Raw genomic sequence first — 72,089 nt, 5'->3', positions numbered from 1 at the left:
ACTTTATTATGTTCTTTCTTTCATGTTTATAGATACTGTAGCATGTTGATTGATGATAACACCTAACATGATAATGATAGTAGATATATAAACATGATTACCTTAGTTTTGTATGTCCTCTATGTCTTTAGAAATGGCACGAGGATGCCCAACTAGAAGGGCACCAGCTACTAAGCCCCAGCATGAGGCAGGCAGTTCAGTGCCTCCCCCAGACCTGACAGCATTAGTGGCTCAGTTACAGCAGCAACAACAGGAGATAGCCACCTTAAAGGCTAATCAGCAGAATACTCCCACAGTCACCCCGGAACCAAACGTAGCAACGCCAGTAGTCTTAGAGGTTCCACCAGTCCAGTCTACAGCACTAGTAGCCCCAGCAGCAGTAGAGGCAAAGAGAGAAGCTTATCTGATCCAGTGGTAGAGAGTCAAGCCCGAGAACTTCTCAGGCACTAGTGAACCATGGGATGCCCAAGCCTGGTTCAAAACACTGGAGAGTATGATGGAGCTTCTGGACTGGCCAGAACATGAGAAGGTGAAGTGCGCCTCCTTCTGTCTGACAGGAGATGCACGCATGTGGTGGGAGAAAATTAGAGCGAAGCGCCCAGTAAACCAGATGACATGGGCAGACTTCGAGAAGGAGTTCTTTGAGGAATTCTTTCACATGCGGGTCACAAACTGCCACTACGACGAGTTCACCGAGTTTCGTCAGGGCAACCTATCAGTTGAGGAAGCCGTGAAGAAATTCAATAGATTGGCTCGTCTATGCCCTGAACTAGTCAGCACAGAGAAGAAAGAGTCCGGTTGATGCTCAAGATGCTGAGGCCGGAAATAGCAATGAACATGGCTGGCGGCGTTCACAGGCCGCAAACCACCGAAGAACTAGTCAGCAGTGCTCTGACCACCGAGCACTACCAGAACAATATCAAGCAGCAGAAGCAAGTTCTCACAGAATCTAAAGGTCAAGGAGGCTCAGGTACTCAGAAACAACAGGGCCACAACTCCAACTGGAAAGGGAACTCCAGCAATAAGCGCAAACCAGGGAGTTACCCAAAAGGAGGGCCAGCTAGGAAACAGCCCAGTTATCCAAAGTGTGCTACTTGTGGGAAATTCCACCCTGGAGTTTGTCGTAAAGGCACACGAGGATGCTTTGAGTGTGGACAGGAAGGGCATATGGCTAAGCAGTGCCCGAACAAGACTAGTCTTCCTCCACCACAGCCGATTCAGTATGAAGATCAGCCAGCTCAGTTACATCAGATGCAGGCCGCTCTAGATGGTCCACACATCAGCCAGGGCAAACTAGAAGCCCCTCCAGCTATGACGAATGCGAGAATCTACTCCTTAACCAGAGAAGACGTAGCGAATGCCTCGACAGTTGTTACAGGTCAGATTAGTATTTTATAGCAAAGTACAACTGTCTTATTCGATACTGGGGCAACCCATTCATATATATCCAGGGCATTTGCTGAGAAGTTAGCAAGACCTCCAGAGGTACTCAGCAGTCAGTTTCTGACGACCTTACCTTCAGGAGGAATTATGGCATCCACGCACTGGCTTAGAGCAGTACCAGTCATTATAGCAGACAGAGAGCTCTTTTGTGATCTGATAGTGCTAAATATGACTGACTACGATGTCATCTTTGGAATGGACTTCTTGATCAGATACGGAGCTTCCATCGAGTGCCGTAAACAGAAAGTCGTATTCTAACCTGAAGTAGAAGTACAGTTCGAGTTCATCGGAGAACCCAAGAGAAAGGCCAAAAAGTTTCTCTCAGCTATGAAGGCACAGAGATTAATGGATTCAGGATGTATGGGATTTTTAGCACATGCAGTCAGTACTGGTCAGGACAAGGACCGACAGCTAGCAGAGGTCCGAGTCATATGTGACTACCCATCAGTCTTCCCTGAAGAGTTACCAGGCCTAGCACCAGACAGGGAGATCGAATTTGAGATAGAACTCATTCCCGGTACAAATCCTATCTCCAAATCACCTTACCGCATGGCTCCAGCAGAACTGAAGGAACTTCATGAGCAACTACAGGAGCTGCTTGACAAGGGCTTCATACGCCCTAGTCACTCACCATGGGGAGCGCCTGTATTGTTCATGAAGAAGAAGGACGGGAGCATGCGCCTGTGTATAGATTACCGGGCACTAAACCAAGTCACGATTAAGAATAGGTATCCTCTTCCCAGAATAGATGACTTGTTCGATCAGTTAAAGGGAGCAGCAGTGTTCTCTAAGATAGACCTCAGATCATGTTATCATCAGGTGAAAGTCAAGGAAGGGGATATACCCAAGACAGCATTCAGAACCAGATACGGACATTACGAGTTCGTAGTCATGCCCTTTGGCGTGACAAATGCCCCAGCTACTTTCATGGACCTCATGAACAGGGTATTCAGAGAATACTTAGATAAGTTTGTTATCGTGTTCATCGATGACATTCTTATCTATTCAAGAACTCAGGAAGAACACGCAGAGCACCTAAGAATAGTACTATAGACCCTCCAGCAGAACCAGTTATACGCCAAGTTCACGAAATGTGAATTTTGGTTAGATCAGGTGTCCTTCCTGGGTCACATCATCTCAAGGGATGGTATCATGGTAGACCCCAGTAAAATAGAAGCTGTGAGTAACTGGAAAAGACCCAAGAATGCCAGTGAGATCAGGAGTTTTCTGGGATTAGCAGGTTATTATAGAAAGTTCGTAGAGGACTTCTCCAAGATAGTCTCCCCACTGACAGCTCTTACTAGAAAGAACAGAAAATTTCAGTGGACAGAGGACTGTGAGAACAGCTTTAGCGAGCTAAAGAGGAGATTGACCAGTGCACCTATTCTGACTCTACCAGAGAACGCAGATAGCTTTGATATATATAGTGATGCCTCTAAGTTGGGACTAGGAGCAGTGCTGATGCAAGATGGCAAGGTAATCACCTACGCCTCCAGACAACTCAAGGATTATGAGAGGAATTACCCCACTCATGACCTTGAGCTTGCAGCAGTGGTGTTCGCCCTCAAAATTTGGAGACATTACTTGTATGGAGCTCAGTGCAGAGTGTATACAGATCATCAGAGTCTGAAGTACTTCTTCACTCAGAAGGATCTGAATATGAGACAGCGCAGATGGCTAGAACTGGTCAAGGACTACGATATAGACATCCTCTACCACCCAGGAAAGGCGAATAGGGTAGCAGATGCACTTAGCAGAAAGTCCAGTGCTGCTCTATTATCTTTGGCAGCCATGTCACCGCCCCTACAGAAGGAGATCACAGACTTCGGTCTTGAACTCATAGTTGGACAGCCTCTACTATGACGTTAGAGTCTACCTTGCTTGGTGATCTTCAGACAGCTCAGGAACAGGATCCTGAAATTCAGAAAATCAAGCAAGGAGTAGCAGAATGGGTATTGTACTTTGGTGACAGATTATGCGTTCCAGATCAGGACGAACTCAGAAGGAAGATTTTAGATGAGGCTCACAAGACTCCCTATGCGATGCATCCAGGCTCCACTAAAATGTACCAGGACTTGAAGAAGCGTTTTTGGTGGCCTGGGATGAAGAGAGACATCGCTCGATATGTCAGCACCTGCCTAACCTGTCAGAGGGTTAAGGCAGAACATCAGAGACCAGGAGGAGTTTTGCAGCCTATTCAGATTCCAGAATGGAAGTGGGAAGACATTTCTATGGATTTCATAGTGGGACTACCCAGAACCATGAATGGTTTTGATACCATCTGGGTAATAGTTGACAGGTTGACTAAATCAGCCCACTTCTTAGCTATCAGGATATCCTACTCCATGGAACAGCTAGCACAGTTGTATCTCAAGGAGATCGTTAGACTACATGGAGTCCCACGAACCATTATATCAGACAGAGACAGTAGGTTCACATCACACTTCTGGGAGTGTGTACAGTCAGCTTTGGGCACGAGGTTAAAGTTCAGCACAGCTTTCCATCCTCAGACAGATGGTCAGACGGAGCTAGTAAATCAGGTACTCAAAGATATGCTCCGAGCATGTGCCCTAGACTTCAGGGGAAGTTGGTGCAAATATCTGAGCTTAGCAGAATTTGCATATAACAACAGCTATCAGGCCACCATCGGCATGGCACCTTACGAGGCTCTCTATGGGCGGAGGTGTAGATCTCCAATCTGTTGGTATGAGAGTGGTGAACAGAAAGAACTAGAACTTCAGACAGATCTAGTGGCAGATACCACAGCAGCTATACAGCAGATCTGCCAGAGGATAGAGACAGCTCAGAGCCGCCAAAAAAGCTATGCTGATACACGGCGCAGACCTTTAGAGTTCTCAGTTGGGGATTCAGTATTCCTCAGAGTAGCTCCCATGAAGGGAGTAATGCATTTTGGGAAGAAGGGCAAACTAAGTCCCAGATATGTGGGACCATACCTTATCACTAGAAGAGTTGGCAAGGTAGCATATGAGCTAGAGCTACCACAGGATATGTCAGCCATCCATAATGTATTTCATGTCTCTATGCTGAAGAAGCATATCCCAGATGCCACCCAAGTGATTGAGCCCCAGTCGGTACCAGTCCGCGAAGACCTCAGCTATGATAGTCGGCCTATTCAGATAATAGACCGAGCAGTTAAGAAATTGCGGAACAAGGAGGTACCATTAGTAAAAGTCATTTGGCAAAGTCACACCGCAGAAGAGGCAACATGGGAGACAGAAGCCAGCATGAGACAGAAGTACCCAGAGTTATTCTAAGTTCGAGGATGAACTTTTTATAAGGAATGGGGGATTGTAGCACCCGAAAATTCTCAAAACTATTTTAGAAATATTCTATGATTTTTCTGGAATTTTAGTATATTTTTACAGAATTTTTAGAGTAGCGGAAGTAGCAAAAACAAATAGAAAACGAAAACGGCCTACGCGGGAATTGAACCCGAGACCTATTGGGTTCTATGACTTATGGTGAACCTTAGTAACCAGGTGAACCCAGCAGGGTCGTGCTGTAAGGAAAGGGAAACGATTAAATTTATATTCAGGTTGGGCCGAAATTACCACTTAATATAAATAAGAAATTATTAAGTGAGGGTTTTATTTTAATCGTGATTCTCTTCTCCTCAACCCTCACCGCCGCCCACTCCTCCTTCCCCTCCCTCTCTCGGCGCACCAAGCCACGGGTTCTAGGAGCACCTCCCGGCAACACCAAGGGCACGAGGACGCTCCCCTCCGCGAGAGGAACGCATAGACGCGAGAAGATCGTCGAAGAGATCTCTCCTCCGTGAAACCTAGCGATTAGAATCGTAAGAAATTATGAACAGGAGGTAAGAAACCCCTCACCTGCAGTATAAGTAGCTATTCGTGTGATTTTATGCATTAGTTTAGTCATATGCAAATTTCAGCACATAAGGTGTGCACTAGCGTACACCAAGTGCTCGATAGAATGTTTAGCGCAGTCAAATGCAAATTAGGCATTTTATTAGCTTGGATAAATGCACTAGAAGCATTTACATAGCCTATTTAGTCTTGCTCCAGTTTTTACAGGACCAGATGTCCAATGGGTGGGTTCCCATAGTCGCCTCTAGGTTCAGATAACCTAGTTCTGGGTTTAGACAACCTAGTAGAAGCAAGACAATAGTTATTAGCTTATGTTCAGTATTTTACCTTCTCAGTGGCACTGTACTGGATTAGATATCCATTGGGTTGGACTCCCATAGTCGTCCCTAGGTTCAGCTAACCTAGCAAACCCTACTAGATTCAGAATTTGCAACCCCGGGTTTAGTTAGGGATGCGCGCACAGCAAGTACAGTCGCCGGGCCCAAACAGCAGCATGATTATTATTTTAATCTATTATGTTATTAGCTTTTCAAAACTCACAAAGATCAGTTATATTAGTTGAGTTTGAATTCAGCTTCAGTCTAGCTCTGTTCATGTTTCAGCTCAGTTCTTTCTTATTGATACATATGATAGTTTATGATTAGCTTTGTATGCCATGCTTTAGTGTTCATGTTCAGTGATTTCAGTATGCCATGTTTAGTCTAAATAGTACATATTTCAAATAGCATGTTTTAAAGGCATATTGCATCGAATGCATATTTTTGTGAGGTAGATGGTTTCTTACTAAGCGAAAGCTTACAGATACTTTTTCCTTATACTGCAGATAAAGGTAAAGGAAAAATGGACTAGTGGAGGCCGGAGGACAATGGCACAATGCGATGAAGATGTGTGTGGATGGAACTTGGAATAAAGATCTTAGGGATCTAGCAAGTTTAGTTTAAATCATTGGAACTTTTGAGCATTTTACCATGTTTCGCACTTTAGTATGTTTAATTGCCATGAACTAGTAAATTATGCACTCTATCATGCTTAGAACCTTAGTTATGTGATGTTAGAATGTTTTCCAGTCATCTTAGAACTTGTAGGTGTGATTGAGGCACAAAACAGTGCTGAAATCAGACTTTTGGTACGAAATCAGAAACCCAAATCGATCGGATGATCGATTGGAGGCTTCTCAATCGATCAGCCAATCGATTGAGAAGTTCGTACCGCGAACAGTAGGCCTTTGGATCGATCAGCCGATCGATCCAGCAAATTCTGTCGCGAACAGTAGGCTCTGGGATCGATCACTGGATCGATTGGTCAGTCTGGATCGATCAGCCGATCGATCCAGAATATTGTCCCGAGCACAGTAGCGTGCTGGATCGATCACTGGATCGATCCGACCCAAGTCCCGCATACAGTAGCCACCTGGATCGATCAATGGATCGATCCGGCAATTCCAATCGATCCGTGGATCGATTGGGAGGTCTGACATCAGCAAGAAACTCTTAGTTAAGTTCCTTGACCATTGGGGGATGTAATATATGTCATGAATAGTTTAGATTACACCCCTTAGCACATGTAGAACCAAGAAATGATGATAGTTTAGTAAAATTTCAATTAGTACAGCTTCCGCACTTAGAATAATGATGGTCATGGAATAGTTAGCACAGATTAATGTAACGATTGGCCTCACAGCCTAGTCAGTAGAAGGCGGGTCGTTACATGACACCACACACCATGTTATCTACAATATAAATTAATCGAACAACTACACTAATCATGTAGACATTTGACCAATGTGATTCTTATTTCTAAGTAAATAATTACAAAAAGTTAGGCTTTTAGTATACATTCCAACAGGAAAGTATTGGAAACATTTAATTGTCATATCAGCCAATTGGGGCTAACATCTATTAATAGTAGCAATCTGATAGTTGTAATTTTGACAACTGGACTGAACGTTTATTGAAGTCAATACCTGGTTGTTGATTAAAGTCTTTAGAAATAAGGTGAGCTTTGTAATGTTCAATAGATCTATCTGCACGATACTTAATTCGATACCATTTAGAGCCAACAATTTATAGATGGAGTACAAGGAACTAAGCTTCAGTTTGCATTGCAAAGAAAAACATCAAATTCTATAGTCATTGCAGCACGCCAATTTGGATCTTTGACTGTCTGTCTAAAGCTAGAAGATTCAAATAAATTTGAAGAAGTAATAAGAGCATATGAAAGAGGATAACAAGTGGAAACTGGTTGACATCGTGCATAAATATCACTTAGAGGAAGCATTCGTCGATGAGTATCATCATTAGAGCTACTTGGAGATGAGTGGTCAGACAGATGAGAATCAGAATTAGAGAGTGGATCACCACTGGCCACTGAGTCTACAGGAATATGTGGAGATGGAGCAGGATCCAAGATATCATCCCCCCTTATAGTTTCAATATGTCCCGATGAATCAATATGTGGGGATTCTAGTATATTACTCGGTGATATTAGATAGGTGTCATAATTATTTGAAAGAGGATCCAAGGTAGCAACTACAAATGAAAAAATATATTAATAAAAAATAACATATCAAAAAATATTTATTCCTTCGATCGAAATATAAAGGCAACAGTACCCATGATGTAAATTACTATAACTAAGGAAAACACATTATAGAGAGCAAGGGTTGAACTTGTGTTTAGATTAAGGTTGTAGCCAAGGATAACATGTACAACCAAATATATGGAAGAAAGAGTAAGCTGGAAGACAATTATAAAATATTTCCAATGAACACTTATTTTGAAGTAGTGAAGTGGGCAAACGATTGATAAGGTAGACTATAATTTGGACGGTATCATCCCAAAATTTAAGTGGAATTGAGGCATGATTAAGAAGAACTAAGGCAGTTTCAACCACATGACGATGTTTTCTCTTGACAGATCCATTTTGTTCAGGAATGTGGGGACAAGATACTTGATGGAGGATGCTAGAGGAAGTAAGATGATGATGAAACTCTTGATACTCTCCACCCCAATCCGAATAAAGAGAGAGTATTTTATGATCAAAATAACGCTCAACATGCTTTTGAAAATGACAAAAAATATCAAAGAGATCATATTTTCTTTTTATAGGAAAAATCCAAGTGAACTTGCTAAAGTTATCAATAAAAATAACATAGTAAAGAAAACCTTGATTAGAAAGAATAGGAGTAAGACCCTATATATAAGAGTGAATAATTTTCAAAGGAAATCTAGAGTTGTGAATAGAGGATATAAAAGGTAGTTTATGATATTTTACTTTCATAGAAGCTTCACATAAATGAGATGATAACGCTAAAGAAGTTGGTAAACCAAAATGATTAATAATGTCCTGAACAAGATGTAAAGACGGAAAACCAAGACGTGCATGCCAAGAGAATTTGTCCGTGCGCTCTCCAACAAAGGTTTTGAGAGAGGTGGGTTGACGATGATAAAGACCATTTTTAGTATCCCCTTGGAGTAAAATAGTTCCTGTCGCGGGATCCTTCACAAGACAATGATGAGGATGAAATCCAAAAAATACATTATTATCAAGAGCAAAATGACATACGGAAAGTAAATTTTTAGTGATAGAAGGAACAGGAAGAGTGTTGTGTTGGAACCCCATGGTTGTTTTGGTGTGATCAACAAGTTAAGTTAGGTCCTGCGTTGTTTCTAACCTTGTGTCTAAGTGTGCAGGAGCTTAGGAGCACAGGTACTCGAGCGGAAGACGCAGCTAGCGAGAAGGATGACACGTTGTGCGTCCGAGGGACGAGGTGCTGCGGAAGAGTACACCGGCGGACGAGAAGGAAGTGCGCGCGGTGGTTCCGAGGTACGAAAGCCGGAGCGGAAGATTGCTCGGGGAGCAAGAGACGCAGCTAGCGCGAAGGTCGGCACGGGGTGCGACCGAGGGACGAAGTCTGCGGATGAGTACGCTGGTGGACGAGAAGGGACACGCGGTAATTCCGAGGGACGAGAAGCCTGAGGGAAGCACGCTCGAGAAGACCGGAAGATGGGTTCGGGTGAGCCCTATTCCGGATGTCAGAGATCACCCAAGCAAGCGGAGCCGGAGCAGAAAGACCCGGACCAGAGGTGAGCTGAACCAAAGAAGAGAGCACGGACCAAAAGTCAACTGGGTTGACTTTTGGCTCCGGGGCGCCCGGAGCTGTCTGGGGCGCCCGGAACCATCCGGGGCGCCCGGAAGGGACTTTTTCACAGGATCGAGCTTTGACTCGATCCAACCGTTGGGGGATAAATTTTATCCCCCCAGGGCGCCCGGAACCCATCCAGGCGCCCCAACCAAGGCTATAAATATAGCCTTGGTCCAGAAGCTTTTCAACTATCACGATCATTCTATTTCCAAGCACTTGTATGCTTTAGTTGTAGTTAAGCTTCTGTTTTCTGTGCCTAAACGCTGTAAGAAGCTTCTCCGCCTGAAGGAGTTTTTGAGCTTAATCTTCCTTGGATTAACAACCACATCGGTTGTAACCAAGTAAACATCTGGTGCCTCGTCTTTTCTTTTATGCTTTTATTTATCCGCTTAATTCATTTTACAAGTGTTAGCTTAATCGTTCGAGGAAGGGTTGTTTGTTTTTAATTGACAGGTTATTTACCAACCCTTCTAGCCGGCCCAACGGTCCAACAAGTGGTATCAGAGCCGAGTACGCCTCAGAAGGACTAACCGCTGTCTGAAGCAACAAAACGATGGCCGGAGCTAGCGAATATCCACCAGCATTCGAGGGGGAGTTTTCTTCATGGAAGAAACAAATGGAGGTATACCTTAACTCAGACCTTGGTATTTCCTTAATTTTAAAATATGGTTATGAAGAACCGAAGAACACGAACGGAGAAAGACTCGATCTACGTCTCTGGAACAAAAAGCAACGTAACGAATCGATGGCAAACGGACGGGCAGAATTTCATCTCCTAACCGTGATACCAAATGAAGATCTCAAAAGAATCGGCGAATACAACAACTCAAAAGAACTTTGGGAAAAGTTCTTAAAACTCTACGAAGAACCGATTGAAGCCGTCCCCTCAATAGACATCGAGCCGTCATCAGAATCCGAGATGGAAGAAATTACCGAGACAGCTTCAACAACCGAAGTACATCCCGAGATCGATGAAGGGGGAGAATCTTCGGAAGAAATTAATTCGACAGGGGGAGAACCAATGACCAACAAGGTAAGTAAGGTATGGACTCGAACCTCTGATCAATTAAATGATTCAATCGAAAAATTGCCTAAGGAGTCTTTCGAATCAGAAATTGAATCATCGAAAGAATTTTTCGAATTAGAAAATCAATTGTCAAACCTATCTTGCAAATCAAAAATATTATTTAAAGAATTTTGCAAGTTAGAAATTTTGTCGAAAAACTTTTGTAAATTGCAAAATATTTTTTCGAAAGAATTATGCAAATTAGAAATGATGTCAAAAACTTTCTTCGAATATTTTTTCGAATTACAAATTACTTTCTCGAAAGAGTTTTGCAATTCAAAAAATGAGTTATCGAAAAAGTGTTTCGGATTAAGAAATCTATTATTAATAAATTCCTGCAAATTAGAATTTTTATTAAAAAATTCTTGCAAATTACAAAATATTCTTTCAAACGAATTTTGCACATTGTCGAAAGAATTTTTTATAGCGTCGAAAAATTTTATCAAGTTAGAATCTATGCTATCGAAATATTTTTGTGAACTTGAAATTCAAAAAATAATAGAAATTAACATGATACAAATTGTTGCATGTTTAATATTTTTTGCCTTAAATCTGAAAAAGTGTGACTTAAGAATTTCTGATAAATTAAAATGGAAATTTAAACCTTCTGATTAAAGCATAAAATATATAAATAAATAAATGCATAGAAAATTTCTCTTTATGTTATTCTCTGAAATTTTCTTGCATAAAGCTTTCTGTTTAGAAACTTCTTAATCTTGATGTCGAATGACTTAGAAATTTGTCTTGACTTAGAAATATTTCCCTGAAAATTATTGAAATATAGTTTCAAAATTTTTTAATGTCAACCCTTAGATTTCGTTTGTACCCCATTTTTATTGTGATCAAAGGGGGAGAAGCGAAAGTATAAGTCTAGGGGGAGGTAGAAAAAATTGAAAATTAAAATTTGGAATGTTTGAAATTTAATTTTTTCTATCATGTTGCATGTTATTGCAATAAATTATTTAATTTCATATCTATTGTTGACCCTAGCTTAACTTGGGTTGATCACACCAAAAAGGGGGAGATTGTTGGAACCCCATGGTTGTTTTGGTGTGATCAACAAGTTAAGTTAGGTCCTGCGTTGTTTCTAACCTTGTGTTTAAGTGTGCAGGAGCTTAGGAGCACAGGTACTCGAGCGGAAGACGCAGCTAGCGAGAAGGATGACACGTTGTGCGTCCGAGGGACGAGGTGCTGCGGAAGAGTACACCGGCGGACGAGAAGGAAGTGCGCGCGGTGGTTCCGAGGTACGAAAGCCGGAGCGGAAGATTGCTCGGGGAGCAAGAGACGCAGCTAGCGCGAAGGTCGGCACGGGGTGCGACCGAGGGACGAAGTCTGCGGATGAGTACGCTGGTGGACGAGAAGGGACACGCGGCAATTCTGAGGGACGAGAAGCCGGAGGGAAGCACGCTCGAGAAGACCGGAAGATGGGTTCGGGTGAGCCCTATTCCGGATGTCAGAGATCACCCAAGCAAGCGGAGCCGGAGCAGAAAGACCCGGACCAGAGGCGAGCTGAACCAGAGAAGAGAGCACGGACCAAAAGTCAACTGGGTTGACTTTTGGCTCCGGGGCGCCCGGAGCTGTCCGGGGCGCCCGGAACCATCCGGGGCGCCCGGAAGGGACTTTTTCACAAGATCGAGCTTTGACTCGATCCAACCGTTGGGGGATAAATTTTATCCCCCCAGGGCGCCCGGAACCCATCCAGGCGCCCCGACCAAGGCTATAAATATAGCCTTGGTCCAGAAGCTTTTCAACTATCACGATCATTCTATTTCCAAGCACTTGTATGCTTTAGTTGTAGTTAAGCTTCTGTTTTCTGTGCCTAAACGCTGTAAGAGGCTTCTCCGCCTGAAGAAGTTTTTGAGCTTAATCTTCCTTGGATTAACAACCACATCGGTTGTAACCAAGTAAACATCTGGTGCCTCGTCTTTTCTTTTATGCTTTTATTTATCCGCTTAATTCATTTTACAAGTGTTAGCTTAATCGTTCGAGGAAGGGTTGTTTGTTTTTAATTGACAGGTTATTTACCAACCCTTCTAGCCGGCCCAACGACAACATGTTGCACATGTGAAAAGTATGACCCCATAAATGAAAGGATGTTCCAATATGAGTAATTTGCATACCTGAGTCAATGCCTATTTGTACCATGTTAGGTCCATGATAAGGCAAAGCTTTTATAAGAATATCATACTCCGATGTAACATGATGAGTCGCTCTAGAATCTGGATGTCATCTTAGGGTTTCAGGAATCGATGACGTTGATTAGGAGGGATGGAGAGTGAGAATGGACAGAATGAGATAATTGAGTACTAGATTGCCAAGATGAGGAAGGGGGTCAATTTGATGATACAGGTCTTCCTTGCAAATTTGAATTATATCTTTTGTAATAATTTTGAGCATAATGACCATAGTTGAACAGTGTCCTTGACCTCAATCTCAACCTCGGCCTCTGAAACCTCCAATCTGATTTTGATAACCATGTTGGGGAGGAGATTGATTATGTTGATTAGATTGTGGAGCTTTACTAATTATGTGTGCTGATAAAGATAGAGAATCTGATATTCTTTGAGATTGTATTTGTAGAAGCCTTTCATGAGAGGATAGCATACCATGAAGAGTTTCGAGTGATAATTGATCCATACGAGTCATCACACTAAGAACAAAGCTATCATATTGAGGACCCAAACCTGCAAGAACATGCATTAATAGTTCTAGATTAGAGACCAAATGTCCAATTGCAGCTAGGTTGTTGGCAATGGTCTTGGCTGATTGTATATAGTCAATGATAGAGATATCTCTTCGTTGCACAAACTGTAATTGTAGACGAAGTTGGAGAACCCATGCTTGAGAGTGGGATGCAAAAGAATGGTCACGAGCTTCCCAAACCTGACGAAGGGTGTTGAGGCCAACAAGCATGGGAAGTATATGCTCAAGAATTGATGAGATTAACCAAGACAATACTAATTGATCCTTCTTAAACCAAATAACATAGGATGGATCATCTTTTTAAGGCGGGGATGAAGTACCATCAACATGATCAAGTAAATCATGAACACAAAGTAAAGAAAAAAATTATAATTTTCAAAGTAAATAGGTATCATCGTCAAGCTTAACGGAAAAAGAAGAAATCATGTGAAAAAGGAAAAATGTATTTTGTGATGGCGCAGGGATCTCAGTAGAACTGAAAGAAGATATTTTTTTTCTCTATTTTTTCTCTTGCTATGCTTTTTTGCTATTTTTTTCTTCAGTTTTTTTCTGCTTTGCTTTTGTTTTTTTTTCTACTCTACTTTTTTTCCTTTTTTTTCCTGGTCTAACAGAACAAAAAAGAAAAGAAAAAAAAGAGGGAAAGAAAAAAGAAAAAAGAAAAAAGAAAAATGAAGAAAAAAATAAAATGAACAAATAATAATTTTTCCTTGCTACGATTGACGTTGTCGAAGTTGTTGCCATCAACGGAAAAGAGATGTTGATGAAAGGAGAAGAAAAGCTACTGCTACTGAGCTACTGCTATTGCTAAAGTTGTCGTTGTCGACGATGATATCAAACTTAGATGTAGAAACTCCTTTAGCTGCTTTAACAAAAATTCGGAAGAGGAAAATTAGGAGGAAGAGAAGATGACTCTGATACCATGTTGAAACTAATAGATGAAGAAAAGAAATAGAATAGAGAATAATTCTTTTGATTTGTATTTACTAAAGGCAATAAGCTTATTTACATAAGTTGTCCAAACAATAATGGAAATATTAAATATGTCATATAATTTATAAGCATAGTAATAAATATAATAGATTTAGAAGTATTATTTTTACTATTTGATTCATGTCGATCTTGATTGTGATGCCAAATATAATAAATCTCAATTGATTGAAATCAATTCGAGGTTATTTTCCATTATTGTCAATGACAAGGTGGGGCTTCCAAGTTAACCTCGACACTCATTCTTACCTCTTGCTGAGTGTTGCAGGGATCCTAAGAGCTTTTCTTACCACCGTGTAACCTATGACCTTCTCCAAGGCAGTTGCTCTTCGCTGACTCACCCAACAACGAACTCAAGCAAGAACATTGACCTTCTCAACATTTACAGAACTTACCATTCCATCTGCATACAACTACACTATGGCATTGGAAAGGATTGCATTTTGTTATAGATGTCAGATCTTCCCTTGAGCTCTCATCAATCTTAGCCAATCCTCCACGAGAAACCCTTGCACAAGTTTGTTCTCCCAAACCAACCCTACCAAGGAACTCCTTGGGCACTCAAAAGGTTGCACACTCCCCTCCCCCCAACCACTGCCTTGCCAAACAAGTGGAAGCGGTTCCTAGACCATGGCACGATGGTTTTGTGAGCAACCTTACGCAACCGTGGCAAGTGGAGGTGGAGCGACGTTACGAAGAAGACAATGACCCACTAGGGCGAAATGCCAGACTCAAGCTCGCTTCCGAGGCGAGAAAAAGGTGAGTTAGAGCAGGAATGAAGATTTTTGTCGACAAGTCTGCACAAAGGAGACGACATGATTGAGTTTAAACACCGAATTGAAACCAAAAGAAAACCTCAGACCACGGGCTCTCAAATAAATGTGTTGATGCATCATTTTACGGTGGTGGTGAAACGTCAAAGACGAAAAATCGACGACGTAGGATTTTAGCAAAATGGGGATCGATTGTTTCATTTTTATTGAGTGGAAATATATTAAACAGTAAAGGAAAAAGTGTTTTAGCCGGTTCAACTTATTACTTCAGTACTTAGAAATTATAAATTTATTTCGTGACTTATTATTTTATCAAATAAATATTATAAAGTAAAATGTCACTTAAATATAGGGGTGTAATCGAGTTGAGCCGAGTCGAACTCATGAATGTTTGAGTTTGACTCGTTTATAATCGAGCCGAGCTCGAGCTTTATTTAACAAATATATTCATGGCTCACGAGCTTATTCGAGCTTTTATCGAACCTAAACGAGCTTAATAAATATAAATTATAAATTTAAATATTCATTGAAAACTAAATTATATATATTTAGAGAAAATTATAATATTCTTATTAAATTTTATAATTTTATTCTAATAAATAAATTTAATATATTTGTCTATATGTTTCATAAGTAGAGTTTAAAATTTATAAATTCAATATCAAAACTAGCTATTTTTTTTTATTTAAAAGTTGATTCATGAGCTTAACGAACATGTTCACGAGCTAATGAGCCGAATATTGTGAAACTTGAGCTTGGTTTGTATATTTTAACTAGTCTCATTAAATGAACTCAAACGAGCTTTTATCGAATCAGTTTCGAATAACTTATGAGCAACTTGGTTCATTTACACCCCTACTTAAATAGAAGTGAAATTCGTGTTTTTTAACATATGAAGTCTAAAACGGTATTTTACCATGTCAATTTTATATTTGAAGTTGATTACCATATATTATTTCGTAATTGATAATGAGTAATAAGTGACAATCTATTAATAACATTCTACTAGTGAAGTTTTACGATAAATTATTAGAAATATTTTTTTATATGTTGTTACAATTTATATGTTCATTATTTAGAACTTTTCGATTGCATTTGGCCATCCTTTTCTAATCATCTATGGAGTCAAACAATGCACGAGGTATTGAGGTTTGATATGCATAGAATTGGTAAATAATGGTTGAGAACCTAGAAAAGTGGGAACTACTTCTTCTCTAAACAAAAAGGAATGGATGCTACTATCGAAGTTGATGGAGACCAACAAGTTAGGAACTATTCGTAATCACACACCTAACCAACCATCTATCAATCCTACTCCTTTACCATGAATCGATCTCTTCCTCATAGCTTATGATTCAACACGCACTTGCTATTTTGCATTCGTATTGCATCGCAATCTCGTGCCGACAAATCGAAAGGATGAATTGGAGACGAGAGAGATTGGGGTAGATGCATAAATCATCTCTTCTATATTGCTCGTTTATTAGACAAATGAAAATGAAAGATCAAATGCTTCGAACAATAATTTAAGAAAAGAAATCGATAGTGCCAACAAGTTTTGCTTTTTGCCTAAGGAATTTGTCGTAAGATCACTTTTCATGTCCAACATATCACGAGGAAGCTTTTTAAGTTTACATCAATGATTGAATTAATGAAAATTGTATATGCTTAATCAATTTAGTTAATTAATTTGGCATTTTTTTCAAAAAAAAATATTGCTACCATTAGTTTAGCTAAGCATAGTACTACCAAACAATATATTAATAGTAGTCATATAGGTGATAGATTTTAAAAATAATTAAATGGGAAAAAATTTAGAAAACCATGTGTTTGATTTGTGTATTAACTTAAAAAAAAAAAAAAAAATCCAAAATCTCAATCTTGTTTACTCATGCCAATTAATTTCTCCTAGTATAAACATACATTCGAACAAATGTGTCTTAAGTTTAATATACTCCTTTTTTTTAAAAAAAAAAATTGATTTAATTGCATGTATAATTATTAATCTCATTATTTTAATTTTACTCAAATATTTTTCTTTCCATTAAAGATTCGGCAAAAATAAATCTATTATTTTTAAAAGGGGTAATTTAATTTTAAAAATATTTAGATAGCATTTCATCCTATTTTTTATATGAAAATATTCTTCTTCCAATAATTTTAACTAAAACTGCCATAATATAAAATAAAATTGATTATAATTAATCATAATTATCAAATTATGGCCCATAGAATATTATTATATTAAAATATTTACACATTATAATAGTTTTAAATAAAACTACTACATACTATAATAATTTTAATTCAAACAACTATAATACATCTAGAATAAGAATATTTTTATAATTAAGGAATGAAATGTTTTCTTTTCTAAAAAAATTCGAGTGTTATTTTAACGAAAATAATAATATCAATGCTTTTTGAGTTTTTATTCTGAAAGAATCCACAGTTTTAAAGGAAAATTGAAAAACTTAGGGGTAAATAAAAAAATGTCCAAATTATAAACACTAAGTTTAGTCAACATCTAATTCAGCTATAAGTTATTGCAAATTTTAATATGCCCCTAAAATTTGTTGGGTTTCAATTTGCTATATAGATTTTTAAAAAATAATTATTTGTGCTCTATAGTTTAGTGTTTGATTAGAGTAAAAGATGATATTATTGATCTCAAACGGTCTAATATTATCGATCCTATGATAAAATATAAATAAGTAAATTATCAAAATATTTTACCTTAGCATATCAATCCTTTTAACAATCGAATTATGGATCATTGGGAGATTGCATGGACGCTTGCCGAGTTCAGGGAAACGGTAATTTGAGAACTCTGAAGCTAGACAGTTATTCTTTAAAACACAGAGGTAAATTAGAGATTAAATAAAGTCTGGGGAGCAAACTGGAATTTCATCCCGTATAAAATCGTATAAAATATAAACGTAGGTGATTTATTTCCATATTGTATTTCCTTATTAGTGAAATTCCACGTCATTGTTCGAATCCGGTACTTTTAACGGAAATAAAGTTTTTCCACCGTAGGATCATAATCGGACGGTTATTAGAGAAAGTACGCTTCCAAATTTGAATCGGTGCCGTGCTCAAACGAATGACGGCCGTTTTGTAAAGTAACGGCAGGTCGGGCGCTCGGGTGGCGGGAATCATAATATCCCGGTCACGCGTACGTGGCAGGCCCGAGGCGAGATTCGTATCCCATTTAATCACCGAATACCCTGTACATTTAGACCCGCTCTTCTATTAGTTAAAATGTGGGCCCTTGTTTTGCGCTATAAGGAGCTTACCTTCTAAAATTGAATAGTCAGACGTGTAGCGTCCAATAAAGAACGTACTGCTTAACAAATTCCCAGCAACTGGCGAATCACTGATTTGGTAAAGGTTGGGTACATGACCAATGTGTAGTTGGTTAATAAGAGGAGGAGTAAAAACTGTCATTGGAAAAGAGAAAAAATTAGAGGAAACGAACGAGATTAATTAGATTTAAGACGAGGGATTAGGACGTCTGTAACCTTCGCTTAGGAGCGAGTATAAATGCCGCAAGGGAGCAGCAGCTGGGGCTCGAGGAGGCGATTTTGCAGTTGTTGCTCTCCCTGTTCCTTCCGCGCTTGGCTTCTCGGTGAGTGCGATGATCGCCGTCGTGGTCTTACTTGCGCGTTTGCTTCGATCCTGTTATGATCTAGCGGAGAGGCACGAGATCTGTACATTTGGGGCGAAATAAGAGCTAGATCTGGTGTTACGCTGGCTCTGGGCTCCGATCTTATGATCTAGGAGGAAATCGGCCTTTTTTTCTTAACCCGGTGAGAATGCGAGATGCGCTAGTTGTAAATGTTTTTTATTATATTCTGGAGATGAAAATTCTTGGATCCTACATTTAAATTTTGATTGTTCCGCGATTTCAGTTCGTTTATTCCCTGGAATTTCTGATAGGTATTAGATTTTAAATTTCGGAGCCACTGGTGATGTTGTTTTGCTGGTTTCTTACGGTCATTGTTACTTATTAGAACTATCTGTAACTTGGGTCATCTGATCTGTTAATATTTTAATATTTGACTACCAGATGGATAATTGTTTTTTCCCCAAAAGGGGAACTTTGTATTGGACATGCTTCGATCTATGATTTTACCTTTTCTTTGTAGCTGTAATATACTCTGGTCGAGTTCAAATGTTCAATTGGTTGGGATTCCTTGTTTCCTGTCTTTTCTTATCGGGTTTTGTAAACAATTTCCTTTTCCTTGACTGTTTTTTTTATAATGTAGTCATTGGTGTTTGCTTCTGAAATAAATTCTAGCATATTAATATCAACTCTTTTCTTCTGTATTTTTTTTCTCTATTTTCAGATAAACTAACTTCTATTTCGGTAGATGAAAAGCATGAAACTTATAGTCATCTAGCCGATTTTGTTTGTATAAAGTATCTCTTTTTGAAAGTTTTTTCTGTTTAGTTAAATTTTCTGCATTTAATTCGATTTTCTACAAAAATCTTGCATATCATCAAACGGTAGCTAACAAAAACTACCATTATCTACATTTTTTCTTTTAAATTCATTGATCCTTAGTTTAACCACGTTCATCGTTAAACAAAAAAAAAACAAAAATAAAGATATATCATATAGGTAGTATCTTGTTTGGTTTATTTCATTGTGTCCTAGTGGATCATGTTTTTTCCATTTTAAGCATCATTCTATGTCAATAATCTTAGATAGATATGATGAGACGAAATAGTCAAACACTACCACTAATGGATATTTATATCACACCTCTCACATTGAGAGAGAGAGAGAGGATTGATATCCTATACATCTGCCTATGCGTGTCGTGCATGAGCAACTAAGTGTGCGGGACGCTGGGAAGTGATCATTGCCCAGATCACTTCTCGGCATCCCACGCACTCAGTCGCTCATGCACATCACACACGGGCACCCGCACACCTTATGCTGCACACCCCATGAGCACCTAATGTAATTTTTAAATTTTTTTTAGACTTAATAATATACTCTAACTCCTTAACCCTAAAGCCAAAACATTAAATGGTTAAACCCTAAGCTTAAAAAAAATGATTCGCAGTCTCGCACAGCGCGGTGCACAACATAACAATAGTGTGTATGTATAAATATACACACTAGATGCAAATATTCTAAAATTAAAACTGCAAGATGACCTAGACTTATGAGAACTTGGACAAACTAAATTTTTTTATAGAAAATGATGAAAATAAAAAATAATTACTCTTTAGATAATTGTTAGATGATGGCACAAAAACTATGATACCTGATATAATAAGACTCTTTACGTGACCTATATGAGATGGTACATGGAGTTGTACCAACATTTTTCATACATATACATTGTGTCGAGACAAACTATGCAAAATTATCATAAATTGTCTGATTTCCATGAATGTTGTTTCCACAAAGGCTAGTTCCTACCTTATTGATTCCTGGTAGAAAACAGAAGGATCATTACTTGAGCCTTAATACTTAATTAAGAATAGTCCATCACTAACTTACTGTTATCAAGAAACATTCAATACATGTAAACAAATAAACTTGTATCTTATTTGATCCCTTCCATGAGGCCCACGGACATTTAAGAAAACCACCCTAATACTTGACCGTAAAATAACCTCTTAACAAACTACCTCGTTCAAAAATCATCCAAGATGATGCTAATCATACCTACACCACCATGGCACTAAAATATGAACCCAACATGATACTAATCAACTCGCATTTAGTTACATACACTTCTCTCATCTCTAAAGAAGGAACATTTTTATGTGTTATTAATTCTTACCTCAACTTATAATTACACTACCCAAGGGACATGTTTGCTTAGACAGATAAGTCAAAGATGAGATGGGTGGACGAATACACTTATATGTACATTTGTTTGATTGTTTGCTTAGAAGGATGAAACAATTAGGAGGGATAAGTTGGAACAAAAATTTCAATTTCTCCCTCATTTTTTGGCTAATGTAGAATGAGTGAACTAAGGGGAGGGTAGATGAGAATAATTAGCCAATTAGTAAATTAACTCTTTAGTCTTTATAAACAAAATGATGGCACATTTACTGTCTCCTTGTGGAATATTATTACGAACATCTGTCACATATTTGTGAAGATTTCTCATGTGGCTCATGCACTTATGTCATCCGCACACTAACAACACCAATGTTGTATGCCACTTTATCATCAACATTTTTCGCTATAAACACTAACATCAACACACTATTGATTGCTTGCAATGACACCAACATTTGCCACCTAACCACCAATGCCATTTGTTGTTGGCAACACCAGCCTTTGCAACTCACAACACTGATGTTGTTAGTGACCTTAGCTCCAATGTCCACCACCAGCAACACCAACTTGTTTGCTTGACCAACACTGCTTAGCGTGGTGCCGTCATTGGCTTCTGCTACATAGCTGCAACACCTTGCTAAATAGGGAAATCAATGCAAGGAAAATTGCATTTATTAATTACATTAATTAGTTGGATTCATTTTGAAAGAGATAGGAGTTAACAAGATAATGATATGATTACCATTTTTAAATTTAGTTATTGTTCCAGTTGAACAGTGAAAAGATGACTGAATGGACGGATCATTTCATTAATTTGTCCATCCAAATGAATAGACAAAATTAATCCCCATCCATATTCTCATTCATGTATTTGTCCCTATTCATCCTTTGATTTATACCTTCCAACTAACAAACCCTAAGGGTCTGAAATGACCAATTAGGCTAAATGTTGGAAAAATTAGGAATGCAATTTTCTGTTTTTCTAATTGATAGCTTTCCTTATAATTATTCTGTTAAGGCGTCTGTGAGTTTGCGCCCATTCATTTTCACTTCTGAGTCTAAAGCTATAGTAAATCTTTTTGATAAATGCTAATAGATGGTGATATTGTTTCTTTTGTGAAGATGTTATTGCTCTGTTATATATAACTAGTTTTTAAACAATACCCTCCAAGTGTATTTACTATCCTCATCTCAGTCTCCTAATCACCCAATTGTTATTCATTACTCTTCATATTAATTTCTTAATTTCTACAATCTTTCATGAATTTCTAATTTTTGTAATTGGTTAGAACCCTCTGATATCTTGTCTTAGTTGTCTTCTACTATGCCAAGACATATCTTTTAATAAAATTTATTTTTTATTTTTGGCAACATTGTGTATCATTCTTGAGATTTTACTATCCTTGACAACACTTGGTTTCAGTCAATGAATTCATTGGTTTTTGCCAGTGTTCCTTTTTTGCATAAACCTGGACATGTAGAGCAGTAGAGGGGTACTGTAGCAGGCCTTTGTACAAACCAAATTCCACGGAAGATTAACAGTTTCACACTTTTTATTCTTGATAGAATACTAAACAATCTAATAAGCCGGAAATAAAGACTAGGCTTCAATCATCATTGCTTGATTTTTTTTTTTTTTTGTTTGTTTACATTGAGGCATACTTCTGTGATGATTTTTGGTGGTTAATAATGACCTATTGTGCAACACAGGAAACATTCAAAATGGAGAATTATCCTGTGAGAGTTAGTGGCATTGGACAATTCCTTCCAGATTGCATGGCAGATAGAAAATCAAGGTTTTGTCAAATTGATAACCAACCAAGTCCAAGATCTGAAGTCATCTGTCCTCAACCTCATCGTGCTACAAGAGTTCCGTGTTTGATTAATACTCTCACTAGAGTCAGTTCCAAGACGAAGGGGTGAGTTCTAATTTTATTCAAATCATTATGAGATATGTTGTCTTCATTTTCTCAACCTCCTATTATTCAAAGTAGCATATGCCAATTTACGATTTTGCACCCTTTTTTTTGGAGTTTGTATTGGAAATAAGTTAGCAGGAGTTTCTCTGTTTTATCTTTTGGAGTTAGAAAATTGCAAATTTTGCCTCTACGAAAACAATATGTTCCTGTAAATTATTCAACAAGTTGTAGTTATTGCCACAACTTGTAGCTTTTATTCAATCAAATTATGCATGATAATCATATGGAGTTGTGATATAGACGTATAAATAAAAAACAAACACTAAAATACTCTCTCTTATTGAAGCTAATAATTGTTCTGTATTTTTTCATAAGAATAGTAATGGCAAAGATTTAATTTTTTTTTGCTTATAATTAACACTAATATATGTCAATAACAGAAAACTTGTTGACATAGATACTAAACAGATTCTTTTAATAGTTTAAATATTTAAAGTTTTTGTTTATTATTCCATCATGCACATAACTTATAATGACATTATAAGGTTTAAAATTTTACAAGGTTAGTCATCCTAGTATCTAGCCATGTTATTCTCAAAAGTTTGGGGTTGACTTAATGGATTTTCCCCCCTCCCATGTACTCTAGATCACTAGGAATGTTCAAATTTCTTAATTCACTTTATTTACGTAAGTAGAGTTTTATCTGACCATCTTGTGTTTGTTGCATGTTAAATTCTGACGGATTGAACTTGTTTATGAATCTATTAGTCATCACATATTTAAAATACAGACAATTATGAAAGATAATTTGGGTTATAGATGTCCTTACTTTCTTCAATCACTTTTCTTTTCTTAATGTTTCTAAGAACTTGTTTATGCTCATTATTCATCGTAATTATATCGAGGCTGTACTTTCAAAAATACCCATTTATAGTTCTAATCTTCTAAATAAGAATCCAATCTACTTCACTTCAGCATGAAGTCTATTTACCGAGTGGACTGTGCTCCTGAGATCCTTGATCTTCTTCTGAATCAGGTAACTCCCCCCTCTATATGATACTTGTTGCTCTCTTGTTCTTTTGTTATTCATCAAAATAAATTGTTTCTTACCAGGACTATGACTCAGACAACGACACGTTCTTCGCCGGTTCTCCTCCTGCGCGTACTAACAATCCGGTCATCCAAGATTCTCAGTTTGTCAAACAGTCCTCTGCCGCTTCCCTGATGAACTCTCCCTCTGCGAACCGAGGGTCGCCAACCTGTGGCTCTTCTTTCGGGGGGAGCCCAAAGGTGAGAATTGAAGGCTTTGCTTGTGGTAGCCCGGAGAAGCATCGCGTTGCTGCTGCTCTAGCATAACCTCTCCTCCTAACAATGACCATCCCATTGCCAGTGTAAATTCCACCTTCTCAATTCTAAGTTTCTGTTTTACCTTTCTGATCTTCTTGGCTACTGATCCTGGCTGTTGGAAGCTGCCTAACTGACGGCCTCAACTAGAGTTTCGTGTTGTAAATACGTGAGGTATCGAAAGTTAAGAGTATGTATAGTAGTAGCTATATGGTGCCTACGAGTTGAAAGTCATGCTAGCATAGTAGCATAATGTAGCGAGACTGGTTCTTGTGAATATGATCTTTTATCCTTTAGTATAGTTTGCATGTTTCAGATGCCAGTTTTTTTTTTTTTCGGGTGGTAATCGATGCTATGATTATTCAATTGGTGTGTTTTTCCTTAGCGATGCTGTTACTACGAAATAGCTCAATGGATTGATAAGAGTTTTCATATAGTTGATTCAAAATAATTGAGACAAATATATTACGATGAATGATAAATTTTGTGAATTATTTTAGTTGGTAGAGTGCTTGTAGGGAAAGAAGGATTCTGTCAGTTTGATATTAAAAATTTATTTGCTCATTATTCATTGTTAGAGTTTTTTATTATTAAGTTTATAAGAAATTTACTCAGAGCCATAATTCGGGGTAGAGTTTTTTTATTATTAAGTTTGATAAGAAATTTACTCATAGTTATAATTTTTCTAACGGGAGGAAATATAATTCGAGGTTAGGGATGACAAACCCGCTCCACCATACTCCATTGTTATCTCTAAATTTACTCCTGTTTAATTTATTTACAACTCTATTGTACTTATATGGTCAAATATAAAAAAAAAAATATAATAAATATTTTATTTTTTTACAATTATTAAATTATATTTTTAAGAAAACAACGGAAACAAATTCTCATAAATCACAGATGGCCTAGGCCAAGGCCTTGTCTAATTATATGGGCCTTAGCCTCTTTAATATCGCCATAGGAGGGCAGGCGGCCTGGTCTCGTCTCACTCGTTCCTCACGCGCCGCGAGCGGGCGCTTCCGTTGCTCTTTTTCGCGATCACTGTCGAGCACAGGCGGCGCAACTCCTGTAGTTCCGCGTGCTATCGCAGGTGTTCGTCGTGATCGGTGGTGGCGGTACGAGGCGCATAGATTAACTAACTTGTCTGGAAAGGAACCCGTGACTTTGAAGCTTGCTTTGGCGGCCTCTGAGAGCCCTCGAATCTGGTCTCCCTGTCTCCTTTCTTTACTGGTTTATCGCCGGGCGATGGAGAAAATTCCAGCGGCCTGCGCTATGACGTGGAGCATCGAGCTCGAGAAGGGCCTTCGCTCCAAGTGCCCAGGTTGGTCGTCTCTTCTACAGAATTCTATCTCTCTACAACCATGAATTTATCCAATGCATTCTTTGCAACCGTAGAAAATGAAAAGGAGGTTTTTTGGAGGCTTGCATGAGCACACTTTATCTATCTGGAAATATGATTCTCTGTTATGTTTTCTAGTTTGCTCAGAAGAAGTGCGCTTTCTTTATGTATGAGCATGAAAAGCGAAGAGTGAGACCTGGAGGTTTATTTCAGCCATGAGGTCAATGATAGCAACTTACACAAATTTTGTTAGTTACAGCTAAATTGATAAGCGAACCAAATTCAGAACTAGGATCGCAAATTGTTGTTGTATCATTGGGATATGGGATCGATGAAATTATGGACAAAAAGAAGCAAAAATATTGTGAATATTATATTTAAAAGCCTATTGTAGAACAATGTATCTCAATGCTGCTTGTTGGTGCTTCTTGTCATTCTCACTTGAAACTTACATTTGCTTTATGCTCTCTATTTACCCATGCTTGTATATCCAGATAAACGCATTCTAGCAATTGAGAAGATGGGACCAATACTCCAAACATGGAGTGAGGAGCTAAACATTACAAGGGAAATTGCGGATATGTACAATTTGGTTGTAGGTGAGGACAGAACATTTGCAAACACCATTCTTCTTCGGCTTGCCAATGCATTTAAGTGTGGAGATAACCATACAAGGCAATGTGTCTTGAAAGTATTCCTCTTAGAAATGCCACATATTAGGAAGGAAAGAAAACGGTATAATGGAATTTTAGCAAAGAGAAGAGTACCTAATTATATAGAGATGCTTAAAAGAGTGAAAGTAGTTTATGACACAGGTGATGCTGAAGCTAAAACTTTGTCGTTGCGGCTTTTTGGTTGTTGGGCTGATCTTGCCAAGGATAGTACTCACATAAGATACATTGTACTTCAGAGTCTGCAATCTTCCAATATCTCTGAGGTGATCCTAGATTTTCCTACTTTTCTTTCTCTTCAAATACCATTTTCTCAGTATCTCACGTAATGATATCATTGTCTTTTTACTATGTACACATTTGAGAAATAAATAGTGAAACTGCAATGGAAAGCAGAAGGCCAGTTTTCAACAGCCTAAGCGTGCTCTTATCTTATGGTGTTTATCAGCATCATGTATTAAACACATTAGGATATATTAACTATTCACTATTTTTAGATATAAATTATTCACTATTCTTAGACTAGGGACACTAATTTGGTATGTCCTGTGATCTGTTTTTTTGCAGGTAAAAGCATCTTTATTTGCTGCAGGATGCTTTGCTTTGTTATCTGAGGATTTTGCGCTCATCACTTTGGAAATACTGCTGAATATTGTTGGCTCATCAATGTCGCCCTTTGATGTGTCCATTGCTGCAATTCATGCCATTCCTAGAATGCAATGCTCATCTATGGTTGCATCCAAAGCATACAAGGTGCATCATGCTTATGACAAAAAGTTGCCTTAAGTTGATTTACTATTAGTTCTGAATAGGAATATTGAATAGTCATTTTATAACTTACAGTATAATTATGTTCAGGATTCTAGTTTCCTTAGGCTGAGATGCTAGGTTATGGTTGAATTCTCTTACAACTCCTTGCTTTTTCTATGACTACATGGGTTATATTGATGGTTTTTGTAAGGAATTATAGAAGAAAAAACAATGGTCAAGGGATGGCATTCTTCACTTATTTTCTTTCAGGTTTTTTAAGTTCGCAAATTTCCGACTATGCAAAACATTAGATATGTCCTATTTTCTTTTGGGCAGTGTAAAAGCAGAATCTCATGTTTAGTTTCAATGACTTGCTAAGAAGTGCTCTCTTGGCCATTGAAGTTAGGCACTTCGTTCACATTCATTTCTCATAGCATGTTGTATATTATGTCTATCAACTTTATATTTCTTCGGTTATTAATTTACTAGCAACTAGAAGTGAACTAGACCTGACCATGATTCGGAACCGACGGTTCGACGGTTCAGAACTGTCGGTTTGACGGTTCCAGGCAGGTCGACCCTTAAGCTTAACCGCCCAAGACGGTTACGGTTCATGGTTCGGAATCGCCGGTTCACGGTTCGTCACGGTTCGCCACGGTTCAAGATTATTATGTTAAAAAAATTAAAAATTAAAAATTACAAATTACAAATTACAAATTAAAATTTATTGGAAAAAAGGGTTTGCACTTATTTAAGTTGCCTACGTATCCCCTTAGGGGAATCAAATTCCATGTAGTTCTTTTACATTTTTATTCTTTTACATTTTCACTCACTTCCATTTCCCGTTCCTGTCATATTCGTTCATTCAGTATCAAAATCTTCAACTTCGTCATCTGAAAGTTGCATTCCTTGGATTCTTTTCTTCGCTCTGGTCCAATCATCCAGTAATGATTGGACTCCAATGAGTCAGGAGACAAAATTGATCGTTGTTCATCTAATATATTGTCGTTGGCACTGAACGTTTGCTCCACAGCAACAGTTGACACTGGACAAGCTAAAATTTCTTTGGCGATCACAGAGAGAACGGGAAAGCTTTGAGGACCACCACTTTAAGATATCGAAATTTTCACTATCGGCTTCATTAAAATCAAAAGAAGTCGTAAAATAATTCTCAAGTTCCTGTGTGGAACTTGAGGATTCTCATGGACGTTTTGTCCGTTCTTTTAATAAAAGTTGTGCTTTTATAAGTTTTAAATTACTACTAGTAGCTTGTTGTATTTTAGAAATATTAATTTGTGTTCCATATTTTGCATAATATGGATTATAAATATCATATAAAAAAATTCTAACATTATATATAATATTAACGGGATCAGGAGAAGAAGAATATTTAATTGGAATTAAAGCGTCGTAATATAAAGTTAACATTTCTTGTAAAACTTCTAATTTAAATCTAGAATCCAAAGCAAATGCAATTAAATAAATTTCAGAAATAAAATAAAAATATTTTTCCAATTTAGTTTTCATAGTTAAGATGCAAGGAGATAAAGATTCATTATTAATATGTTCATTTAAAACTAATACTATATTAGAAAAAATTTCTAAAACTAATTGAGCAGTGGGATGATAAATACTGGAAAATTGTTCGGTTGCATCATTAAATACTTTTAAAATTTCACAAATACTACTACAAATATTCCATTGTTGTGAAAACAAATATATATTAGTATTAGTATTTTGTGCAAAAAATGAACATAATAATTCTTTATATTCAAATGAATCTTGTAATAATTGGTATGTCGAATTTCAACGTGTTGGTACATCACGTGGAAATTTTTTAGGTCTCATTCCATTAGTTTTACAAAACCTACCCCATTGTTTCATTATAGATGGATGAGACCATAGATAAGAAATTACAATTCTAATTGGTTTAATATAACTTTCTAAAATTTTTAAACCATCTTGAACACATAAATTTAAAACATAGCATACACAACGAATATGAAAAATAAACCGTCAATAATAGGTTGACAAACAAATTTTAGATCATCTATACAAGCGGTATTGGAACTAGCATTATCTAATGATATTGAAAATATTTTATGAGTTAAGCCATATTCTTCTAAAATTAAACATAATAATTGTGCGATGTTATGAGCATTATGTGATTCATCAAAAACTCTATAAGCTAACAATCTTTTTTTGAGGTTCCAAGAGTTATCGATCCAATGGCAAGTCACACCCATATACGAATGTGTTTGCCAATGATCACTCCAAATATCGGAACATAAAGAAACTTTATTATCTAATTTACTAAATTCATCAATTAAATTCTTTTTTCCTTGTTTTACTGATTTTTTAATTGTACGAGTAAGTGTAGTTCTAGGAACACGTTTAGCACATGGATTAAAAGATTCTTTACAAAAATCTTAAAATGTGCATTTAGATCCAAAATTAAAAGAAAGATATTCTACAGAAATAAATTTAGCTAATGATTCTCTTAATTTATTATCCAAATATAAAAATAAACTGGAATCGGTACTACCGCTAGTTGAAAATCTTGATAATTGTGTTTTAGAATGGTCGAGTCCAAATTCCGTCGGGTGCTTCATTTCTACATGTCGTTTCAACGACCCATAGTCGCCGTCGGCTTGGAATTTGTAGGAAGCATTGCAGTGCTTACATTTTGCACGCATTTCTCCTATGGAAGAATGACCTTCTCAAAATGTTTAGTGAAAATAGAAGACTTTAGAGGAGGAAGTTCCCAAACCTTAGAAGTAATTGCATCGGTACTTCCTTGTGTTTCGGGTGTCAGATTCGGAAGATGCTCGATCTCATCATCGGTGGATTGAATGTTGGGGTCCTCCTCTCGCGGATTCATTATTTCTTTTCCCTTCCGAGCTTGAGATGACGCACCTCCGCGACCTCCTTCCATTGTAATTGAAAATTGGAAACGAAAGTGTGTAGAGAATACGAAATTGAGATTAAGAGCAGAGAAGATGCGTGTGAAAATGATGAAATAAGCTCTCTATTTATAAAGTTTTGATAGTAACGGACACTAAATCATAGCCATTGATCAAAAAACAGTCAAATGATCCTAACCGTTGAAAAAAATACCCAAAAAAACCCCACCCTCTCCCAACGGCTATGAACCGCCGGTTAACCGACAGTTCAAGCCGGTCAAAAAAAAAAAAACAAATGTTGAACTCGCGGGCCAAACCGACGGTCCGTCGGTTTTGCACCAACGGAACCGGAACCGACCCGACAATTTGCCGGGCCGGTTCCGGTTCGACCTGGCGAACCGGGTCAACGGGCAACCGGCCCGTTGACCTGGTTACGGGCCCGGGCCGGGTCCGAGCCGGGATCCGGGCCGGGGTCGGGTCCGGGCCAGACCTGGCCCGGGGTCGGGTCTACACTGAACTAAACCATTTATTGTGGAAATCATGAAGAGTACTTAAGTTTTATATATGTATATATATAGTTTTGATGTGCTTTCGGTAAAGATTTAAAATTTCACTTGAAGGTCTTGAGGAACTAACATAGGTGAGATTTTTTTACATTATATTTAAAATTATTTAAGATTTTAAAGTTGTTTATGCAAATCAAAATTTAAGAGGTTATTATATTTCTAGAAAATTTTTAAAAAATATTTAGAATTTTAATTTTTATTGTAACGAACTGAATCACTATTTTGTGAAAGAACAAGATTTTACTATCAATTTCTAAAAAGGGTTGAGATCCCACATATTAGAGCATATTTTAGTAAATAAATATTTCTTTTGATTTTGCGAGGTCTTTTATGTTTGTGTGATTGTTTGTGATATTAGCATTGTATTAATTGGTATTTGGTACTAGATCAGAATTCTTAATTTGGTGTTTGCAATCTCCTTCACCGCTTCAGCGTGATTCCTCGCAAGTTTCATCCATTTTTATCACTTTTGTGCTCACATTGTCAATGCCATTTCATCCTAACCCCTTCATTCTTTCACTATCCATTTTGTTGCCAACAATTTCATCACCACTTCCTTTTGCAAACTTTCTTTCCAACAACACTAGCTTCCATTAATCTCTCGAGCAACTCCAGCCACAACGAACCCTTTTTGTTGGTGTGAGAGAAGAGAGTAATCTTTCTTTCTCCTACCACACTCTTCCAACCTATTGATCCCATTCCCTCCTGCCATATTCCGTAATCAAAGCATCTCTTTCTCTGTCTCTGCCCTACTGTTGCTTCCTTGAGTTGCCTCGTTGGTTCTCTTGTATGCTGTCAGTAATAGATAGTGCTGCTTGCATATAACCTAGCATCACCAACCTGCATACTTACACTGCTTGACATCCACCCCTTCTATCGCGGCATCCCATACAACACCACACCACGCCACGAACATTTTTGAAGCACTCACGCCTAATTTATTTAGCTACATTGTGAGGAGGAAGAGTCAAGGCTCACAAGAAAAGTAAAAGTGTAATACTTTTTAACTCATTTGAAATGTCGCTCATTGAAGTATAGCAATATAATCATGCTCAATAGACTTGACAAGGCCATCACTACTTATGCATGGAAACCATGAGAAGAAAGTTATAACTATTTGCTTGGAGCTAAGGTTCCCTTGGTTAGGGAGAATCACACATTTGAGATTTTCAAATTCTATTAACAATTCTTTAAAATTTTGAAGTTGTCTATGATGATTGAAATTTTAGATTTTATTATATTTCTAGGAAATCTATTAGAGAACTTTGTTTATATTTTACTGAAAAAGTAATGAACCAAGTCATTATTTTATGAAGAGTGATTCAGATGAATCTAGTCATTAGTTTATGAAGAACGAGTGATTTGGATGAATCAAGCCACTATTTTATCAAGAATGAGTCAAATAGTCTTATTGTCTAACTATAAAGCACTTATGATCTCATCTATTAGGCAGTTTTTAGATAATAAAATTTCCTTTTTAGATTCTAATGTCTTTTTCCTTTGTGTGAGATACTTATATTTGGATCAACACTTTCTTCTTAAGTTTTTATGTGATTTGATTTGAGGTTTGATTTGGTGTTGCGTTTGGCACCCTTCCGGAGAAAAATTCATTTGAAACAAAGAGCTTACTGGTGGCTTGAAAGCATTTGCAGAAAAAGTTAATATATTTCTGCCTCACCAATCTTTCTTTTGAATTCTTCTTATTTGCAAATGGTGTTGTTAATAAGTATTTTGTTCTGTTGTCTAAAGAAAGGCATTTGAGTGCTTTGTCCAAACACACAATGAGGGCAAGAGAGATCTGAGCACCTGATTTTTTCTTCTGAAAATGCTCAGCTTTAGGCACTATTAGGTGTGGACTTGGACCTTGGCATTGCTGCTCATAGTATCATATTACACAGTACAAGAAACACCCTTTTCATTTGTTGATTTGAGATGGTTTGGTTGCTTAAGTAGAACAAGGTGGCAGATACAAAAATCCTGATTAAGCTATGAAGCTCATTCAAGCCTACTTAGACATTGATCCTATTTCTATGTTATATGCAACATTCCTTGTATCTTCATAGTGCTTCAATTAATATCCATGCTCTACTTGTTTTTGTTGAATGTTGCTTCTGTGTCATTGACATTATGAGATCTCTGAATCCATCAGGAGTGCCGATCTGTGTTTAAATCCCAATTGTATATGCCTAGTTAGTAATTAATTTGCACCCATTATTTGGTGAACCTCAACCTAGTATAGTTTTATAATGACAATTTTTCAAAGATAACCATTTTCTTAGTGTTTTAATATTCACTAGTGTGGGATCAGTTTTCTTTATGTTTTTTCTACCATAATTTAGCTTGTAATGCAGATTTGCAAATTTCAAAAATTTGAAAAGAAGCCATTGAATGTGGCAAATGCAAAGAGCTCCCTTCCCCAACATAACACTCTCCATTCACAACCTTGCCTTACAATTCATTGATTGTTATCTTTCTCTCAGTTGCATTTACCTTGGAAGGAGAGAGAACTTGTGAATTTGCTTAAAAAATAGTGCATCAGTCAAAGTTTTCTTCTTCTACAGAATCACCTTAGTGAGTTGATGGTATGTCCAAGTTCCTTGTGCACAAAGCCATACTATAAGGCTAATTAGCTTTAAATTTGGATGTAGATACATATTTTACATCAGTGATTATATTTACCTCTAAATATTTATATTACTTAGTGCCTTGCTTTGGTAATAATAGAGGGCCTTAGCTTTTTAGTTTGCCTAGTGGGATAAGTAACATTTTTTTTTTCAATAAAAAACACTGTTTGTGATGAGAAGATTTCTTTCTGGTAATTGTGCTTGGTCTGCTTGTTTGATGGTGGACAGGTACTACTTATTGTCTATGCTTTTAGTGTTGGATTGGTTAGATAATTTATTTGTATACTCTAGTGGAATCACTTCATCCACTAATTTTGTATGGAAATTCTTTTGGTCAGGAGCTATATCTGTGGCATAAACAGTGGTAGTACAGAAATTTGCTAACGAAATCGTATATGTCCCATCCTTTTAAGTATATAAGTGAAACTAAAAAAGGTAGAATTAAATGCATGAAGAAAGATCTGATACTTGGATGCAGTTTTTGGGCTTGGAAATGCACATTTAGTAAAGAATATTCTCCTAATGTGAATTATTGATGAACAAGGCAAGCTGGCTTGAAGTTAACACTAAGATTTATTGTTTTTTGTTTCCATATTTTCACCAATAATAAAGAATTAAATTTTGAAATATTTTTCCTTCTGTAGTTCATGATTAACTGTGTGAGAAAAAGGGAGTATCTATCCTGCAAGTAATTTCATATAAGAGAAAAACATATAGTTCAATACAATTGTGATCTTTTTTTTAAAAAAAAATTAGTTCATTTACAGTCTTGTAAGAAACTATTATTGGGTGCTTTAAATGATGAGTTTAAGGCTGAGATGCTGTCTGCTTGTGATCTTTTTTTAAATTCTAGTTCATTTACAGGCAGGTAAGAAACTATTATTGGGTGCTTTAAATGTTGAGTTTAAAGCTGAGATGCTGTCTTCACTTTCAAAGCTAGCCTTCAAATCAACCACCTTGTACTTTGAACAGGTATCATCGTGTAATTTATAATTTTATACTTGACGAAATGCTCTCTCTGACTAAAGTGTGCCCAGCAGTTTAGTTTCATTGATTTTTTTCTTTATATAATCATGTTAGAACATTTGCCATAGTTTTAACTTTTAACGCTAGTTGGCAACCTAACGCAACTCTCTTCCTTTATTTGGGCTTGGGACTGGTCATGATTGGTTCGTCATGGGCAGAGTTAGACGGCTTGGTTGTTGTTGTATATAATCATGTTAAGAAGGTAAACTCCTATAGCTAATGGTGTGTAACATGGTTATAAATCTTGATCGGAAGCCTAAAATATTGGAATATGGGTACTACTTATCACTTAAGAACCATTAATTATATGTTTTAATATACATTGCATGTCATCCAAGCCCAAACCATTTTTGTAATTTGAACACGTGTGCTAAGCTTGTGGATTATATTTCTATATACTCAAATTTATTGGAAAATTCTAGTTCACCTTTCATATTTTTTTTTTCAATTACAATTGTAAATGAGGAAATCACTGACAGAACATAGTAATTCGACAAATAGGGTTCGTCCATACATCCAGTTCACAGCTATGAATTTGAGGAATGTCATTTTAGTTATTATTTTCTCACACAAATATTTGTATAATCTGCAGACGGACTTTAAGACTGTTCTATAACTTTTTTTTGGTCTTTTTTGTATCTAAAAAATGCTTTGGTTATGTTAACAAATAGTTAATGCAGTGCTGAAGTGATACTTCCTGCATCATTCTGTACTTCACTTTGTTTCTTCCATATTTAGACTTAGTGTGTGTGCTAATATGCTTTTCTATTATCTAGAATAATTTTTTGACTAGAGTTTCTTTATTCTTGCAGGTTGACTTACTCCTATCATTTCTAAACAATGATACTACTTATCCTTTGAAAGTTAGAGCTTTAAAATGTCTATATTTCTCTTTTGGTAGACCTACTTGCTGCTTTAATGCCAATGAGAGTGTAATTTTGAAATTACTGCATGTTGTTGATAACAATGATCATCAAGTGCATGTTCAATGCAAAGCTTTAAAGATTCTATGCAAGGTACATTTTTCATGTATTAAATTGATCTTTTTTGTTTATCCATAGTAATCATATATCCTTGTTTGCAGTTGTTCAGCAGTGTGCTACCAGATGTAACATATGTGGACCTGCACGCTTTTCTTAAGAGGCTTCTGTTGATATCAGAACAAAAGTCCAGTAGGACAAAAATAAGTCTTGTTCATCAGCTTCTTGTGCATATCTTGTGCAGCCTTAAGTTGGCAGAGAAAGGGCATTGTTGTACAAGAAGTCCAAATGTTTTGACCTCTGAAATAGATGCTTCAGCAATTGAATGCCAAGTTATATCAATGATTGTAGATTATTTAACACATATGATTAACCAAACTATAACTAATCCCAGCGAGAGAGGTATAAACATGGAGACTGATATGCCCTGTACTGATTTAATACAGGAATGCAGGAGAAAATTTAGACTTATTCTACTTCTGGCCACAGAATATCCTCTAGCACCTTTGACAGGTCTAGATAGGATAATATGTATGTTACAGACCCTCAAGGGTATACATGATAAATCTTCGTTGGAAGGCATTCGTGCATTAGTTTCTCAGGAAGAATTTCATATGAAAAGTTGGGGGCTTCAAGTGTGTCATAAGCAAGATCTCTTTTATTCAGAAATAGCAATTTGCATAATCAGATTCATGAATGCTTATATGAAAAAACTAAATGGTATTGCTTCTCTTAGTAGTGAAGTTCGTCAGAAGGTGAAGCTTTTAGTGGAGTGTATACAGCATAGCTGGTATGCCAGTAGTGCTGCTTATGAAATTTTCTGCCTCTGCCAGGATCCTTTTGTCGTATGCTCCTTAGGTAGAGAAGCTGATAATCAAGCACAAAATTCAGATGAATCAGGGTCTGGTAGCATTGATAGGATATATGATAACATTTGCTGGGTCAATCAGGAGTGGAAGTCAATGGAATTCATTCAGAGGATGCTGCAAAAGAGAAATTACTGGGCAGCATATAGAGCTGGAAAATATTCTTGTCTTGAAGGTCTGTGGTTTTCAGCAACTTTTGCCTTCAGGAAATTGATGGATCATATAGATTCAGCAAACCTTTTTTGCTGGTTGAAGTGTTTGATGCTGTTGGCTGGTAGTGAGAGTGAAATTAAACTGCTACTTTTTCCCAAAGCAGGCAGAGAATTGGTCAATGGGTTGCAGACAGTTAAGGACTGTAGCAAAATCTTGACCTCTGTTATGGGAGGAGATAATGATACAATTGCAAATTTGAGTGGATGGGATGGGAAATTCACAAAAGTTTGTGGTAGAATATGCTCTGCAGAAGAAACATTAGCATCAGCTGGTGTTTCAGATGGCATCTACTATTTCCAGAGGTGGTTCCTCCATCTTAGAGCTAAGTTGTTTAATATCCTGGCTGATACACTTGTATTGCTCAATTCTAGTGTACCATCTTTTATAAACCTTTGTAATGAGGAAGAAAACAAAATGCTCCACGGTACAAAATTTACACAAAATTTGAATGTTTTAATGTCTGGCTTGGCCTACGAGTCATTCAGGTTGAACAATTTAGCCAAATGCTATGATCTTCTTGCTTCATCTTTCTTAGATATTGACAGCCAAAGTTTTAAGGCAATCTCATCAATGGCACTTCACTGCTCTTTGTTGTCCTTTTGTATTGCATTTACCATGCACTTCCCATGTTCACCTGCTTACAGAAATGTCCCGAAGTTTTCATCCACTTTGATCTTGCGAGACCTTATTGAGCGTTTTTGGACTACAGATGACAAAATTTCTAGGCAACTCATGTCCATGGCTGCCTTATGCAATGAAAATGGGCAGTCATGTTCAGGAATATGTACTGCTACTCCTGATTATGTAGAGAGAGATAATTTGCAGGTATTTAACTTCTGTATATCAAGTACTCTTAGCATCCAAGAAGAAGTGAAGGGAGCGAAAAGTGAGGAGATACCTTTATTGTCATTGCGTGGGCTGCGGCTTCTTTGTGATATTTTCAGAAGATGGATGGAAATACCTTTCCATATTCCCAAATATTTTTTCACTCTCAGGTTGGTATCTCTAATGTTATACTTATGGACAGATGTAATTTATTTCAGTCTTGTGGTATTAAATAAATCAATGGCGCCCTTTTTTGAAGTAAAATTGCATTTCAAGATACATCTTATATTGTTAGAGTTACTAGGTTCGTCGGTTATAAATGTTGCAAGGGTAATCCCACATTAGTTAAGTTGTAGGGTATTGTGTTGAATCCTATATAAATATGATATGATTGGATAGTTCTCATTTTTCAAAAAAAAAAATCATATTTTCATTTCTCTCATCTTATTAGAGCAAGTGGTCTCCTAGGGTTGTTGTTCTCTTCTCCATTACACTTAGAGTAAGACTGCCAGTTAATTTGACGATGTGGCCTTCTTTCTCTTCACCACCACACTCTATTTTCTCTATTATTTTTCATCAAATGAACCATCTGTTATAGACCACCTCTTCATCTCTCAACCTTTCCCCTATTCCACATTCTTCACACCATGGCCTACATAGTAACAAACATTAGCTAGGTCAAGCAATGAATATCATTCAACCTTCATAGGTGAACAATCCCCAAATTTATCTTTTGTCCTCTTTGCATCCATTATCATTGAGTGGAGCCATGGATGAGTTCCTCCTCTGCCATCATCAACACTTTCTCAATCCACTGCAACCTCGTCTCTGCCAAGGTGGTAGTCCCTTTCTACTCCCAGCCTCCTCTCTACAGCAAGGAAAGACACCCTTTTCCATTGTTGGCTTTGATGTAGTAGAAATCTTCCCATTTCCTAGACAACATCCCTCAGATGTAGGTTTAACACCAACCTTGAAGAAAGATCTCCTCTACTTCATTGGATCTAACTTCCTCATTTACTACAAGCATCATTCCTCTCCACTCATATTCTCTAACTATGGTACTCTGCCCCACTACTAGCTATCACAATTCAGTAGGCGTCATGTCAAAATAAAGCTCCTTTGCTCCCTCATCTCTATTGCATCATGCCTTGTTGGATCCAAAATCAACTCTTGCTATGTTAACGGTTGTATGTTGTGATGGTTGACATGTTCCTACCTTGTTTCCTGATGATTCTTGTTGTTTGGCTTATGCCTAGTGGACCAAGCCCATTAACAAAAGAAGGTACATTCAAGGGGGTAGGAACAAAGGCAAGCAATCTTATGGACCCAATCCTATATATATAGAGAGAGTTAAAGAAAGGGAAGTGGAATAAAAATGGCAAAGCAGGAGAAATACTCAAAAAAAAAGGAGAGAAAAATGAAAAGAAAGAGGATTGAGACAATTAAAAGAAGCAAGAAAAAGGAGTAGATAAAAGGGGATCGATAAAAAAGAGACGAAACATAATAGTAGTAACTAGTAAGAAGAAAAGTTGACTAATATGAAGCATTTACTTTTGCAATCTTCAAATGTTTCTCTATCCTAAAGAACTGCTAGTTTCTGTCTCACTTCACACCATCACTTTTCCTTATTGTGTACATCATTTAAAATAAGATTAATTTTTATCTCTCCTTTTTCAATATAACTCCTCTTTCAGAGACAGTGTCAGGTTTTACTCTGTTTATCTTAACATCTTTTTCAAACTAAAATGATTGAAAACTTAATTTCTTGCTCATCTTAGAGCCTTTATCTCACTTTCTCCTAAAAGACTTCTAACTTTCTTAGTCATGACTTTGAAAAGATAGACGAGTGTTTGTTTCTCTGCATCTGCTCTTTGATATCGTTATCTCTTGTGGTAAATATAGACCTTTACTTGGTCTCTTTTCAATATTCACTTTCCTCCTTAAGGGTAGATGTTGGCACCACAATCTATCTATTATACTCTCACAAGCTGCCATTTTAATCTTGTAAAATTCAAAATCCTATGGCCTCTTTAGTTTGAAGGGAATTAAGAAATTGATGGTGTCAAATCCTTTAAAGTTCGTCACCAACTTTATCTTTTGAGATCTCTCTTCTGAAGATTGTTGTCAATGATTTGATCGAGTCTTGTCATTTCTTTATAGATCAATCAACAGCATTGTGCCATTGTACTTCTCAACTGCTGCTCTAATATTATCCTTTTGTTTTCATCATTCTGAAGTGTATTAATCTATGCTAATTTACTTTTCTAAGCTCTTTTTCATGTTTATATGACAAGCTAGGTATAGATTAATATCTATGCTACAGTGATTGTGGGATTGTTAAAGTTCTTAGGATCATTAGTTGAGTTATAAAATACAATATTGAGTCCTATAAATTCTGTGTGCTAGTTTTTTTTTTTTAATAACAACATTACAATATTTCAATCCTTGCAGTTTGTCTATAATTCAGTGAAATACTCCCCAAGCTCAACTAACAACGGTAACTGAAACACAGTATTCCATAATTTCCATTTCCCATGCTTTTGCATACATGCATTCCCTTTCAACTTGACTTATATTTGCTAATTTTGCATTTGGGTTCAGTTTAAGAGAGTTCTGATTTGGGGGGAAAAAAAGTTGGTTTCAATTGGTTTAATGTGAACCTGTCTGTTATCACTTGAAAATGGAGATGGGTTTTCACTAGTGCATTTGTATTTAATCAATTCAGTTGCTTCTGTCTCTTTGCTGGGATAGAAGTAGTAGACATTTCTCTCCACTCCATGGCAGCTTGAGTTGTATTACCCTTTTTTAGGTTGCTTAGTTTCTCTAGTATTCTAATTGATAAGCCCTCACCGCCTGTGCGCTCGAGTATAGTTAAGTCATGTTCTGTGACTGTGGTCTAAGATGGCTTTTTGGACATTATGGCCTATGTACAGAATAGGAAAAAAAACAAATGCTAAGAGAAGCTGCTTCTGCAGGTCTTGTATTGGTGCTGAGCTCTTCATCCTAAATGCTGACCCTGGGAACAGAAGTGAACTATCTGTCCTACACGGTGATTGTATGTCCCTAAGTCTGTGCATCCAACTGAAGAATGCATCAACAGCCCTATGCCCAAAAGTTATGGAAATTTACTCCATTCTTGCTGCAAAACCATCAAAGCAATCATCCCCTGAAAAAGGGAAAGAAGATTGTTTCAATGCTTTCAAGATTGATGAAATGCTCGAGTTGAATAGTCTTCTAATGATGCATGTAAAGGATACCACTCGGAAGGACAATAAAATTAACTTTATGAATAGTCCTGGATATGAATGGGTGATTGCATTTTCATCTTTTCGACCAAATAAAAGAGGCCAGGGATTTTCATCTTGTTTGCTGGATGTTTCCGCATTCCCTGAGGGCATTTATCAAATCCAGTGGCATAGTTGTTGCATTGATGAAAGTGGAACCTATTGGACTTTATTGCCTCTGACTCCAGGTGCATTCTTTACAGTAAAAATGTCGTGACTATCAGAATATGTTTTTGAAAGGTACACATCTTGGTTCGATTGCTACTAAATAATGGCTAATGGGAAGTTGTATCTCTAGTTTTGTAGAGTTAATTCTTAACTCTAATATAGGTTTACTTTATCTAGGCTGAATTTTACATGCAACAAATCTAGCTCACTGAAGACTTGTTGTCAACTTCGGTTAATTATCTTAAGGTACGAGCCCGTGTGGTCTGGGTCCACATGTGAGGTCATGAGCTTGGTTAATTCAAATCTTGCCAGGTTTCAATAGAAACTATATATAGTTTGAATTAGCAATTTAGCATGCCTCGCTGTATGATTTAGCATGCCTCGCTGTATGATTTAACATGCCAACTCATCAGAAAAGAAGTGTTATGCAATGCTGCTAGGATTATCACTGACTTAGCTGATCTAGAGTGAATGATGAGCTAGATTTGTTAACTTGCAAATTTCATGCCAGATCTGTAAAATCTCTAAAGCAAAGATAAATAGAGTATCTTGCTTTGCTTAATGGTTTGATTCTTCCAAATATAATTAGTGCTTATAGTTTGTAGTATTCTTAATGGAGTGTTATTGAATTTCTGTTGCAGAAAGAATCTTAATAGACAAATTCAGATTTGGAACTTACATAGTAAACGACTGTTCATGTTTACCAAATGTTGATGCAGTGATGCTATACAGAAAGAAATTATATTTTTGATACGAACTTATACACAAGTTAGTTGATCTCAAATATTGACCCACCACCATGAATTGTGCGTCAGGTGTTTCAATTTATTACTAGATGAACTAAGTTGATGCCGCCAGTTGGCTGATTTTCTGGAACTGAAGCTGAATAGGTGCCTATTTGCAACACCTTTGAGATAGTTCATTTTCCTTTTTATAAACTTATTTCAGCTGTGTAATACTTGAATAACCTGAAATTTCCTTTTGCAGCTTGGTGACCGTATATGGTTTACTATGACATCAAAACACTGCACTAAACTGCAGGATTATTAAGGAGTTCTTTTTTCTCAAGAAGGCATCAATTTTCATCAACCAATTGGTAGGTTTGAAATGATCACTCCATTTCTTCAGTAAAGAAGTTAATTATTCCTTATTTTTAACCATGGAAGAACCATGGTTCCTATCCTCTCTATCGATATACTTATCCAAATGAAGCATATTTGAAAATGGTGTTGATTTGAGAAAAGATAGGACCCTATGATAACAGCATGAATGCTTTAAAGCAACAATAGCCTAACTAAGCTATGCTTTTAATTCAACAGTTTAGTCAATATACACAGTTGTTACCTCACCTGATTACATCAAAATGTCTATGCATGCAACTAAGCTAGCAAAGAGACTGGACTTGTCTCTACATGTTTAAGAAAAACTTTAACATCTTTTAGTTTTAATCTAATTTGATGTCAGCGTTAAATGTTCCATTTGATTCAGAAGTTGGCTTCGTTGGTTGCAGAAAACAGTTGATCCACTATTTTAAGAGTTGATGGATGATTTGTTTCAACTAGCATTTCCCAAGTTAAATTTGGTAGCTGAACTCTTACTCGATGCTGAACTAAAGTTCCAACGTAAACAAATATAATACGAGATCTTCTAAAATTAATCCAAAAAGGAAAAAGAAATAATGCAAAAAGAGAATGTGCTGTTTTATATATTATGTATCCTGTAAGTTACAAGAAAATGTCTATTTTTCTGTATAGGTCAGTTTAAAAGGTATATTAAGTTCTGTGAAACTTAAACTTTGTGGTGGTCAGCACCTTGTGCGTGATAAATCGTGTACTAACTGTCGTAACTCGTGCAACAGCTTTAGTAAGTCACATGTGGATTGTCAAATAGCATGCGTTCCGATACTAATATGGATGTCAATCACCTTTCTGAAACTCAGATTGTTTTCAAACTGGACAACTTACTACCGAGATTAATCTTTTATCTTTTGCAAAGGGGGGAAAGTAATTAAAAACCAGTACATTATAAATGCTGCTATGGACATTAAGAACGTCAATTGCTTAATATCACACAATAGCGTTAGGTGTAGTACTGGGTTTTATTGTTTAAAACACAGTGCATGCCATAATAATATTAGAAAATTGAGCCTGATAATGAAAAAGGTAGTCGATCCTCTTGATGCATGTTGTTCAAGGAAAGAGATTACCTATAAACTTTAGAGTGAAACTGGTGTTACTTGTAGACTAGAAATTGTACATAGTTGCGAAGTAGAATAGAAATCATCAAATACAAGGAAATAACAAAGTAGGAAGTGTAGAATATCTGAAACCACCCACCCAACCTTGTCCTTCCTTTTCAAATTGGAGATGCTAGGAGTATCTTCAATTTGCATTGAGCATGAATAAGTTTTTCAGAATTATCAAGTTGGCGATCGCTTGGCCTAAGGATGATTTGCACAAATTTCAGGATGACAATATATATAAGACATGTTCATGGTTTCCGGATTACTGCCTAATGCCATATTAGAAGATCCATATGGCTCGAGGATGAGTTGTGTATTATAGGATGACAAGATACTTTTCAAATGAATCTTCAGATGTTGTATGTTGTCTGTGATCAACCTAAAGGCAAGGGTGAGGTCACAAGGTGTTCAGTTGGGAAAAGCCTATGACTAGAGAGTATTGTTAATGGACAACAATTCTATAAAGGAAGCATTATGGATCATCAAATCAATGGAATAGTGGAGGAAATAGGGGAGGAGAGCAATGTTGTACGAGAAGGAAAGGTCACAACCATTCTACCAAACACAAGGGGAGTTGACTTTCTCGTTGATGTTTCAAACACGAAAATACTAGTGGTACGAGGTGATTGTAGTGAGAACAAAGTGAGCTTATGATGATTGTTGAACGAGAATGACAGAGAGGCTTTAATAATCACTTAAGAGTTTGGGAGAAATAATTCTTCATTTAATATGTTTCTCTAATCATATATGGTATAAAAGGAAATATAATATATGTTGATATGCTTAATGGAAGTATACCAATGTGAATCAAAAGGTTAATAATCTCTTATAGATATAATTTTATTTAGATTCGTATCTAACTAATTCTCAATTGACCTCTAGTATGTTGCTCTAATTCTTGATTCACATATTAACATATTTGTATTTCCTATTATGATGTGTTGTAATTCCTATATAATAGTGTAACATTTATGATTAGAGAAACATACTGAATGAAGCAAGGTTTAAAATCTTGACTTGTGCCGAAGTTTCGGTCCCGGACCGGAACGATACGATTTCGGTATTGTATCATACCATGCCGATATAGTTTTGATATTTTTTAAATATAAATATAAATGTATATTAATATTTGATTATTAATGTTTATATTTTGAGATGTTGAATTTATATTTTAATATTTTCTCATAAAATAATGTCTATTAAATTTTTATAAAAAATAAGTAATTTTTAAAATTGAAAACTAAATTTAAAATTATAAAAATAAATATAAAATTATTTAAAAATTTTAAATTATTTTTTAATGTATTTGTAAATTTTTAATTTTAAAAATTTTATTTGAAATGTTTAAGAATTATATATTTTTTAAAATTTTTAGATTATTTTAAATTTATATTTAATTTTAAAATTATTTAAAATTTTTTTAATTATTTTTAATATTTTATAATTATTATTAATAATATTTTATTTATAAAAAATAGATATTTGAAAAATAAAAAATTTACTAAATCAAAAAGACTAAAAATCGTGATCCCTCAAGCTTGATCTCTACCGCAGATTTTAGAAATATATAATATTTTATTAGAATTTTTTAGAGTTTTAAATTAATTTTTATATATTTTAATGGAATAATTTAATTAGGTTTTTAATTATTTTTTTTATTTAAATTAGAGATAATTAGATTATTAAAAAAAATAATTGCATAACTAATAAATAAATAAATATTTATTATATATTTTTAAAATTAAAATAAATAAAATATTTATTTAATTAAATATTTTATTATGATTTAATTAAGCCTCTTTGAATTATCCCCATGCATCCATCCATCCTGAGAATTGTTTTAATTTAAAAAAACATTTAATTAAAAAACTAATCACAACCTCTAGCACAGGCACAACCCTTCCGGCGCTACCGTCAGGGTCGCGCGGCCCCTCTGGCGTGGCTACGGGGGGGTCGTGCGACCCCTCTGGCGAGGTCGCAGGGGTGGCGCGGCCCCTCTGGTGCGGCCACGGGGGTCGCACGGCCCCTTCGGTGAGGCCGCGGGGGTCGCGTTGCTCCTCCTGTGCGACTGCAAGGGTCGCGACGCCCTTCTGCGCGGCCGCGGACGCCGTGACGCCCTTCCTGCGCGACCGTAGGTGCCATGACACCCCTCTTGTGCAACCGCGGGCGTCACGACGCCTCTGCGACTGCAGTGGGATTGGTGCCGAGTTCGTGCAAGTGCTGGTCGGTGGGCTAAATGAAATGTTTCGCTCGTTTTGACCGGCTCAGCACGAGATCTCAAACGCTAGAATGAAGGATTATTTCTCCTAAACTCTTAGAAGGTATCAAATCCCCTAACGTCCTTCATTATCTATCTCCCTTTGTTTTCATTGTAATCGCCTCAAACCATCATTACTTTGTGTTCAAAACGTCGACGAGTATACCATTGTTTGCTCTCCTCCATTTCCTTTACTATGTCATTGATTTAACAATCCATAGTTCTTCCTTAATCGAGGCACCATTTAACATTGATCCTCGTAATCATGGACGCCCCTTAATTGCTTATGCTACTTCTTTAGTTGAGGCATTGCCCACTGTTCATGTTCCAACAGTTGCACACCTTTTGACCTCATCCTAAGCTCTAAATCAATTGCAAGTGACATCTGAAAAATCTTTTGAAAGTTATGTTGATATCCCATAGGACAGGTCAATTTTCCTTGGACCATGCGAGTTGTCGAATCTAGCATTAGGTGGTAGTTCAAGATCCATGGATATTTCTCATATGTGTTGCCTCCATAAAATAAAAACCTCCAAAATGTCCTGCTTTCTCTTATTTCATCTTGTTATCTCAACCCACAACCAGTACTATTCATTCAACCAACTGAAATAATCCATTAGTAAATTGGAATTGGCTAAGCACAGACATTTGTAAGGTAAAATGGTTATTTTCACCTTGATGGACCTACACAAGTCCAAATTCAAATAAGAGGGCGTGTATGGGTTCTTGGAAGTCCAAGTTATGTCCTTGGTTAATCTCGTTATGGATCAAATTTATTAGTCTCAGACTTATCTTGTAGATTGAGGATATTTTTTTACTGGTCTCCCAATAAATGTAATCTTAGTATTGCACATGAAAAATGTCTATACACAAGTGGTTGTGGAGCTTGAAGGTTATAATTAGATGCATTTGCAAATATAGAGTTAGCGAATATTTTGTATTTTTGTATTCTAAATCTGTTATTTTTGATAACTAATAATTCTAATAAAGGATTGGAATTGAAACTTGAGTCAATTTGAGTCTCCTTTATTATAAGTGAAATTTGCAAATATACAGGAAGCAAAATTTGATTCAAAAATGAGTATATATAAAATGACTCAAATTTCATATAAAATTTTGAAATGCAACAATAATAACAGCGTCATATGGATCCTCTTATGTCATTGGATTCAATCCCCTACTATATATCTATGTTTAAATAAATTTTATCATATTTTATCGTTGCTAATCAAGTCTTCTTTGCTCTTCCTCTTTCTCAAATAATTTTAGAAATGCATATAGGAATAGTAAAAGTAGACAATCTAATAAGACCACACGATCTATGCAATTTGACTGGACCCCAAATATGCTTAAGAGAAAGAAAATTCAAAGTCCCTAATATGTAAATGGATCATACAAATTGATCTATTTATGAAGTAAAATTAATTTTAATAGAAGATTTAATCAATCTTAGCTTATGTAAAATTATTCTTGAAAAATATATAGTAAAATGTTGTAGTATATTATATTGATAAAAATAACCGAACGGCATGAGTTGTCGCCTCTACTCTCTTCCCCATCATAGTATCTATCAGTCACTTTACTTGTATCTATCTTATAATGCTAAGGTGATTATCCATGCACATTTAAATGGGTTGAGTATCACCGAAACCCTTTTCCATGTCTTGTATCTTCTACATCACCCAGACTCACCTTGTTTATTAGTATCCAAGCCCATTTAAACGGGTTGGAAGCTACGAGTTCTCAAAAACACTCATGTCGCCATTCCAAGTTGGATGCATGTATAGTCACAATGGACAAAGGTGCAATTTACTGGCTTTACACCATACAAACTAACTCTTAGCCAGCTTGGTTGAATATTAATTTTAGAGCTTTTGCTCTTGTCTGGGATGGACCCTTGAAGAAACTGCTAAGGCTTTTCTGCACTTTTGTTCAAGCATGGATCGTAATAACTGGCTACAACAATGCTCTCTCATCTTCAATTGTTAGTCTAGATCAATGGAAACCATTTGGTTGGAGTTTCTTTAGCTGTGGAAGCATCGGATCCTGCCTGCCTTCAATAACTACACATTGTTGTGATAGATTATTATCTGTTTCAGACTCGTGTCTGTAATATATTCAAAGCTTTTGAATCATTTCACAGTGTTTCAACTTTCTTGTAGAGATTGGAGAAATTAGGAGGCGTGTGGACCAGTAAAACTTCAGACTAGTTGGATGATGACTACTCACAATCAATGGCACACCTAAACCGCCTCCCCCCCTCCTCAATCAACCTCACATTGATAACTTTGCACGAGGTTGGAAATTGCAGCAGCTCGTGAAAGGACGACAGTCATCCTCCACTCCAATCTGAAATCCTCTTTCTATGACAAACAACATGCATGATCAAGCACTGCAATAATCTCTTTAGTTTGTTCAGATTTGTGAGTCAGTCAAAAGGCTCATCCATCTCCCCCACACACTGCTTCATGGTGCTCATCATCAATGCAGAGGGGGGACCTCCCTAGTGTGTGCATAGTGTTTGAATAATCAATCTCTCTTTCTTTCACCACACCGACTATGTATGCAATGTGTCTTGTCTTTTGCAGTGTTGCATGGCTGTGCGTCCAAATCAGCCAGATGAGATGACCACACCTTTGCATCCCTAAAAGAAAAGTTCATTCAAGTAGTCACAAGTTTTGCAGGAACAGTCCCTGCCACTCCGTGGAGATTGCTGATGCCTTTTGGTGCAAGTGCAACAGATCCCCTTCCAAAAGCTAAGAAACTGAGTGGGCACAATGATATAGGCTCCACTCTGACCGAGGTTGGTTGTTTGGCACCAAGAGGTAGGAAAACAAATAATAAAAAATTGCTGCTCATCCATCAAGTCTTTTTCTTAGGTAAAAGTCCTGTCACTGTCCCCATTTGTCTAGGTTTTCTTTGTGTGGCCCAAGAATCTGATCCCTTTCAGTAAATCTAGATTTGGATAAGTTACAAATGCCACAATTAATTAATGCTCCTTGATCATGTTTTGCAGCAGCATTTTGGAAGGAGAAACCAGATTTGGGACAGCAACATCTTTGGTCCTTGTGACTCCATGTCATCTCATGTCCTTGCAAGAATAATTTTGATGAAGGCTTGGCATGTCAGGGTCAAAAGGAAGGGGCCCACGAGTGGGACCCAGCCCTTGCCCCCAACCAGCACCATGTTGCAGGAGGACCACAGAGGAGGCAGGGATGGATACAAGGAAGGAGATGATGAAGGGGTGCCTGGAGGGGTTGAATGCATTGACAATGAGATGAGTATGGGGGGATGCCAATAATTTATACTGCCCCAGGGGGGATCATGCCTTAGAACATAGGGAGGGGTGAGTAGGGAGGAGGTTGGAGGATGCCTTTCGGAATAAATACGACAAGGAGAAGCATGTTATCGGCGGTACATGCCCGAAACCGACTCACGGTGTTTCGACGGTCCTTGAAGTTGTTTCAAAGTCTCCTCGAGAGATTCTACGAATGATCTAGACGTTTCATTTACCAAATGTAGGGTTGATAATTCTCATTGTATCTTGAGTTTAGGGTTGAGCAAAATATCGGTTAATTCAGAAATTCATTTAGTTAATTTGGTTCTGCTTCAGTTATTAATCGATTGCTCGCCTCTACTTGTGTCTCAATCAATATAAAACTGAATTTTTGTCTTTTCTGATTACATTGTGTTTAATATTAATGTATCTATCTTAACCTAATTAAATGCGATCCATCAACTCCGCTAGACTCTAATAAGGTGGGTTAGCTAAGAGCAAAGCCAAATTTGATCTATGGATGATGTCTTGACCAGCCGGGAGGCTCGTGGGTACGGTCGCCGGCCGGCGGGGACCCGTCCTATGGCCAATTAAGGACAGTGCCATCGCCAATCAATTCGATGCCTCGTGCATTCATGTTGGACAAACTAATAAACATCATCATGAAGTTATAGCACTCAAAGCTTGGACCACAGTGTGGGCAACCATGTAGCATATTCCAAATATATTATTAAGAGATTGGAAATACTTTAACTATTATTAACGTTTTCTTTCCTCCTATTTTAACCTTTATAAGTATTTATTTACCTCGTTGATCCACTAATTAAATACTTTCACAATTTATCAACGGTCCTTTGTTTCATCATTCGGAGTAAACGTAAAATTAAATAATAATAAACTATTAAATAAACAAATAAATTTATAAAATCAAATTCACCTTTTAAGCTAATTCATTTAAATTAATAAGTTATTTAAACATATTTATTTAATTGATATACTATATATTGAATGAATATAAACAAAATTCTTATTTGACCATGAATATATCACATTTAATTCATTTATAACCCTAAGTTCTATCCCTAATTTTGACGATAGCAACAAGGTGGTCCATGCCCATGCTACGCGTATAGACTCTATTGTTAACAGAGGTGGTGAGAGTACGACTAGCTAGTGGCTGTAGACATTGTTTGTAATGGATGCATAAGCATGTATAGTTTTTTCATTAAAACAAATAATTACGGTTTTAGTTTGTCATTCAATTTTAAAAGTATTAGTGTACAATTAATGCAAATGGCCAAAGCAGCTAGTCATACCTGCAAATCATCATCCCGTCGCTATCCTCTCATAGTAAAAGATAAAGTTGTCACCGTTACGACCCCGCACATGATTATTAATGACTTTTTTTGGTCCTATTGATTAATGACTTTCTATTTGTCTTTTAATTGATTACAACGGTTTTTTATTTCTTCTATACCACCGAGAGAGTCCACAAGATTTCAGAGGCGTCACAATTGATTGATCTGATCGGCTATAGCATGGGCTTAGTCAATTACGTGTCGTATCATATCGATTTATCATCTACGACATGTCGGACATGACTTGTAATGTCGGTAAGGGATGCCCGGCCCTCTCCCTCGTCTGACCTGCAAGATCAGATCAAGCCTAGCCCTGACACAGTCTAAATCAAGTTTAGTCAAATTTGATCGCCGACGGTCCGACCCAACTCACACCTAAGCACATTCCCATTCCATCTGCTTCATTATTCTCGTACATTGCTGCATCATATATCTTTTAATCTTGGACCTGGTACAATGGTAATGGTACAACGACCAAATACCTTTTAAATTTTTTTAGATATTTAAATTTTAATAAATTAATCTATAAATTTTTAATAATGAATAGTAGATATAATAATATTAGAGTGATAGCCAGTTTAATAGTAAGTGCTTACTAACTTACCTAGTAATAAGTAGAAAATTTTTATAAGACCAGGTCGATCATCCTCCGGATTGATCAGTGTAGGATGGATACATGATATTAACTAAAAAAAATTAACTAAATATCTAGGCCCGAGACAATGGTGCAGCGGCAAGTGATTACGTTCATCTCAGGCACTTCTTACAGTCTGTTCTCAAGTGGCTAGAGGGTAGGAGAAGTTTTTCCCCAAACATAGGAGTATAAACAAGTCAAGCTGCTTGTGAGCTATTCTGTTTTCGGTTTGAAAAAAAAAAGTTCATTTGATTAAATTAACAAGCCGAGCTTGAGCCTGATTTCAAGCTTGAAAACATTATCAAGTCAAATTCGAACCGACATTAGTTTTAAACAAGCTATTTTCGAACCAAGTTTGAACTAACTTCGTTTAACTTTTAAATGAGTCATTTTTGAACTGAGCTTGAGTTGTCTACGAACTATTTAATTTCATTATGATCCAAGCTCGAGCTTAAGAATTAAAACTTGAATCGAACTCGAGCTGAGCTTGAGCTTAGGTAAAATGAACCGAGCTCAAGCTCGAGCTTGAGCCTCTTCCTATTTAGCTCAGATCGGTTCAATTACACCCTTATCCAAGGGTATACTTCCGTCGAGAATTAATATCTATCCCTTTATAATAAATCTGTAAACCTTTACTCAACTAAACATCTCGGGGAGACAATAATTATAAAATTACAACTGTTATACATCATCGTTAGAATCTTATAGCTGTTAAATGATACAATAACAACAACAAAGTTTTATTCCACTAGGTGCGATCGGCTATATAAATCCTTTTATATCATTGAGTTCTATCCCCGACTATATCATTATCTATACTTAAATAAATTTTATCTTATTTTATTATCGCTAACTAAGTCTTTTTTGGTATTCCTTTTCCTCGTCTGATATGCATATTTGTCATAGTTTTACATTGCCTAATTAGAACATTTATTGGTCGTCTAAGTACATACTCATACCATCTTAAATGTGTCTCTCGGAGTTTTCCCTCAATAGATGTAACTCCGACTTTCTCTCTAATGCTCTTATTTCTTATTCTGTCCATTCTCGTATGTCTATACATTCACCTTAACATCTTCATCTCTGCAATTCTCATCTTTTGCTCATGTGCTCAAATAACAATCCAACATTCAACTTCATATAATATAGCAGATCTAACTGCAGTTTTATAGATTTTTTTTTTTAAGTTTTAGAGGTATTTTACGATCACATAAAACACTTGATGCTCTCCTCCATTTGAATCATCCTGCTTGTATTCTTGGTAAGACATCGCTCTCAATTCCTCTATCATTTTACAAAAATGATCATAAATATCTAAAGCTCTCGGTTTTGGATAAATCATCCTCTCCTATCTTAACAATTATCTCATTATGTCTAATATTACTAAACTTAAATTTCATATATTTTGTCTTTATTCTACTAAGCCTAAAATATTTCCCTTCTGATGTTTCTCGCCAAGATTCTAGTTTAGCATTTACTCCTTTACGTGTTTCATCTACCAAGACAATATCATATGCAAATAATATGCACTACGGTTCTGTGTCTTGAATGTGTGTAGTGAGTCCGTTCATAATTAGTGTAGAAAGATAGGTACTTAGAGTTAATCCTTGATTTAACACTATCTTTATTGGAAATGCTTCAGTTACTCCACTTGAAGTCTTTAATCTAGTCGTTACTCTAAGTAGCCCGTGGTAGTTTTGATGTAGTCAACCGAGTTAAGTTAGGTCATGTTTGTGTTTGATGGCTTGTGTTTAAGTGTGCAGGAGTTTAGGAACACAAGAAGTTGAGCGGAAGACGTAGCGGATGAGAAGAATGACACGGGAATCGAGAAGGATTATATCGGTGGAGCGAGAAGGATGAGTGCGACGCTTTTGAGGGACGAGAAGTCATAGCGGAAGTCTACTTGAGGAGAGAAGGTTGGGTTCGGATGAGCTCAACTTCGGATGGCCGAAAAATCACCCAAACGACCGGAGTGGAAGATCGGACAAAGTCAACCTAAGTTGACCTTGTCCAAGCACCTAGACTAAGTCTAGGCATCTGGAGTCCGGGCGCCAGGTGCTGGTCCAGGCGCCCGAACCACTTTAGTGCCCAATGGGTTCCTCGTTACAGTGGATCAACTTTGGGTCCACGTTAGTAGCGGTTCGGGCGTCCGGAGATGGTCCGAGTGCCCGTGAGTGGATAAATGCTTATCCCTTTACCGTTGCTAAGAGGATTGAGACGACCAACTAGGTGACCAGCTGGGGGTACTCGGATTGAGTTCTGGTGTCCGGATCATGCCACATCATCAAATGGTCAGTTCAACCAGTGAACCTATAAAAGGAGTCATAATGCTCGAGATTTAATACAACACTTCTGTACTTCGAATTCTTTATTCAGTTTACATTTTTTGTACTTTCAATACTTGTAAGAGGCTTATCCGCCTATGATGAAAGGAGAATTTTGTTAGTGCTTTCAACACTTTGGATTAACAACCTCCCCGGTTGCAACTAAGTAAAATCCGGTAGCCTCTTTTATTTCCATGCAATTTAGTTTTGTTTATTAAAGTGTTTGTATAACTCCATACGAAAGCTTTTTTTAGAAGGGTACATTTGTAATTTCAGGCAATTCACCCCCTCTTATTGGCCGCACGAAACCAACAATTGGTATCAGAGCAAGGGAGTTTCAGAAGGACTAACCGTTGACCGAAGCAAACAAGACGATGGTCTGACCAAGTATCTATCTGCCAAAGTTTGAGGGGGGAGTTCGCCCTATGGAAAAAGCGAATTGAGATATTTTTTTTAAAACCAACTTTGAGGTTTTATTAATAATCAAATACGATTTTGTAGCTCTAAAAGATAAAAAAGGCGAAGAAAAAGAAGAGTACCTTTGGAGAAAAAAGGAGCAAGTCAACTTTTTGACAAATTGACTAGCTAAATTCTACCTGCTAAGCTTGCTGCCATCTCAAGAAGTCAACAGGATCGATGCCTACGAATCAACAAAGAAACTTTGGGAGAAGTTCTTGGAGCTACACGAAGGACTGTCTAAAGCAAAGCTCGCGAAACAAGACCTGCTCTGGAACCAATTGACGAACCTTCGACTGAAAGAAGGAGAGTCAGTAGTGCAACTTCATGCTAAACTGAAGGAACTGATCATTGGACTCACGAATCTGGAAGAAAAGGTAACAAATTGATATTCACTAAGGTACTCTTTGAATGCTTTCCCTAGAATACAAAAATGTGCGTCCATAGTTGACTCCTACTACATTTCTAAGGATCTAGAGGTAAATTTATTAGAAAATTTATTTTTGACTTTAGAACTTCACGAATCTAGATGTGCAGAATTAAAAAAAGAGCCAAGTCAGAGAATTGCCCTGAAGGCAAGAACGGGTAATCCAGACTTTGAAACATCAATCGATGAAAATAAGGCAACCTTAATGGTAAGAAATTTTAGTAAATTTCTTAAAACTAATAAATTTAATAAGTTGCAGGCAAAAAAGCATCATCAGAGTAAAAGGAAAGTTCAATACTATAACTGTCAAGAAGAATGACACATTAAAAATGACTACCCTAAATTGAAGAAGAAAGAGAAACACAAGGGTAAAAGACTAGCAAAATTGAAACACAAGACCCTGAAAGCAACATGGAACGAATCGTCATCATCAGAATAGAGTTAGAAGTGTACGCGCGGAATATCCCTGATGGCAAACCACCAAAGGAACAACGAAAGTTCCTCAGAAATGAGTATCAATAAAGGGGAAGGATTTTCAGAAGAAAGTAACAATGGACGAATTAACATACCACGAGGTAAGTGAGGTACGAGCCTTACTTCCTGAAGAATCTTTTAAATTTATTAAAATGCTTTCCAAAAATATGCTAAAATTAGAAAATAAAAATGCTATGCTAAAATTAAACTTAGTAAATTCATGTCCTTTAGTAATGCATGATAATTTAAAAATGAAAAACTAAAAGCACAAATAGAGAAACTAGAAAAATGACTATGCACGTTCAAATGTTTTCAAAATTCAAGGTTTAGAAATTATGGTAGAATTAACTGGTACATTAAAAATCATAAGGGGCAAATAAAGAAAATACCTAGGAATTATGTATCACCAAAATTTCTAGTAAATCCAATAGGTAGGAACCGATATTGGGTTCCAAAATTCATTTTAGATTAAATTCCTAATTTTTTTTATTAGGGTAGAAATTGTTTGACTTATAATTTAAAAAAAAAATCTTCTATTTGAATTTTCTATTAAAAATTTCTAGACTAATAGAGAATAAAATTTTTATAAATTATTTTTTAAAAATTTAATTTTTAATATTCAAAATTTAAGAAAATAGAAACTTAGAAACTTTATTTTTTTTTTTAAAATTAAAAATATGTTTTACATATCTAATAAAATTAGTAAAATTTTAGAGTTAAAAATATATATTTAAAGATCTATTTTCAAAAATTAGGTTGCTCTAATGAAATAAATCATTTATGTTAGAGTAAATAATATCATTCTATAAAAAGTTTTCTACTAATCTAACTTATTTTGTTTAATTTGGACAAAAAAATTTAGGATTTTTTTGAAATAGAAAAGTAAATTTTAAATTATTTTTGTCAAAATATAAGATTAATTAGTAAAAATAGAATATTTTTAAAAATTATTTCTAGAAAATATTAACCTATTGGTAATTCATGTTTTGTGCCCCTAGATTTTTTTTTTTTATAACTATTTATTTTATTTTTTCCCTATTTTTTGATGTGATTAAAGGGGGAGAACTAGATATAAGTTAAGGGGAAGGTGGGATAATTAAAAATTTATTCCTACACTTATATGCAAAATAATTAGTTTTCACTTATTTATTATATTGCATTTTGTTTTAACCCTAACTTTAGCTCAGGTTGATACACATCAAAAAGGAGGAGATTGTAAGTACCCCGTGATAGTTTTGATGTGGTCAACCGAGTTAAGTTAGGTCTTGTTTATATTTGATGTCTTGTGTTCAAGTGTGTAGGAGTTTAGGAACATAAGAAGTTGAGCGGAAGACACAGCAGACGAGAAGAACGATACGGGAATCAAGTCGACGAGCTCGGTTCATCCAAGGGATAAGAAGCTGCGAAAGAGTATACTAGTGGAGGTAGAAGGATGCGTTCAACGCTTCCGAGGGACGAGAAACTAGAGCAAAAGTCTACTGAGAAGAGAAGGCCGAAGTTGGGTTCGGGTGAACTCAACTCTGGATGGTCGAAAAATCACTCAAGCGACCGAAGCGAAAGACCAGACAAAATCAACCTGAGTTGACCTTGTCCGGGCGCTTGGAGCTGGTTCTGTTGCTTTGACCACTTTGGTTCCCAACGAGTGTCTTGTCGTAGTGGATTTACTTTCGATCCATGTCAGCAGCGGTCTGGGCGTTCGGAGATGGTCCGAGCACTCGGAAGTGGATAAATGCTTATCCCTTTATCATTACGAAGTGGATTGAGATGACTAGCTAGGCGACCAGTTGGGGGCACCTAAATCGTGCCACGTCATCAAACGGTTACTTCGACCAGTGAGCTTATAAAAAGAGCCCTAGTGCTCAAGATTTAATACAACACTTTTGTACTTCAAATTCTTTATTTAGTTTATATTTTCTATACTTCCAATGCTTGCAAGAAGCTTCTCCGCCTATGACAAAAGGAGAATTTTGTTAGTGCTTTCAACGCATTGGATTAACAACCTCCCTGGTTGTAACCAAGTAAAATTCGGTAGCCTCTTTTATTTCTATGTAATTTTGTTTTGTTTATTAAAGTATTTGTATAACTTAAGACGAAAGCTTTGAGAATGGTATGTTTGTAATTTCAAGCAATTCACCCCCTCTTGTCGGCCACACGGGACCAACAGTTATATTTTTCATATATATCCTTAATTAGTTCAATATATGTTATGCTAACACTTTTCTTTTCTAGAATTTTTCATATAATTTCTCTTGGAACTCTATCATAAGTTTTTTCTAAGTCAATGAATATCATGTGTAGATCTTGTTTTTGCTCCCAATATTTTTTAATTAATTGTCTAAGAAGATTTATAGTTTTTATTGTCGACCTTCCAACCATGAACCCAAATTAATTTTCAATCACCATTGTCTCATTTCTTAATCTTTTTTCTACTACTTTTTTTTTTCTAAAGTTTCATGGTATGATTCATTAGTTTAATATCCTATAGTTTGTACAATTGTATACTTCTCTCTTGTTCTTATATAAGGAAACTAGAGTATTTATCCTCCATGGATCAAATATTTTTTTCATTTTCAATATTATGTTAAATAATTTTATAAGTCATTCAATACCTTGTTTCCCTAGGCACTTCCATACCTTTATCAGAATATCATCTGGTCCAACGACTTTTCCATTGTGCATCTCATTTAAAGCTTGTTCTATTTCTGAAGTTTGAATTCTAAGATAAAAATTTAAATTTCTATGCTCATTTAAAGTACCTAAGTTAAGTTGGTCATTTAAATCTTAATTAAAAAATTGATGAAAATACCTCTTCCACTGTTCTTTTATTTCTCCATCGTTTACTAGTACTCTATTACATTCATCTTTAATACATTTTGTTTAGATAAGATCTCTTATCTTATTTTCTTTTACTTTACCTATTCTATAAATGTCTATTTCCCCTTCTTTTGTATTCAATTTTTGTTATAATCGTTCAAAAGTTTCATTCTTTACTTCATTCACTACTCTCTTAACTTTTTTTCTTAACTATTGTATATTTTTTTTAAAGTTTGTCTCATTTTTACAAATATATAATTTCTTATAAGCTATTAATTTTCCCTTCGCTTTCTCTTGTACTTACTTATTTCACCACTAAGATTTCTTACTTGGTGCATGTCCCTTTGACTCATCGAGTACACTCTTAGCTACTATTTTTAACTTTAATACAATCTTATCTCATGTCGTATTAGAATCACCATATATTTCATCTAATGCTTGTATTTCTACCTCTCCTTAAATATATTTTGCTTGCCATCTTTTAACTTCCACCTCTTAATTCTAGAAGTCATATATATTTTATTTCTATTGATACTATATTTGAGGTGTATATCCAACATTACTAACCTATGTTGGGTACTTAAGCATTTTTCAAGGATGACATTGCAATCTTTACAAATCTTTTTATCATTCTTCCTGACTATAAGAAAGTCAATTTGTGATTTATTATTCTCACTTTTGAATGTGAATAAGTGTTCTTGTCTTTTTTTAATAAACATATTAGCTAATATAGGATCATATGTTATTGCAAAATCTAATAAAGTTTTTCCTTTCTTATTTCTCGTTCCAAACCCATAACCCTCATGTACCTTCACATATTTCTCATTTTTCACTTTGATATGTCAATTTAAATCACTTCCTATTAAAATCATTTCATTAGGCAGAATGCTTTGTAATATTTTATCTAAATCGTACCAAAATCTTGATTTGGTAGCTTCATCTAATCCTACTTGCAGTGCATATACACTAATTATGTTCATAGTTTCTTTTGCCACTATTATCTTAAGAGTTATAATTCTATTCTCTTTTCTAACTACTTCTACAACTTGATCTTTTAACGAACTATCTACAACAATATCTACTTCATTTCTTGCTTTACTCTTTCCTGTATATCATAACTTAAAATCCGAGTTTTCTATCAGTTTTGCGTTTTCGCCTACCCATTTTATCTTTTGTATACACAAAATACCAATTCTTCTAATCCTACTTTTTTTCAATCAATGGTGTGAGAACTCTTGCATATTTAATATTACATCTAAGGGGGCGTTTGATTCTTTGTTAGGAATAGGAATCGGAATGGGAATCATTGTATTGTAGAATGGGAATGGGTATGAGCATGGATATCACTCTTAAAAGCAATGTTTGGTTAATTGCATATTTTCTATCGGAATAAATCAAAATTTCCTTTTTTACCCTTAAAGAAAAATAAGAGAAAAAATTAGATGTGAGAGAAAGATAAATGTGATAGAAAAATATGATAAAAGAGAATGATGAGAGAGAAAGTATGATGAGAAAGAATGAAGAGAGAGAAAGTGTGATGTGAAAGAATGAAGAGAGAGAAAGTGTGATGAGAAAAAAATGAGAAAAGAGAGTGTGATAGGAGAGAGCATGATGAGAGAGAAAATATGATGTGAGAGAAAGTACGATGGGAGAGGATGAAGAGAGAGAAAATGTAATGAGAAAAAATGAGGAGAGAGTGTGATGAGAGAGATTGAGGAGAGATAAAGTATGATGAGAGAGAAAGTGTGATGAAAAAAAGAGAACATTGAGTGTGATGGGAGAGATTGAGGAGAGAGAAAGTATGATAAGAGAGAAAGTGTGTTGAGGAAAAAAAGGAGGGAGTGTGACAAGAGAGATTGAGGAGAGAGAAAGTGTGATGAGAGCGAAAGTGTAATGAGAAAACAAGAGAAAAGGGAGTGTGATGGGAGAGATTGAGGAGAGAGAAAGTATGATGAGAAAAAAAAGAAGGAAGAGAGTACGATGGAAGAGATTGAGGAGAGAGAAAGCATGATGAGAGAGAAAGTATAATGAGAAAAAAAAGGAAAGAGAGTGTGATAGGAGAGAGAAAGTGTGTGATAAAATGATGAGAGAGAACAAGGAGAGAGAAGTGATATGAAAGAAAAAATAAATAAATATATTTTGATATTTGATATTAAGGGAGAAAATTTTAGTTTTAGCTCAAGGGTATTTTTGGAATAAGGGAATATTTTGATTGATAAAAATAGGATAATGACTCATTGAAGGGGAGGTACATGAGAATGAGTTATTACCCAATTTCAAGGATTTATTCCCTTATTTGCATTCCTATTTCTATAATCCAAATATTAACAATGACAATCAATGATTCTCATTCCCATTTCCCACTCCTATTCTCCTAAACCAAACGCCCCCTAAGTTCTTATGGAGATATAGCGATCCTTACTGATACGTTACAGTCAAACTCTGTAATAGGAACGTTTACATATTTAACATTATACTAAAGTTTTAAAGATGTATCAATCTTTATCGAAATATTACAATGAAGAACCTAATATTAATATAATAATTTAATAAATTTATTCATTAAATATTTATTATAATTTTAATATTAACTGACAACCTAATATAATCATCCTCTTTTATTTTAACTAGGGATTGATCGTATCACTAACGGCGTTGCTAGCTGTTAAATGATATCTACAATAAAAGTAATTTTGAAAATAACATGCGCGGAGGTGGACGGAGACGTACTTTTAATTAAAAAAAAAACAAACACTAAAAAGGTTCTTTTGACATTACAATAAAGAAAAAGACGTCCTTTTATTTATTTATTTATTTTTGATATTTACTCTAAAATCTATTCCTTCAAAACATATCTTTATATATAATTATATGGTAAAAAAATTCGAAGAAATAATTTTCAAAATCAAAATTTAAATTCCATTAAAAATAAAATATTTCATTACTCATCTGTGCTTCTATAAAAAAACTAGTGTTATTTTTTATTTTTTATATCACAATTAGTGTTTAATTGATACGGTCCCAGCTGGTGCTCATACATAATTCATTGCATGCTCTCCTCTGACACGTCTCTCTCAAATCTCAATCCTTGCAATCCAGCTCGGTTGAACTTTTCTCGCCTCCTAAGTCAATCACACTGAGAATTATTGATTACATGATCACTTTTAAAAAGAACGTGGCACGAAAATCTATGATCAGTTAATTAGAAAATGCCAAATTTATTATAACGGAGGTGAATCAATTTGCGACCGATATATATTATAAATAAAATATTATCCTTTAGTCATGTTAAGATTGATTATTAAGTTTACTTCATAATTTATCTCATTTTATATAATCAATAGATTATGAAGAATATTTAGAAAGAATATAATTATTTTTTACTATAATAATATAAAAATCTACCTACTCGATGCCATGATGGATGATAAGTGATCTCACATGTTGGTATGGTATTATTATAATAGGTGATGAAATTGATTTTCAGTATGTATGAAATATATCGCGAGCCATTTGACCCATATAAAGAGCCACTATCTCAGGACATTCTTTAAAAAATCTCGGGATGAGAATTATCATCTTTTACTGTAATGATGGATGGTAAATACGGTGGAATAAACTTCTTAGATAACCAAAATTTGAATCTCATCTGGACTATGTTATATTGGAAGAGTTCGAATTATTTGTAACCTTGATAGTCTATTAGGATTCATACTTGCTTCCTGATTATTTTTATAGTCAATAAATTTTTTTTTATAGAATGAATCATCTCTAAGATTAATAGGCTAATAAGAGCAAAATAGTATTATAAAAATAAATAAATATATATATATATATATATATTTGGCTTCTTTCCTTTCAAAACGCAAGTGTATACAGGTGGCACAAACTGACAATTGTGGAGATAAAGAGGGTAGGTCAGCTTCAGCTTTCATCACCTTCGCCTGTAAATTGATAAACGGAGACAGGGACTTTTACGAGCACCATTAGCCCCATTCATTTGGTTGGGTACTGAAAGCAACAGAGCCAGCAACGCTCGAGTTTTAATGGTGGCAGGCTAACGTAGTAGTCATATACGTTCAAAAATATCTGAATATCATTTTAATTATGCTACACACTCTACACTCCGTGTGTATCTCTCACTCTCTCTCTATATATCTATATCTATATCAAAAGTCAAATTCTAAAATATCCATTCGAATTTTGATCTTCTTAACTGTTGTTATTATTTTATCACTGTATCTCATTCGTGCTTTTTATCATTTATGTTAATGTTGTTGTATCTGAATAGAGTGGTGAATTCATAATAGGCTTGCTACTACACGAGGAATATTTGCTTATGCGAAATGGATTTTTATGTGATTCGAAAGGGAGATGAACGAATTTGAATGACGGGAGATGAAAATATGGGGATAAAAACAAAAAATAATTTGTTTTTTTTTTGTTGTTAATCGACATAACTAACCTACCTCCCCGATCGAAAATCCATTGTAAAACCTGCCCTTATTCCAGTGGGATTTGTAAGGGTGATACTCTGTGAATTCATCAAACGCCTGGTCGTTATTAGTGTGCTAACAAACTTTTTGAAATTATAAGGAGCGAAGTGAAATTTGGTATTAATTCATTGATCTGAAGCGTATTGAATTAACAAATTGGAGGATTGTCGGATCGATCGATCGATCGATGATCATGCACGTCGACCGAGTGGGAAATTTACGACGCCGTGAAGTGATCAGCTCATTTTAGCACGTGAAGACCTGGAATCCGGCAGTCTTGGCGGCGCCACAGACCGGGCACTCGCCGACGGCCGGCTCACACTCCTCGCAGAGGCACAGGTGCTTGCAGGGCAGCAGAAGCGTCCTCGCCTCCTTCCGGCCGCACGCCTTGCACCACCACCCGCTCCGCCGCCGCCGCCGCTGCTGCTGCTGCCCGCGCCCCTTCTCTTCCGCCTCGAAGCAGCACGACGACTCGGCGGCGGAGATAGCCTCGCTGTCGCCGTACCCCTCGCAGCACCCTGCCCTGCTTCTGCTTCTGCTCTGCTGGAGCAGCAGAGCCCGCTGCAAGCTCCCCCTGAGCACGCCGACGGCGGCCTCGTAATGCTTGGCGGCGGCCAACCGCATCTGGTTCTCCGCGGTCAGCTTCCGTACCTTCTCCTCCAACGCCGCGTTCCTCAGCCGCGCCACCTCCAGCTCCACCGCCTTCTCCCTCAACCTCCGCGCCGCCTCCCGTTCCGCCGTAGATAAAAGCCCCCGGCAATGCCTCTTCGTCACCTCCCGCACCTCATTCCGCAGCCGCTCCGTCTGCAACTCCAACAACACGAAACCAATTTAATTCAAGAAACTATTCCACAATACAATTTTATATATTTCGAGAGATAGATCGACACGTACATGGAGACTGACGATGGCGTCGATCTCCAAATCTTGCAGGGCCGCTGGCGGCATAGCGAGTACCGTGCCGCTCGTAGAGGTAACAGAGGAATGTTGCAGGGCCACAGCCGCCGGCCTCTTCGATGGGTTGAAGCTGGTGAGATCGCTGAACACGGTGGGGTTGTTCGCTCCCACTCCTCCTCCTCCTCCTCCTCCTCCTCCTCGCTGCTGCAGACTGATCTGGTGTTGCAGCAACTGAAGCTCGTCCATGGCTGATCTGTGCTTGGATCGATTAATTCATTAATCCAGCAATACGTACTTATAAACCAACTAATCAGCGTGCATGCATGCTCTCCTCCTCCTCCTCTTCAGGACACGTCTCTCTCAGTCTCTTGAATCATTCATTCATTCAATCACAGCTCTGTGTGCTTGCATGAATAATTAATAATGGTGGAAGACAAATAGTGGGGCGTTGTCACCATTTATATACACACACAAGACGCACAGGACGACAGATCAGTGGAGAAGGTGAAGGCATTTAATGACATTTTCATATTCAATTATTATATATCATTGGGCGTCGTCCCTCACTTTTTCTGGGTCACAGATTAGATCTGGTTCTGCTTCTGTTTCAAGTGAATGCATATACATCTTGTCAGAGCGACTTTCTATTTGTTTTATTTATTTTTTTTATCTACTTATTGGAGTGTTAAAAGACAGAATTGTTTCCTTCTATTTATTTTATTTATCCATCTCTATTAATTTACAAGCGCAACTATTTATTTTCAATAAATAACTTGGCGTAGTTCAACCATGCATTTTAGCGTCATGATTTAGTTCAAATGGCTGCTATTCTTCCTTTTTTACATTAAATTGTACGTGTCACCTTTGTACTTTGAATTTAACCTAACATATATAATATCTTTATTTTATTTAGTATTCGTTTCTTAACACGACTAATTTAAAATCTAATCTTAATGATTTATCTTCATTAAATTTTCTCCTTCTCAGAAGTTTTCTAAAAGAAAAGAAGCCTCGTATAATAGATTTCACAATAATACAAAAAAAAATACAAAATATACAACTTTACAATATAATATAATAATATAAACAACTTTACAAGAATATCATTTTTCATCGTTGTTGATTATTTGAGAATGATTTTTGTTGGTTTGAAAAATATAATAACACTTCATTCTCAAACCTCCAATAATTTGCACCTTCAATTTCTTCTGAAACCCTCATTTAAAGGGTTGCATTAGCGTGGGCTAATTTCCATCTAGTAATCGATTGCTTACCTTTACCAATCGATTGCTATCAAATCCAACCGTATAAACTTATAGAATAATTTTTTTTTACTTTATCAATCACTTGGTGAGACTTACCAATCGATTGTTTATCTCCAGTCGAATTATCCAATCGATTCGAAAGTATTTTATTTGTTGCTACAATGTCATCAATCGATTGTTGAAACTTACAAATCAATTAGTATGGTAGAAAAATATTGTAGCAACAAACTCTAAACTCGACTACCATAGCAAATCTCGAGTTATTGTAGCGGACCCTAATTTTTAGGGTTTAGGAATTACAATAAACCTGGGTATTGTAGCAACCCTAGTACTATAGTAGAAACTTTAGCTACTGTAGCAAACCCTAAAGATACTTCAAAATCTCCATCGGTCGATTGATACTCCCTACCAATTGACTAATACCCCTATTTTAATTTTACCGAGTTGAATTCTCATCTTGCTTGGTATCCAGTTGACTTCAACCTACCAAGACTTCCTTTGCTTAGCATCCAATCAACCTTCATCCAGGACTTCTCATTGTATAGCATTAGATAAACCTTCACTTGCCGAGACTTCATTGTTTCCTGACATCCGATCAACCTTGACCTGTTAGGACTTCTGTCATCACCAAGTGTTCGGTCCTTCATGACTCACTTGAATTTCACTTCTCTTACAAAGTGTCCAATCCTTTATGGCCGATTTGGACTTTACTTTTCATACCAAGTGTCTGATCCTCAATGACTCTTGGACTTTCATTCTCATGTCAACTCCCTGTTGGGGTTCCAATCGCCAAGTGTCTAGTCAACTATGACTCACTTGGACTTCTTGTCTTCGTGCCAACTTTATGTTGGTCTTCCAATCACTAGGTGTTTGGTCAACCATGATCCACCTGGACTTTTCTTGCCTCATGCTAACACCACGTTGGACTTCTAACATCGTCAAGTATTCAATCAACCTTGACATACTTTATGTCTCACTTTACCACCTACATATTTCTCAACATCGAAACTTAACTCAAGTCAACTCAACCTTGGTTAACCCAGTCAACTCTTGACCGGAGGTCAATTGCACCAATAATCTTTACCTTTTTATATTTAACAATATATTTAAATTAGGCTAACTCATTCGACCAACATCCTACTTCTCATGCCAATGAAGGTTTCTTAATTAACTTGAACCCTTCATTCTCCTCCTTTGACCCACATAAAAAAACCTTCTTCCAAAAATCCATTATTCTTATCCAATCCGATCCATGCAAAAGAAGGTCCTGTTAATTTCATCCAATACTCAACCCAGAGTACACAATCCTTTAATGATCACTCATCCTCAAAATTTTCAAATCTTCCCTTTTATATCCAACTTATACCTTTAGGGTGCATTTGGTTCGGGGTTATTCTTGATAACCTTGGTTATCCATCCAATGTTATCAACAAAAACCTTGTTTGGTTTAGGTATTCGATGATTCCCGAGTAATGTTCCATGCCCGACACGTCAGCAAAAGGGTCATGCAGTCCGGAATCGGAAAACCTCATAAAACTAAGGTTTTTCTTGATTCCGGGGTTAACGAATTTTTTATACCAAAAATACCCTTCGATAAGAAAAAACATGGAAAAAAGAGAAAAAATATAAAAAAATGTTTAAAAAATTTTAAAATTTTTAAAAATAAATAATTTTTTAAAATAATTTTTTTTTAAAAAATATAAATTTTAAAAATAAAAAATAAAAAAAAAAATTTAAAATTTTTTTAAAGAAAATTTAAAATTTTAAAAAATTTAAAAAATTTTAAAATTAAAAGTTAAAAAAATTAAAAATTTAAAAATAAAATAAATAAATAAATTTAATTTTAAAAAATGTAAAAAAATATATAAATATGAATAATATAAAAAATATAAAAACATTAAAAAAATAAAAAAAACACATAAAAAAGTAAAAAAAATATACAAGAAAAAGAAAAGTAAAAAAAACATAAAAAAATAAATAATAATATTAATAATATTATGTATAGTTGATTTTGTAACTGAGGGTAATACGGTAAAATATTAAACTAAGGTATTCATTAAAACCTTCAAACAAACAAGTTTTTGTTGCATTACCTACGTTGAACCAAACAACATTTGGTTATGTTTTATTCCCCATAACCTTGGTTATGTGATTACCTGGTGATCCGGTTGTAAGAACAGGGGCCCCCCGTCCGGTGGGGTTAACGCCACGTGTAAGTCAAAGTGGCAGGTGGCCGGGCGGCGAGGGGCGGGTTCGACCGGCCGGGCGGTCGGCCGGTGTCTAGTTGATGGTTAAAGGCGTCTCGTCGAAAGTCAGGGTTCCCGCGCTCAGCGGACGAGATCGTAGAGCCGATCGGATTGCATGCTCGGCCAAAACGATCAGGTAGCATACTGCTAAGTCTCCACAGAGCACGTGACTGAGAACCTCCCCAAGTAAAACCACCGCATACGTCCGGCCGGATGTCGCGGAAGCTGGCCGTCCGGACTCTCTCAGGGGAGTAAGGGCAAAAGGACAAGTGACATCTTTTTCTGACAGCGGGTATGTTCCACGTATAGGCCATACTTCAAATCTTATGACAGGGGGTTCCTCTGTCCCATCGAGGACATGCTTGGACTGTAGCAGTATGGGTCAGGTAAGCTCATTGACAAGCCCTTACTAGGGTATGGGCCGCGGACACGTGTACACCTCGGTATGTGTACACTCGCTTCTCCGCTGCCCTATATAAAGGCCCTCATCCTTCGCCGGAGGTACGCGTTCTAATATTTGGACAGCCACTTTTTCACTGCTTGCTTGCCTGACTTGAGCGTCGGAGGGTCGTCGCCGGGAACCCCTTCCCGGCCCGACTTCTGTGCAGGTCCGCCGGAGCGTCGTCCGACCGGCCGAGGATCTATGTTAGCTGCTAGGAGAGCGCCATGTGTCCAGCGTCCGTTGGTTCAGCGATTCGGACAAGATCAATTTGGCGCCGTCTGTGGGAACGCACCTGCATCCGACTGGAAGCAATGGACGAAGCTGGGCGACCGCATACGGTGATGCTCTCCACGGAGGAGCTCGACGCTCTGATCGAGGCAAGAGCGGTTAAGCTTGTGGAGCAACAGAAACAGAAGGCGTAAGCCGAGCGGATGGAGCAACAAGCGACGTCAGAGTCAGGAGGCCGAGCGGAAGCCGAGTTTCTACCGGAGAACATCTCACCAAGGGGCCGAGATAACGATCCGATCGGCATTCAAGGGGAAAGAGGATGGCCGAGCGAACACCTCCAGCCGTACCGAGCTGGGTGAAAGGTGCGCCGATGTAATTCATTTTATGTGTGTCTTGGTCGCCTATGTCCTTTTAATGCAGGAGGCAAAGTGATAAAATGCATTTTGAAATTATTGGCCGAACGACCGACTACACGAAGACCACGTGCCGCTCGGACCGTGTTGAAATTAGCCTTGAAGGCCCTCAAGCTCCGACGTTAAATATCGAGAGACGAGCCGGCGTCTATAAATCATCCGAGCGGAAGACTGTCGAGCTCCGACGTTAAATATCGAGAGACAAGCCGGCGTCTATAAATCATCCGAGCGGAAGACCGTCGAGCTCCGACGTTAAATATCGAGAGACGAGCCGGCGTCTATAAACCCTCCGAGCGGAAGACCGTCGAGCTCCGACGTTAAAAATCGAGAGATGAGCTAGCGTCTATAAACCCTCCGAGCGAAAGTCCGTCGAGCCCCGACGTTAAATATCGAGAGACGAGCCGGCGTCTATAAACCCTCCGAGCGGAAGACCGTCAAGCTCCGACGTTAAATATCGAGAGACGAGCCGGCGTCTATAAACCCTCCTAGCGGAAGACCGTCGAGCCCCGACGTTAAATATCGAGATACGAGCCGGCATCTATAAACCCTCCGAGCGGAAGACTGTCGAGCTCCGAAGTTAAATATCGAGAGATGAGCCGACGTCTATAAACCCTCCGAGCGGAAGACCGTCGAGCTCCGACGTTAAATATTGAGAGACGAGCCGGCGTCTATAAACCCTCCGAGCGGAAGACCGTCGAGCTCCGACGTTAAAAATCGAGAGACGAGCCGGCGCCTATAAACCCTCCAGCAGAAGTCCGTCGAGCCCCGACGTTAAATATCGAGAGATGAGCCGACGTCTATAAACCCTCCGAGCGGAAGACCGTCGAGCCCCGACGTTAAATATCGAGAGACGAGCCGGCGTATATAAACCCTCCGAGCGGAAGACCGTCGGGCTCCGACGTTAAATATCGAGAGACGAGCCGGCGTCTATAAACCCTCCGAGCGGAAGTCCGTCGAGCTCCGACGTTAAATATCGAGAGACGAGCCGGCGTCTATAAACCCTCCGAGCGGAAGTCCGTCGAGCTCCGACGTTAAATATCGAGAGACGAGCCGGCGTCTATAAACCCTCCGAGCGGAAGTCCGTCGAGCTCCGACGTTAAATATCGAGAGACGAGCCGGCGTCTATAAACCCTCCGAGCGGAAGACCGTCGAGCCCCGACGTTAAATATCGAGAGACGAGCCGGCGTCTATAAACCCTCCGAGCGGAAGACCGTCGAGCTCCGACGTTAAAAATCGAGAGACGAGCCGACGTCTATAAACTCGTCGAGCGGAATATGCCAATTAAAAGAATGTAACTGCCCCAGAAATTCGCCTCCAATAGTGTTAGATCATCTCTACGTTCCGCTCGGCCCAGCACCTAAAGGTACTCGACCGACGTCAAAGCGGAATATTTATAAATATTACGTATTAAGCCGAGCGGAAGGGCAACGCCAAATACTTGGTAACCTTTCGAATACCCGAGAGGTGATAATAGGCGAGCGGGCAACATACACATTCACTAGCAAAAAGACAGTACGTGAAAGAAAAGCGTTGCATTAAGATTAAAACTTTAGGCCGAGCGGCCTAAGTACAAAAAAAGATTCATTTTTGGCCGAGCGGCCTAATTACATATAGAGACAGTCTACTCAATGTAGTCATAAAGGTCCTTGGGGATACTTTCCAAGAGCACCGCTTGATCGCCGACCGGAATAGTAGTGGACTCCGGAAGAAGACCCTTAGACTTCAGATAAGTGGTGGTGGCGGTCATGGCCAAGTCGAAGGCTGTGTACATCCGCTCGTAGATTTTCTCCGAGAATTCAGGCGAGCGGATGTAGCTCTGCCTTAAGGCAGCGATTCGACTCGGTTCGACATCTTGATATTCTTTGAAAGCTGCCTGGGAGCTAGTAAGGGCCTCATTCAGATTCTGAAGCTTGTCCGCGTCGGCCGAGCGGCCCGCCTTCTCCCTGTCGAGCTGCTCCATCAGCTCCTTTACCTTCAGCTCCAGGCCCTGAGCCTCCACGTTCTTTTTCTCCAGATCGGAGATAGCCGTATTTTTCCGAGTGGTGGCCAGGGTTAATTTTGTGTCAAGCGACTTGACTTGTCGCTCGGACTCGGCCAGGGCATGAGCCTGATCGACCGCCTTCCTCTGCTCGGCCGCCAGCAGATCCTGAGCCTTCTTCAGCTCCTTCTGCAGCTCGGAGTAAGACGGGCCTTGAGAGCCGGACGGACCGCACGCCGCCTTCAGTTGCCTTAACTCCTCATCCACCAGGGCTAAACGATTGGAGACTGCAATCTCCTCCACCCATCTCTGGCAAAAGAATATTAGAGTTATTAGTGGCCGATCGGAAACAATGTGTACAAAACTTTGAAGAAAGCGGACTTACCCCCGTAGCCTCCTGCATGTGGCTATTGGCCAAGTTCCGAAGGGGGATCAGCGCGATGCGCGCCCGAGCGTCGGGCCACATCTCAGCTAGGGGCCCCTTCAAGGTGATGGTATGCTCGGGCACGGTCGGGCGGTCGGCCTCTGGTAGCAGCTCTTTAGTCGGGAGATGAAGAGAGACTCGTACAGTGCGGCCATGGCCGGGGGTCGTCCGACCGGCGGTCGGAAGGGGATCAGAAGCCAGCGCAGAAAACTGAGAATGAATGGTTGAGCGCTGGACTGAGTGACGAGCGGGCGGAAGGGTGCTAACCGGATTAGCCTCAATTGGAACAGCCGGCTCGTCCCATTCGGAAGGCGTCCGGTCGGACGAAATGACTTCGACCTCTGGCGCCTTGCCCCGAGCAGTCGCAGTGACCCGCTCGGATGGCTGGACCGCAGAGGTAGCCGACCGCAGGGGAGTCTCCACTCGGCGTCTCTTTGGTAGACTTTGCTCCTCCTCCCGAGCGGAACCTTCCTCGGGGACAGTTGGTTCCCCAGTGGGGGTGGCTCCGCTGGCCACGTTTTGTTGAGAAGCTGGAGCGGCCGACTCAGCCTGAGTCCCGCTTTCCCCTTCATGGGATCCGACCGGCTGGATACCCAGCATTTTCATTTCTTTGGCAGCCGCGGCTTCGAGCGCCGCCGCCTTTCTCTTCAGAATGCCGGCCATTACCGATTCCATGACGATGTCCGCTGCAAAGGAAAGGAGAGAAATCAGTTAGCAATCAAAATAAAGGACCAAGTAAAATGCTTACCAAAGCCGCTCGGAAGGGGAGTCCGCATTGGACTCAGGCAGAAGATGTACATCACTCCTTCGTGAAGAAGCTTATTGATGTCAAGCCGCAGACCGGCTAGCATATTTGCCGCATAGAGGTAGTCCGGTCGAGTCTTGAATTTCTTCAGCTCAGGAGTGGGGGGCAAGCCGACCTGCCACTTGGTCGGGAAGTTGGCCTGATCGGGCATACGGATGTAGAAAAATAATCCTTCCAATGTTTATTGGAAGTGGGTAGTTTGTTGAAGAAGACTAAGCCGGGCCGAGCTTGGAACATGAATGTGCCCGGCTCGGCTTGCTTGGGGTAATAGAAATAAAAGAAGACCTCCGGTCGGAGGGGGATGTTGTGAATCTTGAACAAATCAACAACACCGCAGAGGAGACGAAAGGTGTTGGGTACTAGACTGTCGAGCGGCACACCGAAAAAATTACAAACGTCTATGATGAACGGATGTACAGGGAAACACAGACCGACGGTAAACTGGTCGCGGAAGACACAGAAAGCTCCGCGCGGCGGCCTGTGCGGCCGAGCGGAGGGACCGGCTAAAAGAAGTTCAAAATCTTCGGGGATTTCGAAATTGTTTGTCAGAATATCAAAATCGCGCCGGTCGAATCGGGACTGCATGGTGGTGTACCATGGGCCGAGGGACTGTTCTTCGGGATGGGAAGAGTTAGCCATGAGTCGATCGGAAGGAGTCAAAAAGGCAAAAAGGCAAGAGAAAAACAGCAGCCAACGAAAAGAGGTTTCAAGGATTGGAACTAGGGAAAGAAATGCGGATGAGACACCGGAAATGAAGAAGAAAAGTTATAAAGCCTTACAGAGAGGAAAGGGATCAAGGAAGGGGCGCCGGAGAGCGTCGGAGAGCGTCGGAGAACAGAAACGGTATCGCCGGAGCTCCAAGCGCTGGGGGCAGGGGTTGAAATCGCGGAGGCAAGTGAGGGGAATGGGAGAGAGCGAAGATTTTATATGGTGGGGGCCGGGCGGCCTCCGCCGTTGGATCCAGGTCACGGGAGTCAAAGTGCACATCGCGCCGTCCATTTCGAACCGCCTCGATCCCATCAAAGCCCCCACGCCGCCTCCACCGTACGATGACGACAGTGCGCCACATGGCATTCAGCCATTCGAGGCATTTAATGAGCGCATGCTCAGCCTTAATGTCGAGGATTGGCGCAGGTTACGAGGAGATCCTAGGAAGGTTGTGGATTGATTGACCTTACAGCCGTCCCTGCGGGAAGCCGAGCGGAGTAGGAGTGCCTGAAGGTGCCGACCGGCTAGGCTAGTAGTCTAGTCAGTCGGACTAATCGCCTCCTTCGACTAGACTTGAAGGGGAGGCAAGTGATCCGGTTGTAAGAACAGGGGCCCCCCGTCCGGTGGGTTCAACGCCACGTGTAAGTCAAAGTGGCAGGTGGCCGGGTGGCGAGGGGCGGGTTCGACCGGCCGGGCGGCCGGCCGGTCTCTAGTTGATGGTTAAAGGCGTCTCGTCGAAAGTCAGGGTTCCGGCGCTCAGCGGACGAGATCGTAGAGCCGATCGGATTGCACGCTCGGCCAAAACGATCAGGTAGCATACTGCTAAATCTCCACAGAGTACGTGACTGAGAACCTCCCCAAGTAAACCACCGCATACGTCCGGCCGGATGTCGCGGAAGCTGGCCGTCCGGACTCTCTCCGGGGAGTAAGGGCAAAAGGACAAGTGACATCTTTTTCTGACAGCGGGTATGTTCCACGTATAGGCCATACTTCAAATCTTATGATAGGGGGTTCCTCTGTCCCATCGAGGACATGCTTGGACTGTAGCAGAATGGGTCAAGTAAGCTCACTGACAAGCCCTTACTGGGGTATGGGCCGCGGACACGTGTACACCTCGGTATGTGTACACTCGCTTCTCCGCTGCCCTATATAAAGGCCCTCATCCTTCGCCGGAGGTACGCGTTCTAATATTTGGACAGCCACTTTTTCACTGCTTGCTTGCCTGACTTGAGCGTCAGAGGGTCGTCACCGGGAACCCCTTCCCGGCCCGACTTCTGTGCAGGTCTGCCGGAGCGCCATCCGACCAGCCGAGGATCTACGTCAGCTGCTAGGAGAGCGCCATGTGCCCAGCGTCCGTTGGTTCAGCGATTCGGACAGGATCACCTAGTAATCACATAACCAAGGTTATACATGATAACTTGAACCAAACGCACCCTTAAGGTGAACCTCCCTCTCAAAGAATGCTTCAATTTCTTGTTGGTGCAATATCCCCAGGTCAAGGTTGACCTGCTTGACTAAGCTTGAGTTGGCTCAAGCTTGAGTCTTGATATTTAGGTTTCGATGTTTGATAATACAGACAATACGTGGAGATTATAGGTGCAATCATCCGATTGGGGAGATTGATGGAGCAATTCCGCTCTGGTTAGGTTTTGACCAGTTTG

At 38.0% G+C, this 72,089-nt stretch overlaps 3 protein-coding genes across 18 annotated transcripts; 2 read left to right on the top strand and 1 right to left on the bottom strand.

Moving 5' to 3' along the window:
- The first annotated feature begins 18,483 nt into the window (after positions 1-18,483).
- LOC121992463 lies at positions 18,484-24,346 on the top strand. Of its 2 annotated transcripts, none has more exons than XM_042546873.1 (4): positions 18,484-18,598; positions 22,493-22,701; positions 23,677-23,737; positions 23,815-24,346. In XM_042546873.1, the coding sequence occupies exons 2-4, from the start codon at positions 22,505-22,507 to the stop codon at positions 24,055-24,057; spliced, it is 501 nt and encodes a 166-aa protein (XP_042402807.1). In that variant the 5' UTR covers positions 18,484-18,598; positions 22,493-22,504; the 3' UTR covers positions 24,058-24,346. The 2 variants fall into 2 exon arrangements, with proteins under 2 accessions (XP_042402807.1, XP_042402806.1); XM_042546872.1 differs by having other exon boundaries at positions 18,487-18,779.
- Positions 24,347-25,013: 667 nt separating this feature from the next.
- On the top strand, positions 25,014-48,407 carry LOC121992461. 15 transcript variants are annotated; one of them, XM_042546868.1, is made up of 11 exons: positions 25,014-25,369; positions 25,882-25,986; positions 26,203-26,324; positions 26,626-26,811; positions 33,766-33,873; positions 34,740-34,943; positions 35,012-36,981; positions 39,787-40,335; positions 40,905-41,153; positions 41,251-41,359; positions 46,925-47,398. In XM_042546868.1, exons 1-8 carry the CDS (start codon positions 25,294-25,296, stop codon positions 40,310-40,312), a joined length of 3,297 nt encoding a protein of 1,098 aa, XP_042402802.1. In that variant the 5' UTR covers positions 25,014-25,293; the 3' UTR covers positions 40,313-40,335; positions 40,905-41,153; positions 41,251-41,359; positions 46,925-47,398. The 15 variants fall into 15 exon arrangements, with proteins under 15 accessions (XP_042402802.1, XP_042402801.1, XP_042402796.1 ...); XM_042546867.1 differs by having other exon boundaries at positions 26,191-26,324; XM_042546862.1 differs by having other exon boundaries at positions 25,882-26,324; positions 46,925-47,268; positions 47,351-47,398.
- Positions 48,408-61,126: 12,719 nt separating this feature from the next.
- Positions 61,127-62,490, bottom strand: LOC121990198 (probable BOI-related E3 ubiquitin-protein ligase 2). The gene is made up of 2 exons (XM_042544391.1): positions 61,917-62,490; positions 61,127-61,826 (listed from the first exon to the last, which is right to left on the bottom strand). Exons 1-2 carry the CDS (start codon positions 62,163-62,165, stop codon positions 61,269-61,271), a joined length of 807 nt encoding a protein of 268 aa, XP_042400325.1. The 5' UTR covers positions 62,166-62,490; the 3' UTR covers positions 61,127-61,268.
- Between the last annotated feature and the right edge of the window lie 9,599 nt (positions 62,491-72,089).

This window comes from Zingiber officinale, chromosome 6B, assembly GCF_018446385.1.
Source record: "Zingiber officinale cultivar Zhangliang chromosome 6B, Zo_v1.1, whole genome shotgun sequence".
NCBI lineage: Eukaryota > Viridiplantae > Streptophyta > Magnoliopsida > Zingiberales > Zingiberaceae > Zingiber > Zingiber officinale.
Note: the sequence above shows the minus strand (reverse complement) of the source record. Positions and strands in the feature narration are given on the sequence as shown.

Bases quoted from the DNA above. Each gene is read 5' to 3' on its own strand.
- LOC121992463 (XM_042546873.1), top strand. From the start codon at position 22,505: ATGGAGAATTATCCTGTGAGAGTTAGTGGCATTGGACAATTCCTTCCA. The intron at 22,702-23,676 runs GTGAGTTCTAAT...ACTTCACTTCAG, and splicing joins GTCAGTTCCAAGACGAAGGG to CATGAAGTCTATTTACCGAG. The intron at 23,738-23,814 runs GTAACTCCCCCC...GTTTCTTACCAG, and splicing joins TTGATCTTCTTCTGAATCAG to GACTATGACTCAGACAACGA.
- LOC121992461 (XM_042546866.1), top strand. From the start codon at position 25,294: ATGGAGAAAATTCCAGCGGCCTGCGCTATGACGTGGAGCATCGAGCTC. The intron at 26,325-26,625 runs GTGATCCTAGAT...GTTTTTTTGCAG, and splicing joins AATCTTCCAATATCTCTGAG to GTAAAAGCATCTTTATTTGC. The intron at 34,944-35,011 runs GTACATTTTTCA...CCTTGTTTGCAG, and splicing joins CTTTAAAGATTCTATGCAAG to TTGTTCAGCAGTGTGCTACC.
- LOC121990198 (XM_042544391.1), bottom strand. From the start codon at position 62,165: ATGGACGAGCTTCAGTTGCTGCAACACCAGATCAGTCTGCAGCAGCGA. The intron at 61,827-61,916 runs GTACGTGTCGAT...TTGGAGTTGCAG, and splicing joins ACGCCATCGTCAGTCTCCAT to ACGGAGCGGCTGCGGAATGA.